Source organism: Mytilus edulis, chromosome 13 (assembly GCF_963676685.1).
Source record: "Mytilus edulis chromosome 13, xbMytEdul2.2, whole genome shotgun sequence".
Lineage (NCBI taxonomy): Eukaryota > Metazoa > Mollusca > Bivalvia > Mytilida > Mytilidae > Mytilus > Mytilus edulis.
In genome coordinates, this window is record NC_092356.1 from 74,358,275 (window position 1) to 74,430,363 (window position 72,089).

A 72,089-nucleotide genomic window follows, 5' to 3' on the forward strand; every position below is an offset into this window, starting at 1 on the left:
CACGACGTTCTGTTACGTAGGTGTCACTTACCATAATCTTCCATACTTGTTTTCTCATCTCGAACATGATCTTTCTTGTTTGTTTTATTATTCCGAACATAGAGAGCCGCTATCAACGGTAAAGGAACGGAACCGTCTTCTAATTTGTTCGCCACTTCACTCCATGAACCGTCGCATTTCTTTAATTGCAAAAAAAAAAAAAAATTAGATATTTTAATGAAAGCATGTGCTCTGGACATAACGGCTGATGAATTTAATAACATGTACATTGGCATACATTATACATTTAACTCATAGCATAAACGGTATGTGCAATTTATGTTGTGATATTTGTTCTATTGTTTGTCTGTTTGTCTTCTTTCATTTTTAGCCAGGGGTTGTCAGTTTATTTTCGATTTAGAGTGTGACTGTCCCTCTGGTATCTTTCGTCCCTCTTTTATTTTTTAGTCTATTCTTGACAGGAAATTCATGATGTTCTATCGTTTAAATTAGACGTTCAAAATTATTCACATGCTATCCCGCTTAACGTACGTGTACAAATGATATTTATAACTGCCTCAGACAGCTATGTATATCGGCTCAAAATAAATAGAGAAACTAAATTTTTAAAGCAAATCAAAATAAGAAATTGAGACAAAACCTTTTAAATCAACAAAGTTCCGTTTTTGAAGAATACATTGTACATCTTAAACATATTAAAAGAGAGTAAACTAAAATGACCGAGAAAAAGTCGTTTGAAAAAATTAGAATGAGAATGAGAGAGATGTAGACTTTGTAAGGCTTATAGGAAGACAGGATTAATTATTATTAACATGAGAGTGATTAGCATCCCGGAATTCAAAAAGAAAAGTTAATGAAATGCTCCTAAATGCATAAAATTAGAAACCAAGTTCAAAATAGAATTAACAATCACCGTCCTTTTATACAAAAGGAATAAATTGCCAAACCAGTGTCTACTCCATAACTTATGTTATCTATCAGATCGCCAGCAGTAATGGTGATAAAAGGCTGAACATACATTCATTATATATAAATATATAATTCGTCTGAACATCAGTCCAACATTGTTATTTCTATACATCAACTTTCTTAATTTTTGTTTTTCCCTCGCCGGAATTCGAACTCATGCTACTTAGATATTGCAGCACTAAATCGGATTACACCATGCTCGACGTGCTAGACCTCTTGACCCCATAGGCTCTTAAAACCTTTAAAAAGCTTTCGTTGGTATGCAATGAACATGCCAGATTTGATCTATCGAATCACAACTTATGGTGACACAAGGCTGAATAAATTCTGTATACATAATGCGTTTAAATATCAGCTCAACAATGTTATATCTATTAAGTTATTAGTTTTGATCTAGTGTCGTAACATACTGGCTTTCCGAAGGCCCCAAAGCCTTACATACTTGCTGGAGATAGCTGATTCATCATCTAAAGCGGACTAGTTTGTCTGAAGGCTGTTGCAAGTGTTGCAGAAACAAACGATTTATACTTTGCAAACACGTATTGAATACCCAGATTTTTAACAGTCAATCCGCTGGCACAGTATACACAATCTTTTGCAATGTAAATTGCAAGACAACAAATGTCGTGTATCTTCCACTGTGTACATGTAGTAAACAGTATGTTGGTGAATCAAAACAGGTATTTCACGAAAAAACGGCCTTTGTAGCGACTACAACTGGAAGACAGGCCGCACTCTCGGGAGACATGTGAGATCTCCTAACCAAACTAACGCAGATCTCAATCGACTGACCATTACAATCTTCGACCTAAGCACTGCTTGTATTTCGATAAAATGTAGTTCTAATTCGCGCAGTGCTTTTTTCTTTACCTTACTCAACTCAGATACTGTGTGCACTTATACCAGTTTAAATTGCTTGGTTTTATTCATTCGAAGGGATATAAAAGTATCAAGTCTCATCCAACTAGTTACCTTAAGTCAAAATGTATTATTATATTTTCAAACTGTTATTTATTTGGGATTTTTCAATATGCAGTCTCTGTTGTAGTAACTCTGCCATAGCCAACTTGGAAATATTGACAACAACCTGACTACAGAACCGAATTTTAGTAGATTGGCAACATTATATTTTTGTTGTTGTTGTATGTGCCGAGTTAATTCGAACCCATTTCCACTTTAAATATGATTGACCGGGACATCTGAAGGCGATTTAAGTCGGTGATTTTAGTAAACTTCAAAAGCGTATGAAAATATGAACTGATATCTGTTGGAGCTCCATTTACATGTTTATACATGCTCGCAGAATGTTTTCATTTGAAATACATGATTTATTGTGTTCCAGTATAGTAGTAAATATTGCAGCTTAATACTGTCTTCTCTGTCGTTCTTTATTTTTTTTTAACGCTTTCGTGTGATTAACCATACAAGATTTTTCGCAGTTGACATGCATAATGTTCCACCAGAAGACATATTTTTTTCTTGGGTTCTTCATATAATAACTTGCCGTACCAAACTTATAACAGAAATCTAGCTACAGAAATAGCTTTAAGTGGTTTTAAAAAATATTTAATTTGAGTTGTTTTTTTATACAATATTGTTATTGTTTCAAATTAGTTGAAATAGATACATGTCGTGGTACATTGTAATAATTAGACTAAGTGATGTGTGGAATTATCTTATATGGTATATAAATCATTCCACTTCAGACATAAGCATTTACCATGTTGTCAAAACAAGAATTTGAAAAGTTTTAATAGATTTTTATCGCAAAATTAAAATCATGCCATGTTTAAATTTTAATCCTAGATACGGCATTAGTTTACAGAAGCAATGTACATCAAGAATATACTGCTCTATGGTCGGGTTGTCGCTTTGACACATTCCATATTTCCTTTCTCAATTTTACTATTCTATATTACGAATGGCTGACAGGATATACATATAAATCACTAACAGGATTTCTCCCGTCATTTTTTTCTCCATCATGATGATATAAAAAGCAATTTAAGAAAATAATTCTGACAGTTTCAGAAGCAATTAACATGTTGGATATTATATACAAAAATATCTCAACAAAATCTTTCGAAAAAGAATTTTCTTGTGACAATACTATTGGTTAAAGATTTAAAAGAAAATACTAATCAGACAAATTATATATTCTTTTCACATAGATTTAAAACAAAACCTTAATATATTTTATATATAACTAGCAATCATGTTCAATTGGATCTTTCTACAGTTGGTCTGTTTAATTTTATGTTACAAGCAAAGGAAACATGTCAATTGAAAATGGAAAAACAATTTGCTATATGAAAAACAAACTGTTTCTTGTGCTTCAGAATGCATGTCTGTTAAATTTATTTGTATTAAAATTGAAATAATTGCATTCTTTAAAGTTTAGCATAGATCTTTCGCTTACATTCAATATCGTTTGTATCACCAGCCAAGAAGTCTGCGCTTGATTATATTTCTGTAAATTAACTAATGTTAGCAAACCTGTTGCATCAGGTAAACACCAATCTGTCGTCCAAATCTAGATGTTAAGTTTGAAAACAAATTCCACCATCTATAGTTTGGAAGAGTGTCTTTCACCTGCATCCCGACATCATACTGCCATTTTAAAACATTCCAATAACTAACCATCGGTAGTGTATGTCTAATATTAGCCATTGCTTGAGTCGGATTCAGCTTTCCATCGAGAACATACAGTGACATTAGGAACCTGTACAACAAGACAAAAACGTTTCAACATTTAAAGAGTGCGTCTCTGTTTTTATTTAAAAAAAAAAACACTCAATAAATGTACAGCATCTGGAGAGTTTTTCATTGAATTCATTTATCCTGGACGGTCATTATATACATTCAGCTTTAAGTCTTCACATAGAAGTCCTTAACATAGAACCAATCATCAAAAGAGGTTTCATAGGCTCTGAGGACAAGAAATAGGTAAAAATACTAGCAGCCTGTTACCACGTAACGACAGCCTTAATGCAATTTCCAGGTCGAATGCCACATCTACATATGGCATTTAATCTTTACATGGAAACAATACAAAACAAGTCAAAATGGTCCAAAAAACACCTAAAAGTGGCATTTACTTTCTTAAAAGGGTAGGTCAAATCCATTGAAACTCTGATGGTATGTTCCCTCCCATGTACCAATGTGGTATCTACCATTAGAAATTTGGAATGGTCTGTGTAACCATAGAAACCAGCCAAAATGTCAAAAATTTCAAAAATTTCAAAATGCTCAAAAAGTAATGAAACTTACTATGATTGTTGACTGTCAAGTCTGCATGAGACTTTTGAAGTTGGAATTTCCAAAATGGCTACCGTTGCCATGGAAACTGGAAAAATGTCAAATATTTTCAAAATGCTCCAAACTTAATGAAACTTGATATTATTGTTCACTGGCAAGTAAAGATGAGACTTTTGACTTTGAAATTTTCAAAATGGCTGCCGTTGCCATGGAAACAGCAGAAATGTGAAATTTTTTAAAATGCTCTCAATGTACTGAAAATTTACAGAAAGATGTATTGCCGTGCATATATGTGCATTCACTGTTCAACAATTTTGAAACAGCAAAAATGTGAAATTTTCTAAAATGCTCTGAATGTACTGAAAATTTACAGAAAGATGTATTGCCATGCAAATATGTGCATTCACTGTTAAAAGTTTTTGAAATGGCTGCCGCTTAGTGGCAATGGGGGGAAGGGTGACATCCGCTATTGCTTGCAATTGCAATTCTAGTTATTTTTATTCTTCCACACATTTTGTCCATGCTATTTCTCGGAATTGGTCAAACCTATGTTGATGGAACTATACCATATTATGAACCGCCATGTGAAGTTGTGCAAGAGACAATGGAATGGTAAACAATGGCTGCCGTTACCATGGAAACAGAACAAATGTGAAAAAATCCAGTTTTTTGTTTTGGTGAACTTTTTGGATACTATTTAACTCAGAATCATTATATTTTGATACAATGTAGGTGCCCACTATATACAGGTGTTGGATGATTTTGGCACTCATTGGAACTACTATGTTGCCATGGAAACTACTCCAAAAAATTCAAAAATCTCAAAATGTTCCAAACTTAATGAAACATCACAGTAACGATGAGCAACATTGGAAGATGTGAAATTTGGCGTTGGAATTTCCAAAATCGCTGTTGTTACCATGGAAACAATGCAAAAAGGTCAAAACTTTGAATTTTCACAGAACATTCTAGAACATCAATGTTTAATTTATTCTAGAGACATTAAATGGTATATGATTGTGGAGGGAAATAATTGCAGCGGGGGTTTGACTTTGGAATGTTCAAAATGGCCGCCGTTACCATGGAAACAGCAAAAATACAAAAAACTTCAAAATGCTTCAAATTTATTGAAACTTATAACAAATGTTGCTCAGCTAATGTAGACTTGACTTTTGAGTTTGGAATTTCCAAAATGGCCGCCGTTACCATGGCTACCGCTCACCTGGCAATAGGGGAAGGGTGCCATCCGCTATTGCTTGCAATCGCAAATCTAGTTATTATTATTATTATTATGTCACCCTGACTGAGGTCGGGTGACATATTGTTATTGTACGATTCTTTTTATGGCACCCTCAACGGAGTTGGGGTGACATATTGTTATTCTACGTTTCTTTTTTTTTCTTATTATGGCACCCTCAACGGAGTTGGGGTGACATATTGTTATTCTACGTTTCTTTTTTTTCTTTTTATTATTATTTTTATTCTTCCACACATTTTGTCCACGCTATTTCTCGTAATTGGTCATACCCATGTTGATGGAACTATACCATCATATGAACCGCCATGTGGAGTTGTGCAAGAGACATTGGAATGGTTAAAAATGGCCGCCGTTACCATGGAAACAGAACAAATGTGAAAAAATCTAGTTTTTAGTTTCGGTGAACTGTTTGGTTATGCTTTAAGTCAGAATCATTATATTTTGATACAATGTAGGTGCCCACTATATACAGGTATTGGATGATTTTGACACTCATTGGAACTACTATGTTGCCATGGAAACAACACCAAAAATTTCAAAAAAATCAAAATGCTCAAAACTTAATGAAACTTCACAGTAACGATGAGCAACATTGGAAGATGTGGAATTTGGCGTTGGAATTTTCAAAATATCTGTTGTTACCATGGAAACAATGCAAAAAGGTCAAAACTTTGAATTTTCACAGAACATTCCAGAACATCAATGTTAAATTTTTTCTAATGACATTAAATGGTATATGATTATTGAGGGAAACAATTGCAGCGGGGGTTTGACTTTGGAATATTCAAAATGGCCGCCGTTACCATGGAAACAGCAAAATGTGAAAAACTTCAAAATGCTTTAAATTTAATGAAATTTATAACAAATGTTGCCTACCTTATGTAGACTTGTCTTTCGAGTTTAGAATTTTCAAAATGGCCGCCGTTGCCATGGAAACAGCAAAAATTTTCTATATGGCTGCCGCTTGCCTGGCAATGGGGGAAGGGTGCCATCCGCTATTGCTTGCAATGGCAAATCTAGTTATTTTTATTATTCTTCCACACATTTTGTCCATCGTGTTTCTAAGAATTGAGTGATCCAATATTGTTGGAACTATAACATAATGAGGACCCCCATTTGAAGTTGTGCACCTTGCTATGGAATGGTAAAAGATGGCCGCCGTTTCCATGGAAACAGCACAAATGCGAAAAAAATCAAAGTGGTCCAAACTGGAAGAAACTCCACAGGAATGTTAACTGGCATGTGCTGATTTCCAGTTTGACTTTGGAATTTTCAAAATGGCTGCCGTTACCATGGAAACAGCTAAAATATCAAAAATTCTAACTCTTTCCTTATAACATCCAACTGGATGAAACTTTATGAAAATGTTCTCCGGTATGCCAAGATGTCAAGACAATATATGGATAGTTCAAAATGGCTGCCGTAGTCATGGAAACTGGGGCCAAGTTTTGCATTGACCCTATGGAAAAATGCATAAAATCAGCCTATTCTCAGAGAGTAGTGCACCAAAGTCAATGAAACTGCATTGATATATAACATGACATGTGCCAATGAGATGTACGCTTTTAGAATTTTGGAATTATCTACTGTAACCATGGTTGCAGCACAAATGTTCAAAATTTCCAAAAAAATCAAAATGCTGCAAACTGGATGAAACTTTACACGAATAGTAACTGACATATGCGGAGTTGCATTTTGAAGTTGGAATTTCCAAAATGGCTGCCGTAACCATGGAAACAGCAAAATTGTCAAAAATTTCAAAATGCTCCAAACCTAATGAAATTTTACAAAAATGATGACTTGCATGTGTAGATACACTCTTTGACTTTGAAATTTTCAAAATGGCTGCCGCTCGCCTGGCAATGGGGGGACGAGGGTGCCATCCGTTATTGCTAGCAATTACAAATCTAGTTTTTATTATTATTATTCCACACTTTTTTGTCCAGACTATTTCTGACAATAGGATGGACCAATTGTTATGGAACTATACCAAAATGTTAATGGCCATATGCAGAAGTGCAGTCGAGGGTTGGCATATCCAACATGGCTGCCGTTGTCATGGTAACTGAAAGAATGTAAAAATGTAATGGAACATTCTAGAACATTAGTGTTACAGTAAATCTACGGCCATTAAATGTTATATAATGGTATAATATTATGAGGAGCACAATATGAAGCAGCAGTATGACTTTGGAATTTCAAATGTTGCCATGGAAACTGTTCAAAAAAAGCTAAATTTTGAAAATTCTTCAAAAATGTATAAAACGTTACAGCATATTAATCTAGATGCGGCTTTCAACTTTGGAATTTCCAAAATGGCTGCCGTTACCATGGCTACTGTTTAGTGGCAATTGGTGGACCAGGGTGACATCCGCTATTGCTTGCAATGGCAATTCTAGTTATGGCACCCTCAACGGAGTTGGGGTGACGTATTGTTATTCTACGTTTCTTTTTTTTTTCTTATTATTATTTTTATTATTTTTCTTCCACACATTTTGTCCAGGAGTTTTATGGAAATCCATTTGACCAAAGTTGATGGAACTCTTTTATATTGAGGACCCTTAGGTTAAGAGTTGCAGGCACCATGGAATGGTTCAAGATGGCTGCTGTTTCCATGGAAACAGAACAAATGTGAAAAAATCCAGTTTTTTGTTTTGGTGAACTGTTTGGATATGCTTTATCTCAGAATCATTATATTTTAATACAATGTAGGTGCCCACTATATACAGGTGTTGGATGATTTTGGTGATCATTGGAACTACTATGTTGCCATGGAAACTACACCAAAAATTTCGAAATTCTCAAAATGCTCCAAACTTCAGGAAACTTCACAGTAACGATGAGCAACATTGGAAGATGTGGAATTTGGCGTTGGAATTTCCAAAATATCTGTTGTTACCTTGGAAACAATGCAAAAAGGTCAAAACTTTGGATTTTCACAGAACATTCCAGAACATCAATGTTAAATTTATTCTAGAGACATTAAATGGTATATGATTATGGAGGGAAAAAATTCCAGCAGGGATTTGACTTTGGAATATTCAAAATGGCCGCCGTTACCATGGAAACAGCAAAAATATGCAAAATTTCCAAATGCTTCAAACTTAATGAAACTTTGCAAAAATGTTACTAGACATCTGTAGATGCACTATTTGACTTTGGAATTTTCAAACTGGCTGCCGCTCACCTGGCAATGGGGGAAGGGTGCCATCCGTTATTGCTAGCAATTACAAATCTAGTTATGGCACCCTCAACGGAGTTGGGGTGACATCTTGTTATTGTTCGTTTCTTTTTTTTCTTTTTATTATTATTATTTTTATTCTTCCACACATTTTGTCCATACTATTTCTCAGAATTGGTCAGACCAATGTTGATGGAACTATACCATAATATGAACCGCCATGTCAAGTTGTGCAAGAGACATTGGAATGGTAAAAAATGGCCGCCGTTGCCATGGAAACTGATCAAATGTGAAAAAAAATGCAAATTTTATATCTTTCATTATAAGACCTACCTGGATGAAACTTAGTGGTAATGTTCCTTGGTATGCCTAGATGTTGTGACAATATAAGAAAATTCCAAAATGGCCGCCATTGTCATGGAAACAGGGCGAAAGTTTAACATTGGCCCTATGGGAAAATACATTAAAGATGCATTTTCTTGAAGAATATAGCATCAATCCCAATGAAACTTTATAGATATGTAACATGGCATGTCCCGAAGTGGCACATGTCTTTGGAATTTAAGAAATGGTAACCGTTACCATGGAAATAGCAAAAATTTCAAAAATTTCAAAATGCTCCAAAATTAATGAAACGTTACAACAATGTTAATACACATCTGTAGATGCAATCTTTGACTTTGGAATTTTCAAAATGGCTGCCGCTCACCTGGCAATAGGGGAAGGGTGCCATCCGCTATTGCTTGCAATGGCAAATCTAGTTATGTCACCCGATCGACAATGTCGGGTGACATATTGCTTTTCTTATGTTTCTTTGTTATTATGGCACCCTCAACGGAGTTGGGGTGACATATTGTTATTCTACGTTTCTTTTTTTTCTTATTATGGCACCCTCAACGGAGTTGGGGTGACATCTTGTTATTGTTCGTTTCTTTTTTTTCTTTTTATGGCACCCTCAACGGAGTTGGGGTGACATCTTGTTATTGTTCGTTTCTTTTTTTATGGCACCCTCAACGGAGTTGGGGTGACGTATTGTTATTGTACGTTTCTTTTTTTCCTTATTTTTATTATTTTTCTTCCACCTAATTTTGTCCAGGAGATTTCTGAAAATCTAATGGACCAAAGTTGATGGAACTCTATTATATAAAGGACCCTTAGGTGAAGAGTTGCAGGCACCATGGAATGGTTCAAGATGGCTGCCGTTACCATGGAAACGGAACAAATGTGAAAAAATCTAGTTTTTTGTTTTGGTGAACTGTTTGGATATGCTTTAACTCAGAATCATTATATTTTAATACAATGTAGGTGCCCACTATATACAGGTGTTGGATGATTTTGGTACTCATTGGAACTACTATGTTGCCATGGAAACTGCACCAAAAATTTCAAAAATATCAAAATGCTCCAAACCTAATGAAACTTCACAGTAACGATGAGCAACATTGGAAGATGTGAAATTTGGCGTTGGAATTTTCAAAATATCTGTTGTTACCATGGAAACAATGCAAAAAGGTTAAAACTTTGAATTTTCACAGAACATTCCAGAACATCAATGTTGAATTTATTCTAGAGACATTAAATGGTATATGATTATGGAGGGAAAAAATTGCAGCGGGGGTTTGACTTTGGAATATTCAAAATGGCCGCCGTTAAAATGGTTCAACATGGCTGCCGTTACCATGGAAACGGAACAAATGTGAAAAAAATTTAGTTTTTTGTTTTGGTGAACTGTTTGGATATGCTTTAACTCAGAATCATTATATTTTAATACAATGTAGGTGCCCACTATATACAGGTGTTGGATGATTTTGGCATTCATTGGAACTATTATGTTGCCATGGAAACTACATCAAAAATTTCAAAAATCTCAAAATGCTCCAAACTTCATGAATCTTCACAGTAACGATGAGCAACATTGGAAGATGTGCCATTTGGAGTTGGAATTTCCAAAATGTCTGTAGTTACCATGGAAACAATGCGAAAAGGTCAAAAAATTAAAAAATAAATAAAAATCCAGCAAACTGCATGAAACTTAACAGAAATGGTCACTGGCATAAGCAGAGTTGACTTTTGAAGTTGGAAATTTCAAAATGGCCGCCGTAACCATGGAAACAGCAAAAATGTCCAAAATTTCAAAATGCTCTAAACTTCATTAAACTTTACAAAAAGGATAATTTGAATGTGTAGATGCACTCTTTGACTTTGGAATCTTCTAGTTTGCTGCCGTTTCCATGGAAACTGCGAAAATGTGAAAAAATTTCAAAATTCAAAATTCTTCATTATAAGATGCAATATTATTTTGGAAAATGGCTGCCGTTACCATGGAAACGACCAAAATGACAAAATTTTCAAAATACTTCAAATGGTCTAAAAATTAACTGTACTGCACTAACATAACTAGATGCAACTTCCGACTTTAAAGGTCGCTGTTACCATTGAAACTGTCCAAATGACAAAATTTTCAAAACACTTCAAATCGGTAACATATCTATTTGCGACTTTCGACTTTAATATGTTCAAAAAGACCGCCGATACCATTGAAATAACGCCGCTACCATTGAATAACGCCATGTCGTATATAAGTTGCTGTGCTCTTCTGTTTAGGAAAAGTAATACTCTTGTCGAACCGACGTCTTTTTTCCAATTCCTGTGACACAATTTTTCCTCAACAGGTTGTAATAATACACACATATATTTTATCAAAATACTGCTATTACATTTTAAATAGGAAGCCTCGTGTAATTTTTGCTGACAGGTTACAATAATACGCAGATATGTTTGATCAGAAGACTACTGTTACATTTTAAATCGCAAGCCTCGTGTCAGAGTCCCCATTGTTCCCAAACCGACCTAATTTTAGGTCATCAGGCTGTTATAACACGCAGCTATTTATGATCAAAAGAAATAATACTACATTTAATGCCTCGTTTTGAGAGTGTACCAATTTCGTCAGATTACAAGTGGATCTGTCAATGCACAGTAAAAAGCCTTGCCAAGTCGCCGTCTTTTAACTTATTCCTCGCGCTGAGAGTGTACAGCGCTGTGTGTAGGATGTACAAGTCCCCAGCCAAGTTTAATCAAACGTTCCGACATATTCCTAACACTGAATGTATCACGATGTGTTAAACATTTGTTAGTATGCAAGTTCCTTTTATCTTTTATAACAGAAGAACTACTGACATCTGATGCCGCATTGCTGAAAGTGTTACACACTATAAGAATGTATAAGAACCCCGCCATGTCACATAGAAGTTGCTGTGCTCTTCTGTTAAAGGACAGTAAACCCTTGTCGAACCGACGTCTTTTTTCAATCCCTCATTGTAACAAGGTACTAAACTCTATGCAGGATGTATAAGTACGCAGCCACGTCCAATCAGACGTTCGTCTTATCTTTGTTCAACATACAGTAATGAACTTGCCATGTGCATGTCGTTTTGATTAATGTTTTGTGTGGAGAGCTTACCACGCTCTTTACACGATGCACAAGTCGAAAGCTACGCCCAATTCACAGATTGTACTTAAATCGGACTAAAGAATTTTCAAAGGCGACATTATTTTCCTTAAGAGGTGTAATGATACACACATATGTTTCATCAAAAGGTTGTACTTAACTCAGACAGAAAAATTTTCAAAGGCGACATAATTTTTAATCAACAGTGGGTAATGATACGAATTATATTTCATCAAAAGACTACTATTACATTTTAAATTGCAAGCCTTGTGTCAGAGTCCTCATGGTCAACCCATTGTTCGACCTAATTTTAGTTCAACAGGTTGTAATAATACACCACTATTTATATGATCAAAAGTTATATTACATTTCATGCCTCGTTTTGAGAGTGTACCGAGCGCTGTAAGATGTTTAAGCACGCAGTTACGTCAGATTACAAGTGGCTTTGATCTGTCAATGGACAGTAAAAGCCTTGCCAAGTCGCCGTCCTTAAGTTTATTCCGCACGCTACCGCGCTGTGTGTAGGATGTATAAGTACCCAGCCACGTTCAATCAGATGTTCCGACCTATTCCTTACACCAGAAGCGTACTGCGCTGTGTGTCGAATGTGTAAGTAAGCAGCCACGTTCAATTACAAGTTCTTTTTATCTTTTTTTCTACAGAAAGTTCCCCTTATCGCTCTTCAAAGTACAGTTAAACACTCATGTTGTTTTGATCAATGTTTAGAGTGAAGACCACAGGTTGTAATAATACACAGCTATGTATGATGAATAGACTAATATTACATTTCATGCTTCATGTTGTAAGTGTACCAAGATGTGAATGATGTATATAAGCAACATACTACAATTTACTTTGATAGACGGTAATACTCTTGCCAAGTAGCCGTCGTTTGATGTATTCCTCACACTGAAAGCGTAGCGCGCTGTGTAGGGTGTATAAGTATCCAGCCACGTCCAATCAGAGGTTCCTTTTTTCCTCTTTTAATATAAAGTGTCATACATTTGATGCCTCTCGTTGAGAGTGTACCACGCTGTGTAAACTGTATAAGTACGCAGCCACGTCAGATTAGGAGGAATCCGGGTCCGTTCGCCCTGATTCATGTTAGCCCGAGTACCTGATACCTGTTCGCCCAGGTTTCATTCGACCTGATACCTGTTCGACCTGATTTGTATTCTATTCGACCTGATTTGTATTTTTTTCTAGTTATTGTCTAGTCGCATTATTTTAAGTATTTGAACAAAATATGTTAAAGTTTGTTGAAAAATTGACAGAATATTTATATTGCCGCAATCAATTTATCATTTTCCCTTTGATTTACAGGGTAGAATACTGGAATACAATGTATTTATCTAAAAGCTATTGATATTTGTTAACAAATTAAATGTATTCAGTCAATCACGAATGTAAGCAGTATGACTAATCTTAAGAGTATAAATAAATGAACTTGTAAATCTGTTTCATAATTTACCGTTCGAACTTCATTTTTTTTATTAATTTAAAACTGAATATTTTATAAAAACAAAACGTTTGTTTTTATTATTAATCCATCAAAAGATCCGAATTATTTTGTAATTGAACAATTAATGATCATAAACAAGCCATACACTTTTAAATATTTCAATGTTTCCATAAATTTCAAGATACATGCTATATATACCATAGAAATATCTGAATGAGTTTATTCAACTTCAATGCCTTGACTATTAATATTTTTATAGTAGGGCGAACGGACTCTATGAGCGAACGAACTCAGAGCGAACGGACCTAGGGCGAACATGTTATTAGGGCGAAAGGTCCCGATACCGATTGGGAGTCACCAGAACTGTTAATGAACTGTAAATCTTGAAAGTCATACAATTTATTTGCCTAACATTTTTTCTTAAAACTTTACCGCCATTTTAATTTACGTTTCAGAGAAGTTACAGCCATTTCACACTATACTTTAGATCAAGTTAGCAGCGTCATTTAAGATATAATTTGAGCTACATTTATCAAAGCAAATGTGAATTTTGATTTCTATGAACACAATATTTTATCATGGAATCACATGATCAACGCGTAGATAATTTCAAATTGCAAAAAGCTGTTTTAGGTCTTTTGAACGAAACACGATACCATTGCTCTGTTATTCGTGATTTCAATCTTCCGTCAGATTATCTGATGGGTGACACCAAATTACCTGTGAAAAAGAAGAAGGGTAGGACTAGTTCTAGTACTAGATCCAAAAGAGATAAAGACAAAGAGCGCAAAAGAAATCAGAGAGCATTTCAAAAACAATTGAAAGATGATCCCGAGAAAATCTCAGCTACCCGAGTTCAAACTCTATATAAAACCAGTTCAACGTATAGAGAAAAGAAATTGGCATATAGCAGAGACAAATACAACAGTAATGTATCGTATAAAGCAGCTAAGAAGCTTGCTTTAAAGAAAAAGTATAAATCCAATACCCAATTTAAAGAGTCGCGAAAAGATTTTATTAAGAATAAATACAAATCGAACAGTCACTTTAAACAAGCACAGAAGGATTATATGAAGAACAAGTACAAGTCAAACAAGCTATTTCAACAAGAACATAAAGATAGAATTAATGAGAAATACCATTCAAGCATTCCATTTCAAAAAGCACGTAAAGATTACATTAAGAACAGATACCAGTTCAACATGTCATTTCAACAATCACAGAAGGAGTACAGTAGGAACAAATACAGATTGAACTATCAATTCAAATCAGCCATTAAAAAGGCCAAAGCTGAAAGGTATGCTACTGACATTGACTTTAAACATAAAGTTAAGGCACTAAACCTTCTCAGATATAGACAGAATGTATTAGTCAGAGAGAAGTGCAAGAAGAGGCAGCTTGAACTATACAGACGGGAGTTACAATATAGAGAAAAGAAAATTTCTTTAGTACAAGCGAGACGTTCAAACACTGAAAATGATATAGCTGAATGGTTTAGACAACAAGTACGAGATGGTCCGATATACATTTGCTCTGTGTGTATCAAGTTAAAGTTCAGAAAGCAAGTTGTTCAATTGGACACGGAAAAATATTTAAAGAAGGGCAAAAAAAGTGCAGCAGTGGCGAATCAGTGTATCTCTTTTGAATTCAAATCCACTTGTACAGCTGATTGTCCAATTAAATGTGAAACCATAAACCACAAACTATGGATTTGTTACACTTGCCATCGTCATCTCATTAAGAGTGAAGTTCCAGCAGACGCAAGAGCAAATGGCTTAGAGCTAACGCCTATTCCAGAAGAATTGAAATATCTGAATTCATTAGAGAAACAGCTAATTTCTCAACGAATACCGTTCATGAAACTTGTCCAACTGCCAAAAGGAAACCAAAGAGGCATAATTGGCCCCTGTGTTTCCATACCAACAGATATTCAGAAGACAGTTACTATACTTCCTCGTTCTGATGATGAAACACAGCTTGTACGGTGTAAACTTAAAAGAAAACAAGCATACATAGGTTACAGTCAGTATGCGTTTATCAGTACCAAAAAAATATGCAAAGCTCTGGATTGTTTAAAAGAATGCAACCCATATTACAAGGACACTGTGTTAAATCAAACATGGCTTGACGAATTTTCTCCAGAATTTGAAGATTTAACAATGGCCGAGACAGATCATGAAGATAGTCCTGATATTTTAGAAAGACAGGACGTAAAAACACAACCGAGTGGTGAAGATCCACAAGATGAAGAAGATCAGAATGTCAAAGACAGAGGTTTTCCATCAGACACCTGTCTACAACCTGTAGATATAGGTCAGGAGATATTGGATCAACACTTTGACGACATTTTTTGTGTTGCACCAGGTGAAGGTAGTACACCTGTAAGCATGATGCAGGAAGAAGGCAATGAGGCGATGTCTTTTCCGGCACAGTTTCCTGAGGGATCTTTTGGGTCATATGATAGTAAAAGACAGGTTCACCTCACAAGATCAAGGTACTTTCATGCTAGACTCCTTAGTGGTGACAGGAGATTTTCCAGTGATTCGTCATATATATTCTATGCACAGTACCTCTCAGAATTGGAGCAAGTTATCTCCAAAGTGTCTATAGCGCTTCGGAAGAGTACTGGAAAGGATTCGACAGGTAATGCTATAACAGCAAGCATGTTGACGGACAGAAACCAGCTGAAAAGTCTATTGAGTACCGATCAAGGTTATAAATTTATGACTCCCATTCGAGGAACACCTCCATATTGGCAGACTGCATTAAAGGATCTCTTGGCAACAGTTCGTCAGCTTGGGATTCCTACGTGGTTCGCCACATTCTCAGCTGCTGATATGAGATGGACAGAAGTTCTACAACTACTTTTAGAGCAACAAAAATGTGCGCAGTCGTTGGAAGATCTCGATTGGACTGGTAAATCCGAGGTTTTGAGGAACAATCCCGTCATGAACGCTGTCATGTTTGACCACAGGTTTCACACCTTCCTGAAAGATATTATCATTAAACGTAGAATAATTGGAAATGTAAAAGACCATTTCCACAGAATAGAATTTCAACAACGTGGATCTCCTCATGCCCACTGTCTTTTTTGGATTGAGGATGCACCAGTGGTTGATCAGGATGATGACCAGACAGTGTGTGATTTTGTAGATCAATATGTCAGTTGTCAATTACCAGATAAAACAGTAGACCCAGAGCTCCATGCAATGGTAAGCAGTGTTCAGCAGCATAGTAAAAGCCACTCTAAATCTTGTCACAAAAAGGGAACCACTTGTAGATTTAATTTTCCTCGACCCCCTTCAGAAAAAACTTTTATCTCGAGACGTAAAAGCCTAGCAGATCCATCCATAAAAAAGTCTCCCCAACAAATTAAAGATTTTGCTAAATCTGTTTTAAATCAACTTTGGACTGTTTTACAAGATGAGCATTTGGAAAATATTACAACTCAAAATTTGTTCCAAGCTGCTGGAATCACGCAAAAGGAGTTTGAGGATGCTTCAAATATTCTCACCAAGAGGAACAGTGTTACTTTGCAACGTTCTCCATCTGACGTGTGGATAAACCAGTATAATCCTGATCTCCTGCGTTGTTGGAATGCGAACATGGATATACAATTCATCACAGATGTTTATGCATGTGTGGTGTATATCATTTCATATATTTCCAAAGCAGAGAGGGAGATGGGAGTGGTTTTGCAAAATGCAAGCAAGGAAGCAGCTGAAGGTAATTGTGATGCACAGCAGGCAATGAAAAAGATTGGGGGAGCCTACTTTAGACAACGTGAAGTCAGTTCACAGGAAGCTGTTTACCGAGTGTGTGGTCTTCATCTTAAAGAATGTTCTAGGAAGGTGCAGTTTGTTCCTGTCGGTGACAATCCTATTAAAATGAGTCTTCCATTGAATGTTATAAAAAAGAAAGCTAACCAACTTGACGACAACAATATTTGGATGCCGTCTTTATATGACAGATATAAAGCAAGACCAGCTGAAATTGTTTTTGAAAAAGTCTGTTATGCATCATTTTGTTCTGAATACTATGTTCTTCCTGCATCCCAAATACCTAAGAACCCTAAAAAATCTCAAGTTTTTAAGTTACAAAATGATTTTGGTTCCATCAAAAAACGATCCAGGACTGATGCGGCAGTTATTAAATATCCAAGATTTCATCAGAAAAATACCCTGAATTGTATTTTCAGTCTAATCTTCAGCTGTTTCTACCTCACAGAACAGAAGGTCAATTAAAACCACTGCAGTTTAAGACATATGAAGAAATGTATTTAAATGGAGCGGTTTTGATACCCCCAGAAACAGAACTGCAAAATGTTAAATCCATTGTTGATGCGAACAGACAGATGTTTGAAAAAAATGCTGAAGCTTTGGAAGAAGCAGAAGAAATGTTACTAGCTGATGGACCCCAGGAAGATGCATGGGCTCTGATTGCTCCTGAAACAGAGGCAGAACGATTAGAAGCACAAGAGGACAACAAAGAGATAAATGAAGAAGACAGTGTTGAAATTCCTGAATTAGACATTGCAACCAAAACAAATCAACAAGGCAATGATATTGAAATAAGGCAAACCATATGGCCTACTCCACAAATAAGAACTTTCATGCAGCAACTTAATAGAGAACAAAAAGACGTGTTTTACAGAATAAGGCAATGGTGTATAGACAAGGTGAATGACAAAAACCCTGAACCATTCAGAGTCTTTATTAATGGAGGTGCGGGAACAGGAAAGAGTCACTTAATTAAGTGCTTGTTTTATGAAATGACTAAAATATTATCCCCTTATTCCGATAATCCTGATGATATAGTTGTCCTTTTAACTGCTCCCACAGCAACTGCCGCCTTTAATATTGGAGGCACTACACTACATCAAGCTTTTTCACTGCCACCAGCTCTACCATTTCCGTACATCTACCTGAGAGAGGACTCAGTTAACAAACTTCGTTCAAAGCTGCAACATCTCAGCATTTTGATAATTGATGAAATCTCAATGGTTGGTCAGCGATCACTCTTGTATATAAATGAAAGATTGAGACAAATCAAACAGAGCGGAAATGCACTTTTTGGGAATATTTGTGTAATCGCAGTGGGAGACTTTTACCAGTTACCACCGGTTAAACAGAAATGTCTATATGATTTAAGACCTGAAAGCTCCTTTCCACTTTGGAGTTCCAACTTTTCCTTAGTAGAGCTTAAACAGGTCATGCGTCAAAAAGACGATTCGGTTTTTGCCCACTTATTGAACCGCTTGCGAGTAAAAAGAAAAGATCAACTTTTATCGCTACAAGACAAATCCTTCTTAAAATCATGTGAACAGCATACTAACCCACCTGAAACACTCCACATTTTTGGAACTAATAAGGAGGTTGAATCACACAATAACCAACTTATTGAAGAAGTTTGTAAAATTACTCAAACTATATGTGCACAGGATTACGATAAACATCCTCAAACAGGAAGACTCGCACTAAAAGAACAGCCATATGATACATCACATGATTACCTACCAGCGCATTTGATTGTAGGGCAGCAGGCTAGGGTAATGCTCATCAGAAATGTTGACGTGACATGCGGTTTAGTAAATGGAGCAATGGGAACTGTAACTGAAGTTTTACCACCAAAACAAGGGTTGTCTATGCCCCAAGGAGTCATGGTACTTTTTGACAATAAGAGAATTTGCCAAGATAAAACATCATCAAGATCTAAACATCAGGCTATCATGATTACCAAGTTTGAGGAAAACCTTCCCCAGAAAGCTGTCAGGTTTCAGTTTCCACTCCGATTGGCTTGGGGCTGCACCATTCATAAAGTGCAGGGTTTAACTACTGATTCAGCTGTTGTGTCTCTCAAGAACATATTTGCTCCAGGTATGTCCTATGTTGCTCTTAGTCGTGTGACATCAATGGTAGGACTAACCATCAAAGATTTTGATGAAAAAAACATCTACTGTAACGAGCAAATATGTAAGGCTCTCAAACAAATGCCTCTGTACTTAACAGTTAAAGACAAACCCATACAGCAAAATAATATGGTAATAATCCTTCACAACATTCAAGGGTTAATCCCACATATTAATGATATCAGATCAAATTCAGACATTTTGTCTGCAAACTTTGTTTGTTTGACAGAAACATGGCTGAAAAATGAAACAGTGCCATGCTTAAAAGGTTTTAACTTTTTGCATAAGAACAGATTTTCATCATATCCATCAAAGAAAAAAGTTTTCAAGCAACTAAAACGCAAAACACACGGAGGTGTCGGAATTTACATCGGAAACGATCAACAGTGTTGTCCGATTACACTTGATTCAGCGAACATGGAATGTATAGTGATATTCATCAAGGAGATAAATACCAATTTAGTCCTTATTTATAGAACAGAAACTTACCCTTCCTCTCTGTTTCTAGATGAATTATATGAAGTACTTATTTCTCTACCACAGGAAAATGAAAATACTTCAACAATAGTTTTGGGGGATTTTAACCAGGATGTTCTGAAGACAAAATCATCTATTGAACAGTTTATGGCAAAACAAGGATTCTCACAAATTGTTTCCCATCCTACAACAGACGGTGATACCCTTATTGACCATGTCTACCTCCATGGCAATTTACAGATTTCTGCGGAAATAATTCAGACCTACTACAGTTACCACAATATGGTGTCATTGAATATTAAATTGCCAACTGTGTAAACCATTTGAATATGAAAATATTGTGTTTCCATTCCCTTGTCCATATTTAACCAAGGCTTCCTAATGTTTTTACCATGTTCAGTACGAAACCACTAAATTCGTACTTACCTTTGATGTAAATAAAGTTTTTCTTTTCTGTTGGCTATTGTTGATCAGTTTTAACGGGTACAAGAACAGTTAATACATTGTTCCCTTTAAAAAATGAGTTGCGGGATGTAAATAATGAGTTCCTAATGTTTTTACCATGTTCCGTACGAAACCACTATATTCGTACTCACCTTTGATGTAAATAATGAGTTCCTAACGTTTTTAGCATATTTAGTACGAAACCACCATATTCGTTCTTACCTTTGATGTAGATAATGATTTCCTGATGTTTTTTACAATGTTCCTTACGAAACCACCATATTCGTACTTACCTTTCATGTAAATAATGATTTCCTCATATTATTAACATATTCCGTACGAGACCATAATATTCCTCCTTACCTTTGATGTTAATAATGAGTTCCTAATTTTTTTACCATATTCCATACGAAACCACTATATTCGTACTTACCTTTGATGTAAATAATGATTTCCTGATGTTTTTTACAATGTTCCTTACGAAACCACTATATGCGTACTTACCTTTCATGTAAATAATGATGTACTAAAATTTCTTAACATGTTCCGTACGAAACCACTACATTCGTACTTACCTTTGATGTAAATAATGATTTCCTAATGTATTTATCATGTTCAGTACGAAACCACTATATTCGTACTCACCTTTGATGTAAATAATGATTTCCTAATGTTTTTATCATGTTCAGTACGAAACCACTATATTCGTACTCACCTTTGATGTAAATAATGATTTCCTAACGTTTTTACCATATTTAGTACGAAACCACCATATTCGTTCTTACCTTTGATGTAGATAATGATTTCTTGATGTTTTTATCATGTTCAGTACGAAACCACTATATTCGTACTCGCCTTTGATGTAAATAATGATTTCCTAACGTTTTTACCATATTTAGTACGAAACCACCATATTCGTACTTACCTTTCATGTAAATAATGATTTCCTCATATTATTAACATATTCCGTACGAAACCATAATATTCCTCCTTACCTTTGATGTTAATAATGAGTTCCTAATTTTTTTACCATATTCCATACGAAACCGCTATATTCGTACTTACCTTTGATGTAAATAATGATTTCCTGATGTTTTTTACAATGTTCCTTACGAAACCACTATATGCGTACTTACCTTTCATGTAAATAATGATGTACTAAAATTTCTTAACATGTTCCGTACGAAACCACTACATTCGTACTTACCTTTGATGTAAATAATGATTTCCTAATGTTTTTATCATGTTCAGTACGAAACCACTATATTCGTACTCACCTTTGATGTAAATAATGATTTCCTAATGTTTTTATCATGTTCAGTACGAAACCACTATATTTGTACTCACCTTTGATGTAAATAATGATTTCCTAACGTTTTTACCATATTTAGTACGAAACCACCATATTCGTTCTTACCTTTGATGTAGATAATGATTTCTTGATGTTTTTATCATGTTCAGTACGAAACCACTATATTCGTACTCACCTTTGATGTAAATAATGATTTCCTAACGTTTTTACCATATTTAGTACGAAACCACCATATTCGTTCTTACCTTTGATGTAGATAATGATTTCTTGATGTTTTTATCATGTTCAGTACGAAACCACTATATTCGTACTCGCCTTTGATGTAAATAATGATTTCCTAACGTTTTTACCATATTTAGTACGAAACCACCATATTCGTACTTACCTTTCATGTAAATAATGATTTCCTCATATTATTAACATATTCCGTACGAAACCATAATATTCCTCCTTACCTTTGATGTTAATAATGAGTTCCTAATTTTTTTACCATGTTTCGTACGAAACCACTATATTCCTACTTACCTTTGATGTAAATAATGTTTTTCTTTTCTGTGACCTATATTTTAACATGATTTAACGACTGCTTCAACACATAAATGAATTGTTCTCTTTACCAAATCAAGGTTTAAAATGTAAATATCATTTTTGAAATTATTTAACGCTTTGATGTCAATAATGATTTCCTGATGTTTTTTACCATGTTCCATACGAAACCACTATATTCGTACTTACCTTTCATGTAAATAATAATTTCCTTCTGTTTTTTACCATGTTCAGTACGAAACCACTATATTCGTACTTACCTTTCATGTAAATAATGATTTTCTTTTCTGTTGGCTATATTTTACCATTTTTTACCGACTGCTTTAACACATAAATGAATTGTTCCCTTTACCAAAACAAGGTTTGAAACTATTTTCAACGTCTTCACTGCGTATAATGCCCGGTTGATATCTTCGTACTCAGCTTTGATGTAAATAATATTTTTGATTTCTTTTGTTCATTTTTTACCTTGTTTAAAGGCCTACAAGAACACTTAACACATTGTTCCCTTAAACAAAATGAGGATCGGGATGTAAATAATGATTTCCTTCTGTTTTTACCATGTTCCGTACGAAACCATTATATTCGTAATTACCCTTGATGTAAATAGTGATTTTTCTTTTCTGTTTGCTATATTTTAACATGTTTTAACGACTGCTTAAACACATAAATGAATTGTTCTTTTTACCAAATTAATGTTTGAAATGTAGATATCGTTTTTGTAATTATTTTCCAACTTCTTCACTGTGTTCAGTACCCAGTAGATCTCTTCGTACTCACCTTTGATGTAAATAATGTTTTTGATTTCTTTTGTTCATAATTTACCATGTTTTAACTGGTACAAAAACAGTTAATACAAAGTTCCCTTAATCAAAATGAGGTGCGGGATGTAAAAAATGGTTTCCTAATGTTTTTATTATGTTCCGTACAAAACCACTATATTTGTACTTACCGTTGATGTAAATAGTGTTTTTCTTTTCTGTTGGCTATATTTTACCATGTTTGAACGACTGCTTTGACACATAAATGAATTGTTCATTTACCAACTTAAGATTTGAGATGTAAATATCATTTTTGAACTATTTTCCAACGCACTGCGTTCAGTGCCTGTTGGATCTCTTCGTACTCAGCTTTGATGTAAATAATGATTTCCTGATGTTTTTACCATGTTCCGTACGAAACCACTATACTCGTACTTACCTTTCATGTAAATGATGATTTCCTTCTGTTTTTTACCATGTTCAGTACAAAACCACTACATTCGTACTTACCTTTCATGTAAATAATGATTTCCTAATGTTTTACCACGTTCCGTACGAAACTACTATATTCGTACTTACCTGTCATGTAAATAATGATTTCCTTTTGTTTTTTACCATGTTCAGTACGAAACCACTATATTTGTACTTACCTTTCATGTAAATAATGATTTCCTTCTGTTTTTTACCATGTTCAGTACGAAACCACTATATTCGTACTTACCTTTGATGTTAATAATGTTTTTCTTTTCTGTGACCTATATTTTATCATGATTTAACGACTGCTTCAACACATAAATGAATTCTTCTCTTTACCAAATCAAGGTTTGAAATGTAAATATCATTTTTGAAAATATTTTCCAGCGTCTTTACTTCGTTCAGTGCCCGGTGGATCTGTTCGTACTCAGCATTTATGTAAATAATGTTGTTGATTACCTTTGTATTTTCTTTACAATGTTCTTTAGGCTAATATTTCTTTGTAGTTACCTTTGATTTACATAATGTTTTTATTTTTACATAATGTTTTTATTACCTCTGTCCCCCTTTTTTTAGTATGATTAAGCGTATGCATAAACAAGTGAATGCGTATTTCTCTTTTTAACAGATAGAGGTTAATAATGATAGTGTACTCATTTTACAATTGATATTGAATGGGATGTGACGAACTATTGTTGGACTTTTGATTTTTCAAAATAGTGCAAAGATGTGAAATTAGATACATGCCCTAAACTTCCAGAAACATTTACAGACAGACGTGTTGTTAATTCGTAATGTGCATTAACTGTTTAAACTTTTGAAAATGGCTGCAGTTAAGTGGCAATATGAGCAGGGTGCCATCCGCTATTGCTTGCAATGGCAAATCTAGTTTCTTTTTATTATGGCACCCTCAACGGAGTTGGGGTGACGTATTGTTATTCTACGTTTCTTTTTTTTCTTATTATTTTTATTTTTTTTCTTGCAACAAAATTTTGTCCGCGCGAGTTCTTGGAATCCAATGGACCAATGTTGATGGAACTCTACTATAATGAAGACCCCCATGTGAAGTTGTGCACCTTGCTATGGAATGGTAAAATATGGCCGCCGTTTCCATGGAAACTGCACAATTGTGAAAAAATCTAGATTTTGGATTTGGTGAATTAATACGTTATGCTTAAACTTAGAATCATTATATTTTAATACAATGTAGGTGCCCACTATATGCTGATTTTGGTATGATTTTGGAAATCATTGGAACTACTATGTTGCCATGGAAACAACACCAAAAATTTCAAAAATATCAAAATGCTCCAAATTTTTTGAAACTTCATAATAAAGATGAGCAACATTGGTAGATGTGGAGTTTGGCGTTGGAATTTCTAAAATGTCTGGCGTTACCATGGAAACATTGCAAAAAGGTCAAAAACTTCAAAAAAAATAAAAATGCTGCAAACTGGAGGAAACTTTACAGGAATGGTCACTGGCATAAGCAGAGTTGACTTTTGAAGTTGGAATTTTCAAAATGGCCGCCGTAACCATGGAAACAGCAAAAATGTCAAAATTTCAAAATGCTCCAAACTTAATGAAATTTTGCAAAAATGATAACTTGCAGGTGTAAATGCACTCTTTGACTTTGGAATTTCCAAAATGGCTGCCGCTCGCCTGGCAATGGGGGAACGAGGGTGCCATCCGTTATTGCTAGCAATTACAAATCTAGTTATTATTATTTTTATTCTTCCACACATTTTGTCCATACTATTTCTCAGAATTGGTCAGACCAATGTTGATGGAACTATACCATAATATGAACCGCCATGTCAAGTTGTGCAAGAGACATTGGAATGGTAAAAAATGGCCGCCGTTGCCATGGAAACTGATCAAATGTGAAAAAAAATGCAAATTTTATATCTTTCATTATAAGACCTACCTGGATGAAACTTAGTGGTAATGTTCCTTGGTATGCCTAGATGTTGTGACAATATAAGAAAATTCCAAAATGGCCGCCATTGTCATGGAAACAGGGCGAAAGTTTAACATTGGCCCTATGGGAAAATACATTAAAGATGCATTTTCTTGAAGAATATAGCATCAATCCCAATGAAACTTTATAGATATGTAACATGGCATGTCCCGAAGTGGCACATGTCTTTGGAATTTAAGAAATGGTAACCGTTACCATGGAAATAGCAAAAATTTCAAAAATTTCAAAATGCTCCAAAATTAATGAAACGTTACAACAATGTTAATACACATCTGTAGATGCAATCTTTGACTTTGGAATTTTCAAAATGGCTGCCGCTCACCTGGCAATAGGGGAAGGGTGCCATCCGCTATTGCTTGCAATGGCAAATCTAGTTATTATGGCACCCTCAACGGAGTTGGGGTGACATATTGTTATTCTACGTTTCTTTTTTTTCTTATTATTTTTATTATTCTTCCACACATTTTGTCCATCGTGTTTCTAAGAATTGAGTGATCCAATATTGTTGGAACTATAACATAATGAGGACCCCCATTTGAAGTTGTGCACCTTGCTATGGAATGGTAAAAGATGGCCGCCGTTTCCATGGAAACAGCACAAATGCGAAAAAAATCAAAGTGGTCCAAACTGGAAGAAACTCCACAGGAATGTTAACTGGCATGTGCTGATTTCCAGTTTGACTTTGGAATTTTCAAAATGGCTGCCGTTACCATGGAAACAGCTAAAATATCAAAAATTCTAACTCTTTCCTTATAACATCCAACTGGATGAAACTTTATGAAAATGTTCTCCGGTATGCCAAGATGTCAAGACAATATATGGATAGTTCAAAATGGCTGCCGTTGTCATGGAAACTGGGGCCAAGTTTTGCATTGACCCTATGGAAAAATGCATAAAATCAGCCTATTCTCAGAGAGTAGTGCACCAAAGTCAATGAAACTGCATTGATATATAACATGACATGTGCCAATGAGATGTACGCTTTTAGAATTTTGGAATTATCTACTGTAACCATGGTTGCAGCACAAATGTTCAAAATTTCCAAAAAAATCAAAATGCTGCAAACTGGATGAAACTTTACACGAATAGTAACTGACATATGCGGAGTTGCATTTTGAAGTTGGAATTTCCAAAATGGCTGCCGTAACCATGGAAACAGCAAAATTGTCAAAAATTTCAAAATGCTCCAAACCTAATGAAATTTTACAAAAATGATGACTTGCATGTGTAGATACACTCTTTGACTTTGAAATTTTCAAAATGGCTGCCGCTCGCCTGGCAATGGGGGGACGAGGGTGCCATCCGTTATTGCTAGCAATTACAAATCTAGTTATTATTATGGCACCCTCAACGGAGTTGGGGTGACATATTGTTATTCATCGTTTCTTTTTTTTCTTATTATTTTTATTTTTCTTCCACACATTTTGTCCGCGCGAGTTCTCAGAATTGAACGGACCAATGTTTATGGAACTCAACTATAATGAGGAACCCCATTTGAAGTTGTGCACCTTGCTATGGAATGGTAAAAGATGGCCGCCGTTTCCATGGAAACAGCACAAATGCGAAAAAAATCAAAGTGTTCCAAACTGGAAGAAACTCCACAGGAATGTTAACTGGCATGTGCTGATTGCCAGTTTGACTTTGGAATTTTCAAAATGGCTGCCGTTACCATGGAAACAGCTAAAATATCAAAAATTCGAACTCTTTCGTTATAAGATCCAACTGGATGAAACTTTATGAAAATGTTCTCCAGTATGCCAAGGTGTCAAGACAATATTTGGATAGTTCAAAATGGCCGCCGTTGTCATGGAAACAGGGGCCAAGTTTTGCATTGACCCTATGGAAAAATGCATAAAATCAGCATTTTCTCAGAGAGTAGTGCACCAAAGTAAATGAAACTGTATTGATATATAACATGACATGTGGCAATGAGATGTACGCTTTTAGAATTTTGGAATTATCTACCGTAACCATGGTTGCAGCACAAATGTTCAAAATTTCCAAAAAAAATTAAGTACTGCAAACTGGATGAAACTTTACAAGAATAGTGACTGGCATGTGCGGAGTTGCATTTTGAAGTTGGAATTTCCAAAATGGCCGCCGTAACCATGGAAACAGCAAAATTGTCCAAAATTTCAAAATGCTCCAAACTCAATGAAATTTTGCAAAAATGATAATTTGCAAGTGTAGATGCACTCTTTGACTTTGGAATTTCCAAAATGGCTGCCGCTCGCCTGGCAATGGGGGGAAGAGGGTGCCATCCGTTATTGCTAGCAATTACAAATCTAGTTATGTCACCCTGACTAAGGTCGGGTGACATATTGTTATTGTACGATTCTTTTTTTTATTATTATTATTCCACACTTTTTTGTCCACACTATTTCTGAGAATTGGATGGACCAATTGTTATGGAACTATACCAAAATGTTAATGGCCATGTGCAGAAGTGCAGTCGATGGTTGGCATATCCAACATGGCTGCCGTTGTCATGGAAACAGAGAGAATGTAAAAATGTAATGGAACATTCTAGAACATTAGTGTTAAAGGAAATCTACGGCCATTAAATGTAATATAATGGTATTATATTATGGTAAGCACAATACATAGCAGCAGTATGACATTGGAATTTACAAATGTTGCCATGGAAACTGTTCAAAAAAAGCAAAATTTTGAAAATTCTTCAAAAATGTATGAAACGTTCCAGAAATATTAACAGACCCATGTCCACTTAAACATGGCATATTTCTATTTCCAGGATGTCTGCTGTTGCCATGGAAACTGTTCAAAAAAAGCAAAATTTTAAAAATTCTTCAAAAATGTATGAAACGTTCCAGAAATATTAACAGACCCATGTCCACTTGAATGAAATTTCTATGGTATTTGCACACCCATGTCCACTTCAACATGGCATATATTTATTTCGGCTGGGGGGTCTCCTTGGAATATTTTGAGGGGAATGCATTTTCTTGGATCATTCCAGAACATTATTGTTAAGTTAAGGTTACTGACTTGAAATACTGTATGTTGGTATAGTATTATGAGGAGAACAATATTCAGCAGGAGTATGAAGTTGGAATTTTTTTTAAATGGCTGCCGTTACCATGGAAACAGGAAAAAAATGTTAAAAAAAGGAAAGCGGTCCATATTGAATGAAACTTCTATAGTATTAACACACCATAGTGTCCAATAAAGCATACTTTCGTAATTCAAACCTATCTGCATGTCAAAAAACTTTGCAACAACCCTTCGAGGGGTTTTCAAGAGGCCTATAGTAAGTCTTAATAACTGTCCATGTGCAATATCACCTCATTTTCAATAGAAATACTAATTGCAAGCTGTTTGCATCACAAGACGAGAAAATGACATGCAATATTATTATAGTCTTTTCGTTTGATTTTAACAGCGTCCAATAAAGCATACATTAGTAATTCAAACCTATCTGCATGTCAAAAAACTTTGCAACAACCCTTCGAGGGGTTTGCAAGTGGACTGTAAATACAAGGTGTTTGTATCACAAAACGAGAGAATGGGGTACTACATTATACCATTGCCCAATATAGCATGATAATTCTGATTGAATTATCAGTTCTATATCTTGGTTCACCCTTATTGAAAAACGTACCTTTTCTTTGTATTGTTCCTTTGTTTTCCACTTGTACATACACGTATATGGCTACTTACCACTGGCCATTAGGACACACCAATCGATCAATCCGTCTGTCCGATGTTAAAATACGCATTCTTGGTCGGTAAGAGTAGTACATTGAATAAACCAAATTTAATCTCATCTGCATGTCAAAATACCCAGTCTTCCTCGTGCTAAGTAGTACATTTAATAATGCATCTCGTGAAATACTATTTAATAACATGTCTTTATCATTTATTGTTGTTTTCTTCTCATCTGCAATGAACATGATATACTTCCTCTGTCGGTCATCAAAGTACATACAACCGACGTATTAAATCAAACCGCATTCAATCAATCATTCTGCAGGATGTGTAAATACACAGCCACGTCCGATCTATATGCCAGAAGTACATTAAATAACTGGCGATAGAGACACATCAATCAATCAATGAATCATTATGTGAGATGTTAAAATACGCAGTTTTCCTCAGTTAGTACATATTATAATAAACTTAATCCAATCAACAACCCTGTAAATGGTTTCCAAGTGTCTGTAGGTTGTAGTATTAAACATTCATGTGGTTATACCCTCATTTTCATTACAAGCACACATTGCAGGCTGTTTGCATCTTGTGACGAGAAAAAATAGCATTCTATATCATATCCACAAAAGCAAACGTTTTTCGATCAAATTATCAAATATTAATCCTGGTTCGCCTTTATTGAAAGAATTATATTTTATTTTCAATGTTCATCAGTTCTCAACTTAAACATATATAAAATCCATTGTATGTTGGATGTGTACAGATTGACTGTTTAGTCTTAGAGGCAGGATTTTTTTCTTAGGTGTTAGTGGCTTTGAACTATCTGTCAGTTAACTGCAAGTACTCTACTCTCACATCTGTTTGTTGTGTCTTTTTGTGTAGCGATGTATAAGTACCCGGCCACGTCCTCTTATATTTTTTGTCTATCTGATGAGTTAAGCCTTTTTCAACTGATTTTTATAGTTTGTTCTTATGTTGTACTGTTATACCACTGTCCTAGGTTAGGTGAGGTTGGGATCCAACTAACATGTTTAACCCCGTCTCATTATCTATGTATGTGCCTGTCCAAAAGTCAGGAGCCTGAAATTCAGTGATTGTCGTTTGTTTAAGTGTTACATATTTGTTTTCGTTCATTTTTTTAACATAAATAAGGCCGTTAGTTTTCTCGTTTGAATTGCTTTACATGTCTTATCGGGGCATTTTATAGCTGATTATGCGGTATGTGCTTTCCTTATTGTTGAAGGCCGAACGGTGACCTATAGTTGTAAATGATTGTGTCATTGTGGTCTTTGAGGGTAGTTGTCTCATTGGCAATCAAACCACATCTTCTTTTTTCATATTAAATACTTACCACTGGCGGGAAGAAAACTGATACTTGTGATGGCCGTTAATCAAAGTACATACAACCGGCGTGTTAAGCCAAACCGCATTCAATCAATCATTCTGCAGGATGTGTAAATACACAGCAACGTCCGATCTATATTCCAGTAAAACATTACATCTGGCATCTCAATGAATCTAAATTTAATAAATCCTATCTTCATGTCAAATACTAGTGCCACAACCCTTACATGGATTTATGAGGGGCCTCTGGTAAACCCTAATAACTGTCCATGTGCAATATGCCCTCATTTTCAATTGAAATTGAATCACAAGACGAGAAAATGACATTCAATACTATAAATGTCTTATACAGTATATATGTTCTTTATTCTCCGCTTGAACATGCACGAAATACTTACCATTGGTGATAAAGACACAGCAATTTAATAAGTCAATAATTCTGTGAAATGTTTAAATACACAGTCTAGCTCGGTGAATGAAGTACATTTAGTAAAGTATCTCGTGTAAACTAAATTCAATGCTGCCTATATGTATAATAGTATTTAAAATTATATGTCAGTTATTTGAGTTATTTCTCATTTAACACAAGCATGATCAATTTGCAATTGTCAATAAGCAAACATCTGCCGTATGAGAGCAAACAGCATTCAATCAATCATTCTGCAGGATGTGTAAATACACAGCCACGTCCGATCTATATTTAGTATATTAAATCTAGCATCTCGTGTATCAAAAATGTTATGCTCTCTGCATGTAGTGTTTCAAGAAATTTCAACAAGACTTTGAGAGTTTTGAAAGTTGCCTGTAGTTAGGCTTTATTTGTGTCCATGTGCAATAAACCCTCATTTTCAATAGAATTGCACATTTCCAGCTCTTTATCCTGGATGATTTTTTAAACTAATCCAAACTATATTATCATTGTTGATTATTCTAGTTCTTAACACGCATGGCATAGTTAAAATAAATAAAAAATCAAACAGTTAATCGCAAATTTAGAAAGTTTTGATTTGTTCCAGACCTGAAACCATACACCAAATCCGTCAACTCGTAACGAGAAAACGACAAGCTTTCAGAAGTACAGATATTCAGCCTTCATTCTTATTTTAACACATTCGTGTGTATTTATTGTTAAAATTGAGAATGAAAATAGGTAAACCTTTTTCATCCCAAATAGATCCAAATACCTGTCAAGTCTATTAAATCTTGAACTTCATATATTTGAAATTTATGCATCGAACTTGTTTGAAAAAACAGGTAGCGTCTATAAATACAAGTTTCCATATATTTCAATTTCTACATTGAACTTTGTTTGAAAGACAGGTAGCGTTTATACAATTTAACAACTATGTAATTGATACCGATGTTGTATTCATATCGAATACAGTTTGTTATTTGACAATAAAATATTTAATACTCGTATAGAAACTGCATTCAGCATTTTACATCAAGAACAGCAACACATTACAAAGCTGTGAAGGTCTTTATTAGGGGAAAAATGGAAGACAACAAAAAACGTTCCAAAAGAAAAAAACGTAATCCACATTCCAGAACTCAAAGAAATAAAGATAAAGAGAGGAAGAGAAAGGAAAGATCAGCTCTCAAACTTACAGATGAATCTATGAGTGATATTGCGAAACCATCTACTTCACGTTACCAGAAATTATATAAAAAAAATATTACGTACAGAGAAAAGAAGAAAAAAGTCAGCAAAGAACGTTATAAAAATACCACCTATCAAAAAGCAATGAAAGATTCAATGAAAAGCAAATACAGATCGGACATTAAATTCAAGCAAGCACAAAAAGACTACATGAGAAACAAATACAAAACAAACATGCAATTTCAGCAAGCACAGAAAGCTTACATGAAAAACAAATACAAGGAAAACATCCCATTTCAACAGGCCCATAAAAAGTACATAACTGAAAAATATGCAAGTGATAAAGACTTTCAACTTAAAGTGAAAGCTTTAAACCTTTTGAGATATAGAAAGAATGTACTATACAGAGAAAAATTGAAGCAAAGGCAACGTGAACTGTATCGACTCAATTTAAGGTATAGGGAAAAGAAAGCTTTACTTCTGGAACAGAGACGAAGAAAGGGTTCAAACAAAATCGCAGCATGGTTTAAGATGCAAGTAAGGGATGGACCAACATACATTTGTTGTGTGTGTATCAAATATAAATTTCGAAAACAGGTGATTAAAACGGAGCAAGACAAATATGAAAAACAAAAAACGAGTGCAACAGTGGCAAATCAGTGTTTGAATTTTCAATTCAAATCTACTTGTACATCTGCATGTCAAATTAAATGTAAGACTATTAACCACACCTTATGGATATGCTATACATGCCATCGTCACCTACTTAAGGGTCAGATTCCTGCAGATGCGTATGCAAATGGTTTACAGCTTCAAACTGTTCCAGATGAACTTAAATCCTTGAACAAATTAGAAAAACAGCTCATTGCTCTCAGGATACCGTTCATGAAGTTAGTGCAATTACCAAAAGGAAACCAGAGAGGAATAGTTGGTCCATGTGTATCAATACCAACAGATATACAAAAGACTGTAAATGTTCTTCCTCTGGGTGATGATGATACACATCTTATACGATGCAAACTTAAAAGAAAGCAGTCATATACAGGTTATTGTCAATATGAATTTGTCAATACCACAAGTATTTACAAAGCTTTGCATTTTTTAAAGAACAACAATCCATACTACAAGGACACATCATTGAATCTAACATGGCACAATGACATTTCATCTGATTTTCAAGATATCACTTTGCCAGAGAAAGTTGGTGACGGTCATACTAAAATGCTACAGGAAGAAGACAAAACAGCTCAACATGATGAGGAAGATGAGAATATCAAAGACCGAGGTTTTCCTCATGACACGTGCCTACAACCTGTAGATATAGGACAGGAGATGTTGGATCAGCATTTTGACGACATTTTTTGTGTCGCTCCAGGAGAAGGTTGTACACCTGTGAGCATGATGCAGGAGAAAGGCAACGAGGCAATGTCTTTTCCTGTCCAGTTTCCTGACGGATGCTTCGGCTCATTTGATTACAAAAGACATGTTCACTTGACTAGGTCGAGGTACTTTCACGCAAGACTCATGAGTAGTGATGATAGATTTTCATCCGATTCATCCTACATATTTTATGCGCAGTATCTCTCAGAGTTGGAGCAAGTTATTTCCAAAGTTTCAATTGCGCTTCGCAAGGGTACTGGTAAAGATAGAGCAGGCAATGCAATAACAGCTAGTGTGTTAACAGATAAAACCCAACTTAAAAATCTGTTGACTACAGATCAGGGTTATAAATTTTTGACTCCCATTAGAGGTACACCACCATATTGGCAGACTGCGTTAAAAGATCTTTTAGCCACCATTCGTCAGATTGGAATTCCAACATGGTTTGCCACATTTTCAGCAGCTGATATGAGATGGACAGAAGTTCTTAACTTACTAATGGAACAACAGAAAATTAATCAGTCATTGGAAGATCTTGACTGGACAGCTAAATGTGAAATATTGAGGAACAACCCTGTGATGAATGCAGTAATGTTTGACCATAGGTTCCACACCTTTTTAACGGAAATCATAATAAAACGTAATTATATTGGCAAAGTCAAGGATCATTTCCATAGAATAGAATTCCAACAACGTGGCTCTCCTCATGCTCACTGTCTTTTCTGGATTGATGATGCACCACTCCTCGATGAGGATGAGGACCAGACTGTATGTGACTTCGTTGACAAATTTGTAAGTTGTCAAATGCCAGATGAAAAAGTTGATCCAGAACTATACGAAATTGTTAGCAGTGTCCAGCAGCATAGCAAAAACCATTCTAAATCTTGCAAGAAAAAGAGCACAACTTGTAGATTCAATTTTCCTCGCCCACCATCAGAAAAAACATTCATATCAAGAACTCATAGTCTGGCAGATCCATCTATAAAAAAATCTCCACAATATATGAAAGATTATGCTCAATCGGTTTTACACAAGCTTTGGACATTTATAAATGCTGATCATTTACCAAACATTACAACTCAACAATTGTTTGCTGCTGTTGGAATAACCCAAAAAGAGTTCGAGGAGGCATCTAACATTCTCAGCAAGAGGAGTAGCGTCACACTAAAACGTACACCATCTGATATATGGACAAACCAGTATAATCCAGATCTTCTACGTTGCTGGAATGCCAATATGGACTTACAGTTCATAACAGATGCTTACTCATGTGTGATGTACATTATATCATACATTTCAAAAGCTGAGAGAGAGATGGGAGTGGTTTTAGAAAATGCAAGCAAGGAAGCAGCAGAAGGCAACTGCGATGCACAGCAAGCAATGAAGCAGATTGGAGGGGCCTACTTTAGACAACGGGAAGTAAGTGCACAAGAAGCAGTGTATAGAGTGTGTGGCTTACATTTGAAAGAAAGTTCAAGAAAGGTGCAGTTTGTTCCTGTTGGCGACAACCAAATTAAAATGAGTCTCCCATTAAACGTGATAAAACTGAAAGCTGCACAACTTGATGATAACATTTGGATGCCGTCTTTATATGACAGATATAAAGCAAGACCGGATCAAGTTTTGTTTGAAAATGTCTGTTACGCCTCATTTTGCTCTGAATACCGTGTTCTTTCTTCGTCCCAAATACCTAAAAATCCTGAAAAGTCTCTGGCCTATCAGCTTAAAAACAATTTGGGATACATTCAAAAACATTCCAGAACAGATTCAGCCATTATTAAATACGCAAGGTTTTCATTAGAAAAATACCCTGAATTACATTTCCAATCTATACTTCAACTGTTTTTGCCCCACAGAATAGAAGGCCAACTCAAACCTTCGCAATTTCAAACATATGAGGAAATGTATTTGAATGGTGCTGTTTTATTACAATTGGAAACAAATCCAAAAAAAGTGTGTTCTATCGTTGATGAAAACAGACGGATGTTTGAAAAAAGTGCAGAAGCCTTGGATGAAGCACAGGAAATGTTAATGGCTGAAGGCGTACAAGAAGATGCATGGGCTCTAATAGCTCCAGAGGCAGAAGTAGAACGTTTAGAAGGAAAATTGGAGAGGCATGAGTTGAACGAAGAAGACAGCATCGAAATACCTGAATTGGATATTACATGCAGAAAAAACAACCACGGTCAAGGTATTGAAATTAGACAAATCCCTATTCCTGGTCCACAAATCAAAATATTAATGCAACAACTTAACAAGGAACAAAAGAATGTATTCTATGTAATCAGACAGTGGTGTTTAGATACAGTGAACGGTAAGAATCCTGAACCATTCAGGGTCTTTATAAATGGTGGTGCTGGAACAGGCAAGAGTCATTTAATTAAGTGCTTGCATTATGAAATAACAAAAATTTTGTCTCCTCATTTAGATAATCCTGACGATACAGTTGTGCTTCTTACTGCTCCCACAGCGACCGCAGCCTTTAATATTGGAGGGACAACACTACATCAGGCGTTTTCGCTATCAAAGTCTCTACCACTACCATACGTCTACTTGAGAGATGATGCACTGAACAAACTACGTTCTATGCTGCAGAATCTGAGGATTCTTATAATTGATGAGATTTCTATGGTTGGTCAACGTCTCCTTGTGTACATAAGTGAGAGATTGCGACAAATCAAACAGAGCGGAAATGCAAGTTTTGGCAATGTTTGTGTAATTGCTGTTGGAGACTTTTACCAGTTACCTCCTGTTAAACAGAAATGTCTCTATGATCTTAGACCTGAAAGTTTTTTTCCACTTTGGAATTCCAACTTCTCCCTAGTAGAACTTGAACAGATCATGCGCCAAAAAGACGATTCGGTCTTTGCCCATATACTTAACCGCTTGCGCGTTAAAAAAAAAAGTCAGCACATACCGCCAGAGGATTTAGCCATTTTGAAATTATGTGAACAGCATACGCTACCACCTGAAACTCTTCACATTTTTGGAACCAACAAAGAGGTTGATTCACACAATAACCAAATTATCGACCAAGTTTGTGAAATCACTCATAGCCTTGATGCACAGGATTATGATAAACATCCTCAGACAGGAAAACTCACACAAACAGAAATACCATATGAAACATCCCATGATTTTCTACCAGCTCATTTAACCATAGGACCAAAAGCCAGAGTAATGCTCCTCAGAAACGTTGACGTGACATCCGGTTTAGTGAATGGAGCTATGGGAACTGTAACAGACATTTTACCTTCAAAACCGGGATCTTCTATGCCACAGGGTGTCATGGTACTTTTTGACAAAGAAAAAATTGGCCACGATCTAACACCATCTAGATCTAAACACCAGGCTATTAGGATAAACATGTTTGAGGAAAATCTAAAAAAAAATGCAGTAAGGTATCAGTTTCCACTCCAACTTGCTTGGGCGTGTACCATTCATAAGGTTCAAGGTTTAACAACAAATACAGCTGTTGTGTCTTTAAAAAACATCTTTGCTGCTGGTATGTCCTATGTAGCTCTTAGCCGTGTTACATCTATGTCGGGTTTAATCATTAGAGATTTTGATGAAAAAAACGTGTATTGTAATGAGCAGATCGGTAAGGCTCTTAAAGAAATGCCAAAATTTTTGGCAGTTGACAACCGAACTACCAAAATTAATGACATAGTAATCATCCTTCATAATATACAGGGATTAATCCCTCACATTAATGACCTCAGAGCAAATTGTGACATTTCAACTGCAAACATTGTTTGTATGACCGAAACATGGCTGGAAAAGAAACATGTCGTTCCATCGTTGGAAGGTTTTAACCTTTATCATAAAGACAGATTTTCTTCATATACATCAAAGAAAAATATCTTTAATCAACTCAAACATAAAGAACATGGTGGTGTAGGAGTTTATATAGCAAATGGTCAACAATGTTGTCCACTAGAAATTGACTCGGTAAACATGGAATGTTGTGTGACATACATTAAGGAGCTCAATACCAATTTAGTTCTAGTATATAGACCGGAGACCTACCCAACAGCGGAGTTTCTTGATGAACTGTATAAAGTGATAATTTCTGTACCACAGGAAAATATTAATACTTCAACAATAGTTTTAGGGGATTTCAATCAAGATATTTTGAAGAAAAATTCCTCTATCGAACAGTTTATGACACAACAAGGATTTACGCAAGTAGTTTCCCATCCAACAACAGATGGAAATACTCTTATTGACCATGTATATCTCCATGGTAACTTACAAATGGATGTGGATGTTGTTCAAACCTACTACAGTTACCACAACATGGTGTCATTGCATATTAAACGTCCACCCATGGAAACCAACAGACAATTTTGAAAGGTGAATAGTTTAAATTCGCCTAATTGTGTTTGAAATGTAAATAATCTTTTTGAATCATTATCCTATGTTTTAACGGCTGATTTAAGTGCTGAATAGTATGAATTAGCCTAATTGTGTTTGAAATGTAAATAGTATTTTTTAATCATTGTCCCATGTTTTAACGGCTGATTGAAGTAGTGAATAGTTTGAATTAGCCTAATTGTGTTTGAAATGTAAATAATCTTTTTGAATCATTGTCCCATGTTTTACCGGCTGATTGAAGTGGTGAATAGTTTGAATTCGCCTAATAGTGTTTGAAATGTAAATAATCTTTTTGAATCATTATCCAATGTTTTAAAGGCTGATTGAAGTGGTGAATAGTTTGAATTCGCCTTATTGTTTATAAAATGTTAATAATCTTTTTGAATCATTGTCCCATGTTTTAACGGCTGATTGAGGTGGTGAATAGTTTGAATTAGCCTAATTGTGTTTGAATTGTAAATAATCTTTTTGAATCATTTTTCCTTGTTTAAATGGGTGATTGAAGTGGTGAATAGTTTTATTTCGCCTAATTCTGTTTAAAAGGTAAATGATCTTTTTGAATCATTATCCCATGTTTTAACGGCTATTTGAAAAGGTGAATAGTTTGAATTCGCCTAATTGTGTTTAAAATGTGAATAATCTTTGGGAATCATTGTCCCATGTTTTAATTCGTCTAAGTGTGTTTGAATTGTAAATAATCTTTTTGAATCATTGTTCCATGTTTCAACGGCTTCTTGAAAAGGCGAATAGTTTGAATTCACCTAATTGTGTTAAAAATGTAAATAATCGTTTTGAATCATTGTCCCATGTTTTAACGGCTGATTGAAGTAGTGAATAGTTTGAATTTGCCTAGTTGTGTTTAAAATGTGAATAATCTTTGGGAATCATTGTCCCATGTTTTAATTGCTCTAATTGTGTTTGAATTGTAAATAATCTTTTTTAATCATTGTTCAATGTTTCAACGGCTTCTTGAAAAGGCGAATAGTTTGAATTCGCTTACTTGTGTTTAAAATGTAAATAATCGTTTTGAATCATTGTCCCATGTTTTAACGCCTGATTGAAGTAGTGAATAGTTTGAATTCGCCCAATTGTGTTTGAAATGTAAATATTTTTTTTGAATCGTTGTCCCATGTTTTAACGGCTAGTTGAAAAGGTGAATAGATTGAATTCGCCTAATTGTGTTTAAAATTTAGATAAACCTGATGAATCATTGTGCCATGTTTTTTCAGGCTGATTTAAGTGGTGAATAGATTGAATTCGCCTAATTGTGTTTAAAATGTAAATAATCTTTTTAAATGATTGTCCCATGTTTAAACGGCTGATTGAAGTGGTGAACAGTTTGAATTAGCCTAATTGTGTTTGAACTGTAAATAATCTTTTTGAATTATTGTCCCATGTTTTAACGGCTGATTGAAGTCGTGAATAGTTTGAATTCGCCTAATTGTGTTTGAACTGTAAATAATCTTTTTGAATCATTTCCCCATGTTTTAACGGCTACTTGAAAAGGCGCATTGTTTAAATTCGCCTAATTGTGTTTAAAATGTAAATAATCTTTTTGAATCATTGTCCCTTGTTTTAACGGCTGATTGAAGTGGCAAATAGTTTGAATTCGCCTAATTGTGTTTGAAATGTAAATAATCTTTTTGAATCATTGTCCCATGTTTTAACGGCTGATTGAAGTAATGAACAGTTTGAATTAGCCTAATTGTGTTTAAAATGTAAATAATCTTTTTAAATGATTGTCCAATGTTTAAACGACTGATTGAAGTGGTGAACGGTTTGAATTAGCCTAATTGTGTTTGAAATGTATATAACCTTTTTGAATCATTTTCCCTTGTTTAAATGGATGATTGAAGTAGTGAATAGTTTGAATTCGCCTTATTGTGTTTGAGCTGTAAATAATCTTTTTGAATCATTTTCCCATGTTTTAACGGCTACTTGAAAAGGCGCATTGTTTGAATTCGCCTAATTGTGTTTAAAATGTAAATAATCTTTTTGAATTATTGTCCCGTGTTTTAACGGCTGATTGAAGTGGTGAATAGTTTGAATTCGCCTTATTGTGTTTGAACTGTAAAGAATCTTTTTAAATCATTTTCCCATGTTTTAACGGCTTCTTGAAAAGGCGCATTGTTTGAATTCACATAATTGTGTTTAAAATGTAAATAATCTTTTTCAATTATTGTCCCATGTTCTAACGTCAAATTGAAGTGGTAAATAGTTTGAATTCGCCTAATTGTGTTTGAAATGTAAATAATCTTTTTTGGAATCATTGTCCCATGTTTTAACGGCTACTTGAAAAGGTGAATAGATTGAATTCGCCTAATTTTGTTTAAAATGTAAATAATCTTTTTAAATGATTGTCCCATGTTTTAACGGCTGATTGAAGTGATGAACAGTTTGAATTAGCCTAATTGTGTTTGAAGTGTAAATAATCTTTTTGAATCATTTTCCCTTGTTTAAACGGCTGATTGAAGTGGTGAATAGTTTGAATTCGCCTAGTTGTATTTGAACTGTAAATAATCTTTTTGAATCATTATCCAATGTTTTATCGGCTGATTGAAGTGATGAACAGTTTGAATTAGCCTAATTGTGTTTGAACTGTAAATAATCTTTTTGAATCATTTTCCCTTGTTTAAACGGCTGATTGAAGTGGTGAATAGTTTGAATTCGCCTAGTTGTGTTTGAAGTGTAAATAATCTTTTGAATCTTTGTCCCATGTTTTAACGGCTACTTGAAAAGGTGAATAGATTGAATTCGCCTAATTTTGTTTAAAATGTAAATAATCGTTTTAAATGATTGTCCCATGTTTTAACGGCTGATTGAAGTGATGAACAGTTTGAATTAGCCTAATTGTGTTTGAAGTGTAAATAATCTTTTTGAATCATTTTCCCTTGTTTAAACGGCTGATTGAAGTGGTGAATAGTTTGAATTCGCCTAGTTGTATTTGAACTGTAAATAATCTTTTTGAATCATTATCCAATGTTTTATCGGCTGATTGAAGTAGTGAATAGTTTGAATTCGCCTAATTGTGTTTGAAATGTAAATAATCTTTTGAATCTTTGTCCCATGTTTTAACGGCTACTTGAAAAGGTGAATAGATTGAATTCGCCTAATTTTGCTTTAAATGTAAATAATCTTTTTAAATGATTGTCCCATGTTTTAACGGCTGATTGAAGTGATGAACAGTTTGAATTATCCTAATTGTGTTTGAAGTGTAAATAATCTTTTTGAATCATTTTCCCTTGTTTAAACGGCTGATTGAAGTGGTGAATAGTTTGAATTCGCCTAGTTTTGTTTGAACTGTAAATAATCTTTTTGAATCATTATCCAATGTTTTATCGGCTGATTGAAGTAGTGAATAGTTTGAATTCGCCTAATTGTGTTTGAAGTGTTAATAATCTTTTGAATCTTTGTCCCATGTTTTAACGGCTACTTGAAAAGGTGAATAGATTGAATTTGCCTAATTGTGTTTAAAATTTAAATTATCTTTATAAATGATTGTCCCATGTTTTAACGGCTGATTGAAATGGTGAATAATTTGAATTCGCCTTATTGTGTTTGAAATGTAAATATTCACCAAATCGTTTAAAAATGTAAATATTTTTTTTGAATCATTTCACCATATTATGCAATGAATATATATGCATTCACTGATGGAAAATTTCGAAATGGCTGCAGTTTAGTGGCAATAAGGGAACCAGGGTGACATCAGCTATTGCTTGCAATGGCAATTCTAGTTATTATTATTTTTATTCTTCCACACATTTTGTCCATACTATTTCTCAGAATTGGGCAGACCAATGTTGATGGAACTATACCATAATATGAACCGCCATGTGGAGTTGTGCAAGAGACATTGGAATGGTAAAAAATGGCTGCCGTTACCATGGAAACAGAACAAATGTGAAAAAATACAGTTTTTAGTTTTGGTGAACTGTATGGTAATGCTTTAACTCAGAATCATCATATTTTACTACAATGTAGGTGCCCACTATATACAGGTGTTGGATGTTTTTGGCACTCATTGGAACTACTATGTCGCCATGGGAACTACACCAAAAATTTCAAAAATCTCAAAATGCTCCAAACTTCACGAAACTTCACAGTAACGATGAGCAACATTGGAAGATGTGGCATTTGGAGTTGGAATTTCCAAAATAGCTGTTGTTACCATGGAAACAATGCAAAAAGGACAAAACTTTGAATTTTCACAGAACATTCCAGAACATTAATGTTAAATTTATTCTAGAGACATTAAATGGTATATGATTATGGAGGGAAAAAATTGCAGCGGGGGTTTGACATTGGAATATTCAAAATGGCTGCCGTTACCATGGAAACAGCAAAAACATGAAAAACTTCAAAATGCTTTAAATTTAATGAAACTTATAACAAATGTTGCCTAGCTTATGTAGACTTGACTTTTGAGTTTGGAATTTTCAAAATGGCCGCCGTTACCATGGAAACAGCAAAAAATTCAAAATTTTCAAAATGCTCCAAACTTAATGAAACTTTACAAAAATGATGTTTTGCATGTGTAGATGCACTCTTTGACTTTGAAGTTTTCAAAATGGCTGCCGCTAGCCTGGCAATGGGGGAAGGGTGCCATCCGCTATTGCTTGCAATGGCAAATCTAGTTATGGCACCCTCAACGGAGTTGGGGTGACATATTGTTATTGTTCCGTTCTTTTTTTTCTTATTTTTATTTTTATTCTTCCACACATTTTGTCCATGCTATTTCTCGGCATTGGTCAGACTCATGTTGATGGAACTATACCATAATATGAACCGCCATGTGAAGTTGTGCAAGAAACATTGGAATGGTAAAAAATGGCTGCCGTCACCATGGAAACGAAACAAATGTAAAAAATTTCTGTTTTTTGTTTTTGTCAACTGTTTGAATATGCTTACACTCAGAATCATCATATTTTAATACAATGTAGGTGCCCACTATATACAGGTGTTGGATGATTTTGGCACTCATTGGACCTACAATGTTGCCATGGAAACTACACCAAAAATTTCAAAAATATCAAAATGCTCCAAACTTCATGAAACTTCACAGTAACGATGAGCAACATTGGAAGATGTGGAATTTGGCGTTGGAATTTCCAAAATATCTGTTGTTACCATGGAAACAATGCAAAAAGGTCAAAACTTTGATTTTTCACAGAACATTCCAGAACATCAATGTTAAATGTACTCTAGAGACATTAAATGGTATATATGATTATGGAGGGAAAAATTGCAGCGGGGGACAATATATGGACAGTTCAAAATGGCCGCCGTTGTCATGGAAACTGGGGCCAAGTTTTGCATTGACCCTATGGAAAAATGCATAAAATCAGCATTTTCTCAAAGAGTAGTGAACCAAAGTAAATGAAACTGTATTGATATATAACATGACATGTGGCAATGAGATGTCTGCTTTTAGAATTTTGGAATTATCTACTGTAACCATGGTTGCAGCATAAATGTTCAAAATTTCAAAAAAAATTTAAGTGCTGCAAACTGGATGAAACTTTACAGGAATAGTGACTGAATGTGCGGAGTTCCATTTTGAAGTTGGAATTTCCAAAATGGCCGCCGTAACCATGGAAACAGCAAAATATCAAAATTTTCAAAATGCTTCAAACTTAATGAAATTTTGCAAAAATGATGACTTGCAGGTGTAGATGCACTCTTTGACTTTGGAATTTTCAAAATGGCTGCCGCACGCCTGGCAATGGGTGACGAGGGTGCCATCCGTTATTGCTAGCAATTACAAATCTAGTTATGGCACCCTCAACGGAGTTGGGGTGACATACTGTTATTCTACGTTTCTTTTTTTTTTTCTTATTATTTTTATTAATCTTCTTCCACACATTTTGTCCACGCTAGTTCTCGGAATCAAATGAGCCAATGTTGATGGAACTCTACTATAATGAGAACCCCCATATGAAGTTGTGCATCTTGCTATGGAATGGTCCAAGATGGCCACCGTTTCCATGGAAACGGAACAAATGTGAAAAAATCCAGTTTTTTGTTTTGGTGAACTGTTTGGATATGCTTTAACTCAGAATCATTATATTTTAATACCATGTAGGTGCCCACTATATACTGGTGTTGGATGATTTTGGAAGTCATTGGAACTACTATGTTGCCATGGAAACTACATCAAAAATTTCAAAAATATCAAAATACTCCAAACTTCATGAAACTTCACAGTAACGATGAGCAACATTGGAAGATGTAGCATTTGGAGTTGGAATTTCCAAAATATCTGTAGTTACCATGGAAACAATGCTAAAAGGTCAAAAATTTCAAAATAAAATAAAAATGCTGCAAACTGCATGAAACTTTACAGAAATGGTCACTGGCATGCGCAGAGTTGACTTTTGAAGTTGGAATTTTCAAAATGGCCACCGTAACCATGGAAACAGCAAAAATGTCCAAAATTTCAAAATGCTCCAAACGAGATGAAATTTTACAACAACGTTAATAAACATGTGTAAAAGCGCTCTTTGACTTTGAATTTTTCAAAATGGCTGCCACTCGCCTGGCAATGTGGGAAGGGTGCCATCCGCTATTGCTTGCAATGGCAAATCTAGTTATGGCACCCTCAACGGAGTTGGGGTGACATATTGTTATTGTTCGTTTCTTTTTTTCTTCTTATTATTATGGCACCCTCAACGGAGTTGGGGTGACGTATTGTTATTCTACGTTTCTTTTTTTCTTATTATTTTTATTTATTCTTCCACTTTTTTTGTCCAGCTTATATCTTGGAACTGGATGAACCAATGGTCATGGGACTATACCAGAATGTTAACCAGCATGTACAGATTTGCAATCGGGGTATGGCATTTTCAAGATGGCCACCGTTGCCATGGAAACAGCAAAAATGTGAAAAAAACTAAAATGCTCAAAAATGATTCAAACTTTACACAAATATTGACTGGCATATACAGAAATGGTATTTGTCTTTGGAATTTCCAAAATGGCCGCCGTTACCATGGAAACTGCAAAAATTTCAAAAATTTCAAAATGCTCCAAAGTTGACGAAACTTTACAGAAATGTTAATATACAACTTTAGATGGAGTCTTTGACTTAGGAATTTCCAAAATGGCTGCTGCTCACCTGGCAATTGGGGAAGGGTGCCATCCGTTATTGCTAGCAATTACAAATCTAGTTATTATTATTATTTTTATTCTTCCACACTTTTTTGTCCATTCTATTTCTCGGAATTGGCTTGAACAATATTGATAGAACTATACCATAATGTATACCACCACATTCTATAGTGCAGTGGGGTATGGCACCATCAAGATGGCTGCCGTTGCCATGGAAACGAAACAAATGTGAAAAAATCCTGTTTTTTGTTTTGGTGAACTGTTTTGATATGCCTAAACTCAGAACCATTATATTTTGATACAATGTAGGTGCCGGCCTTATACAGGTGTTGGATGATTTTGGCACTCATTGGAACTACTATGTTGCCATGGAAACTATACCAAAAATTTCAAAAATATCAAAATGCTCCAAACTTCATGAAACTTCACAGTAACGATGAGCAACATTGGAAGATGTGGAATTTGGCGTTGGAATTTCCAAAATATCTGTTGTTACCATGGAAACAATGCAAAAAGGTCAAAAATTTCAAAAAAAATAAAAATGCTGTAAACTGGATGAAACTTTACAGGAATGGTCACCGGCATAAGCAAAGTTGACATTTGAAGTTGGAATTTTCAAAATGGCCGCCGTAACCATGGAAACAGCAAAAATGTCAAAAACTTCAAAATGCTCCAAACTTAATGAAACTTAACAAATATGATAATTTGAATGTGTAAATGCACACTTTGACTTTGGAATTTTCTAGATTGCTGCCGCTCGCCTGGCAATGTGGGAAGGGTGCCATCCGCTATTGCTTGCAATGGCAAATCTAGTTATGTCACCCGATCGACAATGTCGGGTGACATATTGCTTTTCCTCTGTTTCTTTTTCTGTATTATTATTATTATTATACTTCCACCTATTTTGTCCGGCAGGTTTTTTGGAGTGAAATGGAACCAATCTTAATGATAGTTCACTATAAGGTGGAACACAAAATTGCGGGGTGCAGGTGGGTCTAAGACCATAAAAAATGGCTGCCGTTTCCATGGAAACAGAATAATTGTGAAAAATTCCAGTTTGTGGTTTTGGTGAATAATTTGGATATTCTTAAACTCAGAATCATCATATTTTGATACAATGTAGGTGCCAGCCATATACTGGTTTTGGATGATTTTGGCAATCATTGGAACTACTATGTTGCCATGGAAACTGCACCAAAAATTTCAAAAATATCAAAATGCTCCAAATTTTTTAAAACTTCATGGTAACGATGAGCAACATTGGTAGATGTGGAATTTGGCGTTGGAATTTCCAAAATGTCTGCCGTTACCATGGAAACAGAGCATAAGTGTCAAAATGCTCTAAAAACTTCAGGGTTTGGTGAATAATTTTGGTATGCTTGAACTTGAAATCGTCAAATTTGTATACAATATAGTTGTCCACTATATACAGGTTTTGAATGATTTTGACAATCATTGGAACTACTCTGTTACCATGGATACAGGATCAAATATTTCAAAAATTTCAAAATGCTCTAAAATTGATGAAACTTGATATGATAGTTGACTGGCAAGTCTGGATGAGACTTTTGACTTTGGAATTTCCAAAATGGGAACCGTTGCCATGGAAACTGCAAAAAAGTCAAAATTTCTCAAAATGCTTTGAACTTAATGAAACTTGATATTATTGTTTACTGGCAAGTACAGATGAGACTTTTGACTTTGAAATTTTCAAAATGGCTGCCGTTGCCATGGAAACGGCAGAAATGTGATTTTTTTTAAATGCTGTGAATGTACTGAAAATTTACAGAAAGATGTATTGCCATGAATATATATGTGCATTCACTGTTAAACCCGTTTTGAAATGGCTGCCGCTTAGTGGCAATGGGGGGAAGGGTGACATCCGCTATTGCTTGCAATGGCAATTCTAGTTATTTTTATTATTCTTCCACACATTTTGTCCATCGTGTTTCTAAGAATTGAGTGATCCAATATTGTTGGAACTATAACATAATGAGGACCCCCATTTGAAGTTGTGCACCTTGCTATGGAATGGTAAAAGATGGCCGCCGTTTCCATGGAAACAGCACAAATGCGAAAAAAATCAGAGTGGTCCAAACTGGAAGAAACTCCACAGCAATGTTAACTGGCATCTCCTGATTTCCAGTTTGACTTTGGAATTTTCAAAATGGCTGCCGTTACCATGGAAACAGCTAAAATATCAAAAATTCGAATTCTTTCGTTATAAGATCCAGCTGGATGAAACTTTATGAAAATGTTATCCAGTATGCCAAGATGTCAAGACAATATTTGGATAGTTCAAAATGGCCGCCGTTGTCATGGAAACTGGGGCCTAGTTTTGCATTGACTCTATGGAAAAATGCATAAAATCAGCATTTTCTCAGAGAGTAGTGCACCAAAGTCAATGAAACTGTATTGATATATAACATGACATGTGGCAATGAGACGTACGCTTTTAGAATTTTGGAATTATCTACTGTAACCATGGTTGCAGCACAAATGTTCAAAATTTCCAAAAAAAATTAAGTGCTGCAAACTGGATGAAACTTTACAAGAATAGTGACTGACATGTGCGGAGTTGCCTTTTGAAGTTGGAATTTCCAAAATGGCCGCCGTAACCATGGAAACAGCAAAATTGTCCAAAATTTCAAAATGCTTCAAACTTAATAAAATTTTGCAAAAATGATAACTTGCAAGGGTAGATGCTTTCTTTGACTTTGGAATTTCCAAAAATGGCTGCCGCTCGCCTGGCAATGGGGGACGAGGGTGCCATCCGTTATTGCTAGCAATTACAAATCTAGTTATTATTATTCTTCCACCTTTTTTTGTCCGACAGGTTTTTTGGAGTAAAATGGAACCAATCTTAATGATAATTCACTATAAGGAGGAACACAAAATTTCGGGTTGCAGTAGGGTCTAAGACCATAAAAAATGGCTGCCGTTTCCATGGAAACGGAACAATTGTGAAAAATTCCAGTTTTTGGTTTTGTGAATAATTTAGAGAGGCTTAAACTCAGAATCATCATATTTTATCACAATGTAGGTGCCAGCCATATATTGGTTTTGGATGATATTGGCAATCATTGGAACCACTATGTTGCCATGGAAACTACCCCAAAAATTTCATAAATTTCAAAATGCTCCAAATTTTTTGAAACTTCATAGTAACGATGAGCAACTTTGGTAGATGCGTAATTTGGCGTTGGAATTTCCAAAATGTCTGCCGTTACCATGGAAACAGTGCATAAGTGTCAAAATGCTCTAAAAACCTCAGGGTTTGGTGAATAATTTTGGTATGCTAGAACTTGAAATCATCAAATTTTTACACAATATAGTTGTCCACTATATACAGCTTTTGAATGATTTTGACAATCATTGGAACTCTTTTGTTACCATGGATACAGGACCAAATATTTAAAAAATTTCAAAATGCTCCTAAATTGATCAAACTTAATATGATTGTTGACTGGCAAGTCTGGATGAGACTTTTGACTTTGGAATTTCCAAAATGGCCACCGTTGCCATGGAAACTGCAAAAAAGTCAAAAATTCTCTAAATGCTTTGAACTTAATGAAACTTCATATTATTGTTAACTGGCAAGTAAAGATGAGACTTTTAACTTCAAAATTTTCAAAATGGCTGCCGTTGCCATGGAAACAGCACAATTGTGATTTTTTTTAGAATGCTCTCAATGTACTGAAAATTCACAGAAAGATGTATTGCCATGCATATATATGTGCATTCACTGTTAAACAATTTTGAAATGGCTGCCGCTTAGTGGCAATTGGGGGAAGGGTGACATCCGCTATTGCTTGCAATGGCAATTCTAGTTATGGCACCCTCAACGGAGTTGGGGTGACATATTGTTATTCTACGTTTCTTTTTTTTTTTCTTATTATTTTTATTAATCTTCTTCCACACATTTTGTCCACGCTAGTTCTCAGAATCAAATGGGTCAATGTTGATGGAACTCTACTATAATGAGGACCCCCATGTGAAGTTGTGCATCTTGCTATGGAATGGTCCAAGATGGCCGCCGTTTCCATGGAAACGGTAAAAATGTAAAAAAAAATCAAAATTCCAAATCTTTCATTGTAAGACCCAACTGGATGAAACTTTATGGAAATGTTCCTTGGTATGCCCTGATATACCGACAATATTTAGAAATTCCAAAATGGCCGCCATTGTCATGGAAACAAGGCAAAAGTTTAACATTGGATCTATGGAAAAATACATTAAAGCTGTATTTTCTAAAGGGTTTTAAGATCAAATCTATTAAACTTTATTGATATATTACATGGCATGTCCCAAAGTGGCACCTGTCTTTGGAATTTTGGAAATGGTAACTGTTACCATGGAAACAGCAAAAATTTCAAATATTTCAAAATGCTCCAAACGAGATGAAATATTACAACAATGTTAATAAACATGTCTAAAATCGTTCTTTGACTTTGAAAATTTCAAAATGGCTGCCGCTCGTCTGGCAATGGGGGACGGGTGCCATCCGCTATTGCTTGCAATGGCAAATCTAGTTATGGCACCCTCAACGGAGTTGGGGTGACATCTTGTTATTCTACGTTTCTTTTTTTTCTTTTTATTTTTATTCTTCCACACATTTTGTCCACGCTATTTCTCGTAATTGGTCAGACCCATGTTGATGGAACTATACCATAATATGAACCGCCATGTGAAGTTGTGCAAGAGACATTGGAATGGTAAAAAATGGCCGCCGTTACCATGGAAACAAAAAAAATGTAAAAAAAAATCAAAATTTTAAATCTTTCGTTATAAGAGGCAAAGTCTTGAAAGTTTATGTAAATGTTGGCAGTGGTGCCCCGAGGTACCAACAGTACTTGGAATTTTCAAAATGGCTGCCATTGCCATGGAAACTAGACAAAAGTTTAACATTGACCCTATGGGAAAATGCGTTTTAGCTGCATTTTCTTGAAAAATATAACAACAATTCCACGGAAATCGTAATTAGGAGTGTGTGCAAATGGTCACATGCAATTGCTGTACTGCTAACATGTACTAGAATATTCTAGAATAAAAATATGTATTTTATTTAATGTGCTTTAAAGAGAAAATCGCCACCGAGAGAACGAGAAACACTCAGAGTACAAATTACTGACATTTCTGCACTTGCGTTAAAGTACATATCCGTGAATGACACACCTGCTAAAATATACACATTAGCTGAAATCAATCGATAAACATGTAATTAAATTGTACACGATAAGTTACATGTATTGTATGATACGCGAGCTATTGAAGAATAAATTGAACAGTTAATACGCCGCTCCGTCAATATATACACATGTTGTCTGTCCTACGTCCCCTCTAAAAAGAATATTAATATGCTAAGTCCACGATAATATACTTCAGTATCACGTGACACCACCTTCCTACTTGCGCGCGTGTCTAATTTTAGATTTAAAAAGGATTCCCAAACTATGTATAGAACTGAAACGTATTCTACGGAAGAGAAAAAAAAAGGGGGGTTTGGGGGGGGGGGGGGGTGGGTTTAGAAATGCTGATTCCGACATGTATAATAGATATGCCATTTGACTTTTGTACACTCATAATTGTTGATGCTACTGTGACAATGTGCAGTACGGGGTGCCATCGTCCGCTATTGCTTGCAATAGCAAATCTAGTTATTTTTATTTTTCTTCCACACATTTTGTCCGCGCGAGTTCTCAGAATTGAACGGACCAATGTTTATGGAACTCAACTATAATGAGGAACCCCATTTGAAGTTGTGCACCTTGCTATGGAATGGTAAAAGATGGCCGCCGTTTCCATGGAAACAGCACAAATGCGAAAAAAATCAAAGTGTTCCAAACTGGAAGAAACTCTACAGGAATGTTAACTGGCATGTGCTGATTTCCAGTTTGACTTTGGAATTTTCAAAATGGCTGCCGTTACCATGGAAACAGCTAAAATATAAAAAATTCGAACTCTTTCGTTATAAGATCCAACTGGATGAAACTTTATGAAAATGTTCTCCAGTATGCCAAGGTGTCAAGACAATATTTGGATAGTTCAAAATGGCCGCCGTTGTCATGGAAACAGGGTCCAAGTTTTGCATTGACCCTATGGAAAAATGCATAAAATCAGCATTTTCTCAGAGAGTAGTGCACCAAAGTAAATGAAACTGTATTGATATATAACATGACATGTGGCAATGAGATGTACGCTTTTAGAATTTTGGAATTATCTACTGTAACCATGGTTGCAGCACAAATGTTCAAAATTTCCAAAAAAAATTAAGTACTGCAAACTGGATGAAACTTTACAAGAATAGTGACTGGCATGTGCGGAGTTGCATTTTGAAGTTGGAATTTCCAAAATGGCCGCCGTAACCATGGAAACAGCAAAATTGTTCAAAATTTCAAAATGCTCCAAATTTACTCAATGAAATTTTGCAAAAATGATAATTTGCAAGTGTAGATGCACTCTTTGACTTTGGAATTTCCAAAATGGCTGCCGCTCGCCTGGCAATGGGGAACGAGGGTGCCATCCGTTATTGCTAGCAATTACAAATCTAGTTATTATTTTTATTCTTCCACACTTTTTTGTCCATTCTATTTCTCGGAATTGGCTTGAACAATATTGATGGAACTATACCATAATGTAGACCACAACATTCTATAGTGCAGTGGGGTATGGCACCATCAAGATGGCTGCCGTTGCCATGGAAACGAAACAAATGTGAAAAAATCCTGTTTTTTGTTTTGGTGAACTGTTTTGATATGCTTTAACTCAGAACCATTATATTTTGATACAATGTAGGTGCTGGCCGTATACAGGTGTTGGATGATTTTGGCACTCATTGGAACTACTATGTTGCCATGGAAACTATACCAAAAATTTCAAAAATATCAAAATGCTCCAAACTTCAAGAAACATCACAGTAACGATGAGCAACATTGGAAGATGTGGAATTTGGCGTTGGAATTTCCAAAATATCTGTTGTTACCATGGAAACAATGCAAAAAGGTCAAAAATTTCAAAAAAAAATAAAAATGCTGTAAACTGGATGAAACTTTACAGGAATGGTCACTGGCATGAGCAAAGTTGACATTTGAAGTTGGAATTTTTAAAATGGCCGCCGTAACCATGGAAACAGCAAAAATGTCAAAAACTTCAAAATGCTCCAAACTTAATGAAACTTAACAAATATGATAATTTGAATGTGTAGATGCACACTTTGACTTTGGAATTTTCTAGATTGCTGCCGCTCGCCTGGCAATGTGGGAAGGGTGCCATCCGCTATTGCTTGCAATGGCAAATCTAGTTATGGCACCCTCAACGGAGTTGGGGTGACATATTGTTATTGTTCGTTTCTTTTTTTCATATTATTATTATGGCACCCTAAACGGAGTTTGGGTGACATATTGTTATTCTACGTTTCTTTTTTTCTTATTATTTTATTTATTCTTCCACACATTTTGTCCATGCTATTTCTCAGAATTGGCTTGAACAATATTGATGAAACTATACCATAATGTAGACCACTATATGAAATTGTGCAATCGGGGTATGGCATCATCAAGATGGCTGCCGTTGCCATGGAAACTGATAAAATGTGAAAAAAAGGCAATTTCTAAATCTTTCATTATAAGACCTAGCTGGATGAATTTTTATGGTAATGTTCCTAAGCATGCATAGATGTTGTAACAATATTAGGAAATTCCAAAATGGCCGCCATTGTCATGGAAACAAGGCGAAAGTTTAACATTGGCCCTATGGGAAAACATATTGGAGCTGTATTTCCTGCAAGAATATTAGATCAAACCTTCTACCACTTAGTGAATATCCTACATGGCATGTCCCAAAGTGGCACTTGTCTTTAGAATTTTGGAAATGGTACCCGTTACCATGGAAATAGCAAAAATTTCAAAAAAAATTCAAAATGCTCCAAAATTGACGAAACTTTACGAAAAATGTTAATTGGCATGTGTATATGTTATCTTTGACTTTGGAATTTTCAAAATGGCTGTCGCTCACCTGGCAATTGGGGAAGGGTGCCATCCGTTATTGCTAGCAATTACAAATCTAGTTATGGCACCCTCAACGGAGTTGGGGTGACATATTGTTATTCTACGTTTCTTTTTTTTTTATGGCACCCTCAACGGAGTTGGGGTGACATATTGTTATTCTACGTTTCTTTTTTTTCTTATTTTTCTTCCACACATTTTGTCCGCGCGAGTTCTTGGAATCCTATGGACCAATGTTGATGGAACTCTACTATAATGAGGACCACCATCTGAAGTTGTGCACCTTGCTATGGAATGGTAAAAAATGGCCGCCGTTTCCATGGAAACAGCACAAATGCGAAAAAAATCAAAGTGGTCCAAACTGGAAGAAACTCCACAGGAATGTTAACTGGCATGTCCTGATTTCCAGTTTGACTTTGGAATTTTCAAAATGGCTGCCGTTACCATGGAAACAGCTAAAATATCAAAAGTTCTAACTCTTACGTTATAAGATCCAACAGGATGAAACTTTATGAAAATGTTCTCCAGTATGCCAAGATGTCAAGACAATATTATGATAGTTCAAAATGGCCGCCGTTGTCATGGAAACTGGGGCCAAGTTTTGCATTGACCCTATGGAAAAATGCATAAAATCAGCATTTTCACAGAGAGTAGTGCACCAAAGTAAATGAAACTGTATTGATATATAACATGACATGTGACAATGAGATGTCTGCTTTTAGAATTTTGGAATTATCTACTGTAACCATGGTTGCAGCACAAATGTTCAAAATGTCAAAAAAAAATTAAGTGCTGCAAACTGGATGAGACTTTACAGGAATAGTGACTGACATGTGCGGAGTTGCATTCTGAAGTTGGAATTTCCAAAATGGCCGTCGTAACCATGGAAACAGCAAAATTGTTCAAAATTTCAAAATGCTCCAAACTTAATGAAATTTTGCAAAAATGATGACTTGCAGGTGTAGATGCACTCTTTGACTTTGGAATTTCCAAAATGGCTGCCGCTCGCCTGGCAATGGGGGGACGAGGGTGCCATCCGTTATTGCTAGCAATTACAAATCTAGTTTCTTATTATTTTTATTAATCTTCTTCCACACATTTTGTCCACGCTAGTTCTCAGAATCAAATGGGTCAATGTTGATGGAACTCTACTATAATGAGGACCCCCATGTGAAGTTGTGCATCTTGCTATGGAATGGTCCAAGATGGCCGCCGTTTCCATGGAAACGGTAAAAATGTAAAAAAAAATCAAAATTCCAAATCTTTCATTGTAAGACCCAACTGGATGAAACTTTATGGAAATGTTCCTTGGTATGCCCTGATATACCGACAATATTTAGAAATTCCAAAATGGCCGCCATTGTCATGGAAACAAGGCAAAAGTTTAACATTGGATCTATGGAAAAATACATTAAAGCTGTATTTTCTAAAGGGTTTTAAGATCAAATCTATTAAACTTTATTGATATATTACATGGCATGTCCCAAAGTGGCACCTGTCTTTGGAATTTTGGAAATGGTAACTGTTACCATGGAAACAGCAAAAATTTCAAATATTTCAAAATGCTCCAAACGAGATGAAATATTACAACAATGTTAATAAACATGTCTAAAATCGTTCTTTGACTTTGAAAATTTCAAAATGGCTGCCGCTCGTCTGGCAATGGGGGACGGGTGCCATCCGCTATTGCTTGCAATGGCAAATCTAGTTATTATTTTTATTCTTCCACACTTTTTTGTCCATTCTATTTCTCGGAATTGGCTTGAACAATATTGATGGAACTATACCATAATGTAGACCACCACATTCTATAGTGCAGTGGGGTATGGCACCATCAAGATGGCTGCCGTTGCCATGGAAACGAAACAAATGTGAAAAATTTCTGTTTTTTGTTTTGGTGAACTGTTTGAATATGCTTAAACTCAGAATCATCATATTTTAATACAATGAAGGTGCCCACTATATACAGGTGTTGGTTGATTTTGGCACTCATTGAACCTACTATGTTGCCATGGAAACTACTCCAAAACTTTCAAAAATCTCAAAATGTTCCAAACTTAATGAAACTTCACAGTAACGATGAGCAACATTGGAAGATGTGGAATTTGGCGTTGGAATTTCCAAAATAGCTGTTGTTACCAAGGAAACAATGCAAAAAAGGTCAAAACTTTGAATTTTCACAGAACATTCCAGAACATCAATGTTAAATTTATTCTAGAGACATGAAATGGTATATGATTATGGAGGGACAAAATTGCAGCGGGGGTTTGACTTTGGAATATTCAAAATGGCCGCCGTTACCATGGAAACAGCAGAAATGTTCAAAATTTCCAAATGCTCCAAACTTAATGAAACTTTACAAAAATGATGATTTGCATGTGTAGAAGCACTTTTTTTACTTTTACAAATTTTCCAAATGGATGCCGCTCGTCTGGCAATGTGGAAAGGGTGCCATCCGCTATTGCTTGCAATGGCAAATCTAGTTTTTCTTATATTTATTCTTCCACACATTTTGTCCACGCTATTTCTCGGAATTGGTCAGACCAATTTTGATGGAACTATTCTATAATATGAACCTCCATGTGAAGTTGTGCAAGAGACATTGGAATGGTAAAAAATGGCCGCCGTTACCATGGAAACTGCAAAAATGTAAAAAAAAATCCAAATTCTAAATCTTTTATTATAAGAGCCAAACTAATGAAACTTTATGTAAATGTTGGCAGTGGTGCCCTGGGGTACCAACAGTACTTAGCGTCTGCAAAATCTCTACCATTGCCATGGAAACTGGACAAAAGTTTAACCTTGACCCTATGGGAAAAAGCATTTAAGCTGCATTTTCTTGAAAAATATAACAACAATTCAACGGAAATCGTAATTAGGAGTATGTGCATATGGTCACATGCAATGCTGTACTGCTAACATGTACTAGAATATTCTAGAATAAAAACATGTATTTTATTTAATGTGCTTTAAAGAGAAAATCGCCATCGAGAGAACGAGAAACACTCAGAGTACAAATTACTGACATTTCTGCACTTGCGTTAAAGTACATATCCGTGAATGACACACCTGCTAAATTATACACATTAGCTGAAATCAATCGATGAGCGTGTAATTAAATTGTACACGGTAAGTTACATGTATTGTGTGATACGCGAGCTATTGAAGAATAGATTGAACAGTTAGTACGTCGCTCCGTCAATATATACACATGTTGTCTGTCCAACGTCCCCTTTAAAAAGAATATTAATATGCTAAGTCCACGATAATATACTTCAGTATCACGTGACACCACCTTCCTACTTGCGCGCGTGTCTAATTTTACATTTAAAAAGGATTCCCAAACTATGTATAGAACTGAAACGTATTCAACGGAAGAGAAGTCCACGATAATATACTTGAGTATCACGTGACACCACCTTCCTACTTGCGGGCGTGTCTAATTTTACATTTAAAAGGATTCCCAATCTATGTATAGAACTGAAACGTATTCTATTAGAAAAAACAATGGGGGGGGGGAGAGGTTCAGAAATGCTGATTTCGACATGTATAATAGATATGCCGTTTGACTTTTGTACACTTACAATTGTTGATGCTACTGTGACAATGTCCAGTACGGGGTGCCATCCTCCGCTATTGCTTGCAATAGCAAATCTAGTTATGTCACCCTGACGGAGGTCGGGTGACATATTGTTATTGTACGATTCTTTTTTTCTTATTCTTATTCCGCACTTTTTGTCCAGCTTAGTTCTCGGAACTGAATGGACCAATGTTGATGGAACTATAACATAATGTTAATCACCATGTGTAGTTTTGCACCTGACTTTGGAATTAAAAAAATGGCTGCCATTGCCATGGAAACAGCAAAAATGTGAAAAATAGAAATGTGTTCCAATTTATATGAAACTTCTATGATATTAAGAGAGTCATGCACACTTCAACATGGTACATTTTTTTTTCAACTGGGGGGTCTCTAGACATAATTTGAGGGGGGGGGGGTGAATGTTTCATGGAACATTCCAGAACATAAGTGTTAAACTAGTTCTACCGACATTAAATGTTATATAATTGTATATTATCATGGGGAGAACAACATGCAGCAGTAGTTTGACTTTGGAATTTTTAAAATGGCGGCCGTTACCATGGAAACAGCAAAAATACAAAAAATATCAAAATGCTCCAAATTCATTGGAATTTAAAACATAAGATACAACGTATGCAAAAATCTGCATTTACTGATGGACAATTTCGAAATGGCTGCTGTTGAGTGTCAATTTGCAGACCAGGGTGACATCCGCTATTGCTTGCAATGGCAATTCTAGTTATGTCACCCGATCGACAATGTCGGGTGACATATTGCTATTCCTCTGTTTCTTTTTCACTATTATTATGGCACCCTCAACGGAGTTGGGGTGACGTATTGTTATTCTACGTTTCTTTTTTTTCTTATTATGGCACCCTCAACGGAGTTGGGGTGACATATTGTTATTGTTCGTTTCTTTTTTTCTTATTATGGCACCCTCAACGGAGTTGGGGTGTCATATTGTTATTGTTCGTTTCTTTTTTTCATATTATTATTATGTCACCCTGACTGAGGTCGGGTGACATATTGTTATTGTACGATTCTTTTTTTTATTATTATTCCACACTTTTTTGTCCAGACTATTTCTGAGAATAGGATGGACCAATTGTTATGGAACTTTACCAAAATGTTAAAGGCCATGTGCAGAAGTGCAGTCGAGGGTTGGCATATCCAACATGGCTGCCGTTGTCAAGGAAACAGAAAGAATGTAAAAATGTAATAGAACATTCTAGAACATTGGTGTTAAAGTAAATCTACGACCATTAAATGTTATAAAATGGTATTATATTATGGCGAGCACAATATAAAACAGCAGTATGACTTTGGAATTTTCAAATGTTGCCATGGAAACTGTGCAAAAAAAGCAAAATTTTGAAAATTCTTCAAATCTGTATGAAACGTTACAGAAATAACTTGTTAATCTAGATGCGGCTTTCAACTTTGGAATTTCCAAAATGGCTGCCGTTACCATGGCTGCTGTTTAGTGGCAATTGGTGGACCAGGGTGACATCCGCTATTGCTTGCAATGGCAATTCTAGTTATGTCACCCTGACGGAGGTCGGGTGACATATTGTTATTGTACGATTCTTTTTTTATGGCACCCTCAACGGAGTTGGGGTGACATATTGTTATTCTACGTTTCTTTTTTTTATGGCACCCTCAACGGAGTTGGGGTGACATCTTGTTATTGTTCGTTTCTTTTTTTTCTTTTTATTATTATTATTATTATTTTTATTCTTCCACACATTTTGTCCATACTATTTCTCTGGATTGGTCAGACCCATGATGATAGAACTATACCATAATATGAACCGCCATGTTAAGTAGTGCAAGAGACATTGGAATGGTAAAAAATGGCCGTCGTTGCCATGGAAACTGATGAAATGTGAAAAAAAATGCAAATTTTAAATCTTTCATTATAAGACCTAGCTGGATGAAACTTTATGGTAAGGTTCCTTAGTATGCCTAGATGTTGTGACAATATAAGAAAATTCCAAAATGGCTGCTATTGTCATGGAAACAGGGCAAAAGTTTAACATTGGCCCTATGGAAAAACACATTAAAGCTGTATTTCCTGCAAGAATATTAAATCAAACCTTCTACAACTTCATGGATATATAACATGACATGTCCCAAAGTGGCACCTGTCTTTGGAATTTTGGAAATGGAACCCGTTACCATGGAAATAGCAAAAATTCCAAAAAATTCAAAATGCCCCAAAATTGATAAAACTTTACAAGAATGTTAATAGACATCTGTAGATGTGCTCTTTGACTTTGGAATATTCAAAATGGCTGCCGCTCACCTGGCAATGGGGGTGGGTGCCATCCGCTATTGCTTGCAATGGCAAATCTAGTTCTTTTTATTATTATTATTTTTATTCTTCCACACATTTTGTCCATACTATTTCTCAGAATTGGTCAAACCAATGTTGATGGAACTGTACCATAATATGAACCGCCATGTTAAGTTGTGCAAGAGACATTGGAATGGTAAAAAATGGCCGCTGTTACCATGGAAACAGAACAAATGAGAAAAAATCCAGTTTTTAATTTCGGTGAACTGTTTGGTTATGCTTTAACTCAGAATCATGATATTTTAATACAATATAGGTGCCCACTATATACAGGTGTTTGATGATTTTGGCACTCATTGGAACTACTATGTTGCCATGGAAACTACTCCAAAAAATTTAAAAATCTCAAAATGTTCCAAACTTAATGAAACTTCACAGTAACGATGAGCAACATTGGTAGATGTGGCATTTGGAGTTGGAATTTCCAAAATCGCTGTTGTTACCATGGAAACAATGCAAAAAGGTCAAAACTTTGAATTTTCACAGAACATTCCAGAACATTAATGTTAAATTTATTCTAGAGACATTCAATGGTATATGATTATGGAGGGAAAAATTGCAGCGGGGGTTTGACTTTGGAATATTCAAAATGGCCGCCGTTACCATGGAAACAGCAAAAATATGAAAAACTTCAAAATGCTTTAAATTTAATGAAACTTATAACAAATGTTGCCTAGACTTGACTTTTGAGTTTGGAATATTCAAAATGGCCGCCATTGCCATTGAAACAGCCAAAAGTTTCTAAATGGCTGCCGCTGGCCTGGCAATGGGGGAAGGGTGCCATCCGCTATTGCTTGCAATGGCAAATCTAGTTCTTATTATTCTTATTCCGCACTTTTTGTCCAGCTTAGTTCTTGGAACTGAATGGACCAATGTTGATGGAACTATAACATAATGTTAATCACCATGTGTAGTTTTGCATCTAACTTTGGAATTAAAAAAAATGGCTGCCATTGCCATGGAAACAGCAAAAATGTGAAAAATAGAAATGTGTTCTAATTTATATGAAACTTCTATGATATTAAGAGACACATGTACACTTCAACATGGTACATTTTTTTTTCAACTGGGGGGTCTCTAGACATAATTTGAGGGGGGTGAATTTTTTATGGAACATTCCAGAACATAAGTGTTAAATTTATTCTTAAGACATTAAATGGTATATGATGGTATATAATTATGGAGAGAACAATTTGCAGCAGAAGTTAGAATTTGGAATTTTCAAAATGGCAGCCGTTACCATGGAAACATCAAAAATATGAAAAACTCCAAAATGCTTCAAATTTAATGAAACTGAAAACGAATGTTGCCTAGCTAATGTTGACTTGACTTTTGAGTTTGGAATTTCCAAAATGGCCGCCGTTGCCATGGAAACGGCACAATTGTTGAAAACAGAAAAACGTACATAAAGCTATGAAAACTGACAGAAAGATCTTTTGTTATGGATATATCTGCATTTACTGATGGAACATTTCAAAATGGCTGCCGTTTAGTGGCAATTTGGGAACCAGGGTGACATCCGCTATTGCTTGCAATGGCAATTCTAGTTATGGCACCCTCAACGGAGTTGGGGTGACATATTGTTATTGTTCGTTTCTTTTTTTCTTATTATGGCACCCTCAACGGAGTTGGGGTGACATATTGTTATTCTACGTTTCTTTTTTTTCTTATTTTTCTTCCACACATTTTGTCCGCGCGAGTTCTTGGAATCCTATGGACCAATGTTGATGGAACTCTACTATAATGAGGACCACCATCTGAAGTTGTGCACCTTGCTATGGAATGGTAAAAAATGGCCGCCGTTTCCATGGAAACAGCACAAATGCGAAAAAAATCAAAGTGGTCCAAACTGGAAGAAACTCCACAGGAATGTTAACTGGCATGTCCTGATTTCCAGTTTGACTTTGGAATTTTCAAAATGGCTGCCGTTACCATGGAAACAGCTAAAATATCAAAAGTTCTAACTCTTTCGTTATAAGATCCAACAGGATGAAACTTTATGAAAATGTTCTCCAGTATGCCAAGATGTCAAGACAATATTATGATAGTTCAAAATGGCCGCCGTTGTCATGGAAACTGGGGCCAAGTTTTGCATTGACCCTATGGAAAAATGCATAAAATCAGCATTTTCACAGAGAGTAGTGCGCCAAAGTAAATGAAACTGTATTGATATATAACATGACATGTGACAATGAGGTGTCTGCTTTTAGAATTTTGGAATTATCTACTGTAACCATGGTTGCAGCACAAATGTTCAAAATGTCAAAAAAAAATTAAGTGCTGCAAACTGGATGAAACTTTACAGGAATAGTGACTGACATGTGCGGAGTTACATTTTGAAGTTGGAATTTCCAAAATGGCCGCCGTAACCATGGAAACAGCAAAATTGTCCCAAATTTCAAAATGCTCCAAACTTAATGAAATTTTGCAAAAATGAAAACTTGCAGGTGTAGATGCACTCTTTGACTTTGGAATTTCCAAAATGGCTGCCGCTCGCCTGGCAATGGGGGGACGAGGGTGCCATCCGTTATTGCTAGCAATTACAAATCTAGTTATTATTATTATTATTTTTATTCTTCCACACTTTTTTGTCCATTCTATTTCTGAGAATTGGCTTGAACAATATTGATGGAACTATACCATAATGTAGACCACCACATTCTATAGTGCAGTGGGGTATGGCACCATCAAGATGGCTGCCGTTGCCATGGAAACGAAACAAATGTGAAAAAATCTAGTGTTTTGTTTTGGTGAACTGTTCGGATATGCTTGAACTCAGAATCATTATATTTTGATACAATGTAGGTGCCCATTATATACAGGTGTTGGAGGATTTTGGCACTCATTGGAACTACTATGTTGCCATGGAAACTACTCCAAAAATTTCAAAAATCTCAAAATGTTCCAAACTTAATGAATCTTCACAGTAACGATGAGCAACATTGGAAGATGTGGAATTTGGCGTTGGAATTTCCAAAATATCTGTTGTTACCATGAAAACAATGCAAAAAGGTCAAAACTTTTGAATTTTCACAGAACATTCCAGAACATCAATGTTAAATTTATTCTAGAGACATTAAATGGTATATGATGGTATATATGATTATGGAGGGAAAAAATTGCAGTGGGGGTTTGACTTTGGAATATTCAAAATGGCCGCCGTTACCATGGGAACAGCAAAATTATGAAAAACTTCAAAATGCTTTAAATTTAATGAAACTTATAACAAATTTTGCCTAGCTTATGTAGACTTAACTTTTGAGTTTCGAATTTTCAAAATGGCCGCCGTTGCCATGGAAACAGCAAAAATTTTCTAAATGGCTGCAGCTGGCCTGGCAATAGGGAAAGGGTGCCATCCGCTATTGCTTGCAATGGCAAATCTAGTTATGGCACCCTCAACGGAGTTGGGGTGACGTATTGTTATTCTACGTTTCTTTTTTTTCTTATTATTATGGCACCCTAAACGGAGTTTGGGTGACATATTGTTATTCTACGTTTCTTTTTATGGCACCCTCAACGGAGTTGGGGTGACATCTTGTTATTGTTCGTTTCTTTTTTTTCTTTTTATTATTATGTCACCCGATCGACAATGTCGGGTGACATATTGCTATTCCTCTGTTTCTTTTTCACTATTATTATGGCACCCTCAACGGAGTTGGGGTGACATATTGTTATTGTTCCGTTCTTTTTTTTCTTATTTTTATTTTTATTCTTCCACACATTTTGTCCATGCTATTTCTCGGCATTGGTCAGACTCATGTTGATGGAACTATACCATAATATGAACCGCCATGTGAAGTTGTGCAAGAAACATTGGAATGGTAAAAAATGGCTGCCGTCACCATGGAAACGAAACAAATGTAAAAAATTTCTGTTTTTTGTTTTTGTCAACTGTTTGAATATGCTTACACTCAGAATCATCATATTTTAATACAATGTAGGTGCCCACTATATACAGGTGTTGGATGATTTTGGCACTCATTGGACCTACAATGTTGCCATGGAAACTACACCAAAAATTTCAAAAATATCAAAATGCTCCAAACTTCATGAAACTTCACAGTAACGATGAGCAACATTGGAAGATGTGGAATTTGGCGTTGGAATTTCCAAAATATCTGTTGTTACCATGGAAACAATGCAAAAAGGTCAAAACTTTGATTTTTCACAGAACATTCCAGAACATCAATGTTAAATGTACTCTAGAGACATTAAATGGTATATATGATTATGGAGGGAAAAATTGCAGCGGGGGACAATATATGGACAGTTCAAAATGGCCGCCGTTGTCATGGAAACTGGGGCCAAGTTTTGCATTGACCCTATGGAAAAATGCATAAAATCAGCATTTTCTCAAAGAGTAGTGAACCAAAGTAAATGAAACTGTATTGATATATAACATGACATGTGGCAATGAGATGTCTGCTTTTAGAATTTTGGAATTATCTACTGTAACCATGGTTGCAGCATAAATGTTCAAAATTTCAAAAAAAATTTAAGTGCTGCAAACTGGATGAAACTTTACAGGAATAGTGACTGAATGTGCGGAGTTCCATTTTGAAGTTGGAATTTCCAAAATGGCCGCCGTAACCATGGAAACAGCAAAATATCAAAATTTTCAAAATGCTTCAAACTTAATGAAATTTTGCAAAAATGATGACTTGCAGGTGTAGATGCACTCTTTGACTTTGGAATTTTCAAAATGGCTGCCGCACGCCTGGCAATGGGTGACGAGGGTGCCATCCGTTATTGCTAGCAATTACAAATCTAGTTATGGCACCCTCAACGGAGTTGGGGTGACATACTGTTATTCTACGTTTCTTTTTTTTTTTCTTATTATTTTTATTAATCTTCTTCCACACATTTTGTCCACGCTAGTTCTCGGAATCAAATGAGCCAATGTTGATGGAACTCTACTATAATGAGAACCCCCATATGAAGTTGTGCATCTTGCTATGGAATGGTCCAAGATGGCCACCGTTTCCATGGAAACGGAACAAATGTGAAAAAATCCAGTTTTTTGTTTTGGTGAACTGTTTGGATATGCTTTAACTCAGAATCATTATATTTTAATACCATGTAGGTGCCCACTATATACTGGTGTTGGATGATTTTGGAAGTCATTGGAACTACTATGTTGCCATGGAAACTACATCAAAAATTTCAAAAATATCAAAATACTCCAAACTTCATGAAACTTCACAGTAACGATGAGCAACATTGGAAGATGTAGCATTTGGAGTTGGAATTTCCAAAATATCTGTAGTTACCATGGAAACAATGCTAAAAGGTCAAAAATTTCAAAATAAAATAAAAATGCTGCAAACTGCATGAAACTTTACAGAAATGGTCACTGGCATGCGCAGAGTTGACTTTTGAAGTTGGAATTTTCAAAATGGCCACCGTAACCATGGAAACAGCAAAAATGTCCAAAATTTCAAAATGCTCCAAACGAGATGAAATTTTACAACAACGTTAATAAACATGTGTAAAAGCGCTCTTTGACTTTGAATTTTTCAAAATGGCTGCCACTCGCCTGGCAATGTGGGAAGGGTGCCATCCGCTATTGCTTGCAATGGCAAATCTAGTTATGGCACCCTCAACGGAGTTGGGGTGACATATTGTTATTGTTCGTTTCTTTTTTTCTTCTTATTATTATGGCACCCTCAACGGAGTTGGGGTGACGTATTGTTATTCTACGTTTCTTTTTTTCTTATTATTTTTATTTATTCTTCCACTTTTTTTGTCCAGCTTATATCTTGGAACTGGATGAACCAATGGTCATGGGACTATACCAGAATGTTAACCAGCATGTACAGATTTGCAATCGGGGTATGGCATTTTCAAGATGGCCACCGTTGCCATGGAAACAGCAAAAATGTGAAAAAAACTAAAATGCTCAAAAATGATTCAAACTTTACACAAATATTGACTGGCATATACAGAAATGGTATTTGTCTTTGGAATTTCCAAAATGGCCGCCGTTACCATGGAAACTGCAAAAATTTCAAAAATTTCAAAATGCTCCAAAGTTGACGAAACTTTACAGAAATGTTAATATACAACTTTAGATGGAGTCTTTGACTTAGGAATTTCCAAAATGGCTGCTGCTCACCTGGCAATTGGGGAAGGGTGCCATCCGTTATTGCTAGCAATTACAAATCTAGTTATTATTATTATTATTATTATTCTTCCACCTAGTTTTGTCCGGCAGTTTTCTCAGAGCCAAAGGAACCAATCTGAATGATGGTGCACTATAACAAGGAACCCTGACTTTCCAGTTGCAGTGCAACTTTGGAACTAAAAAATGGCTGCCATCACCATGGAAACCGAAAAATAATAGAAAATTCCAGTTTTTGGTTTTGATGAATTATTTGGAAATGCTTTAACTTAGAATCATTATATTTTGATACAATGTAGGTGCCGGGCATATACTGCTTTGGGATGATTTTGGCAATCATCGGAACTACTATGTTGCCATGGATACTGCACTAAAAAATTCCAAAATATGGAAATGCTCCAAATTTTATAAAACTTCTCAGTAACGATGAGCAACATTGGTAGATAAAGAATTTGGCGTTGGAATTTCGAAAATGTCTGCCGTTACCATGGAAACAATGCAAAACAGGTCAAAATGGTCCAAAAACCTAAAAGTGGCATATACTTTCTTAAAATGGAGGTCAAATTGATTGAAACTTTGATGGTATGGTCCCTCCCATATACCAATGTGGTATCTGCCATTTAATTTTGGGAATAGTGTCTGTTGTCATAGGAACCAATCAAAATGTCAAAAATTTCAAAAATTTCAAAATGCTCGAAAATTGATGAAACTTTATAGGATTGTTGACTGGCAAGTCTGCATGAGACTTTTGAAGTTGGAATTTCCAAAATGGCCACCGTTGCCATGGAAACTGCGGAAATGTCAAATATTTTCAAAATCCTCCAAACTTTATGAAACTTAATATTATTGTTAACTTGCATGTATAGATGAGACTTTTGACTTTGGAATTTTCAAAATGGCTGTCGTTGCCATGGAAACAGCAAAAATGTGAAATTTTCTAAAATGCTCTCAATGTACTGAAAATTTACAGAAAGATGTACTGCAATGCATATATGTGCATTCACTGTTCAACAATTTTGAAATGGCTGCCGCTTAGTGGCAATGGGGGGAAGGGTGACATCCGCTATTGCTTGCAATGGCAATTCTAGTTATGTCACCCTGACGGAGGTCGGGTGACATATTGTTATTGTACGATTCTTTTTTTCTTATTCTTATTCCGCACTTTTTGTCCAGCTTAGTTCTCGGAACTGAATGGACCAATGTTGATGGAACTATAACATAATGTTAATCACCATGTGTAGTTTTGCACCTGACTTTGGAATTAAAAAAATGGCTGCCATTGCCATGGAAACAGCAAAAATGTGAAAAATAGAAATGTGTTCCAATTTATATGAAACTTCTATGATATTAAGAGAGTCATGCACACTTCAACATGGTACATTTTTTTTTCAACTGGGGGGTCTCTAGACATAATTTGAGGGGGGGGGGGTGAATGTTTCATGGAACATTCCAGAACATAAGTGTTAAACTAGTTCTACCGACATTAAATGTTATATAATTGTATATTATCATGGGGAGAACAACATGCAGCAGTAGTTTGACTTTGGAATTTTTAAAATGGCGGCCGTTACCATGGAAACAGCAAAAATACAAAAAATATCAAAATGCTCCAAATTCATTGGAATTTAAAACATAAGATACAACGTATGCAAAAATCTGCATTTACTGATGGACAATTTCGAAATGGCTGCTGTTGAGTGTCAATTTGCAGACCAGGGTGACATCCGCTATTGCTTGCAATGGCAATTCTAGTTATGTCACCCGATCGACAATGTCGGGTGACATATTGCTATTCCTCTGTTTCTTTTTCACTATTATTATGGCACCCTCAACGGAGTTGGGGTGACGTATTGTTATTCTACGTTTCTTTTTTTTCTTATTATGGCACCCTCAACGGAGTTGGGGTGACATATTGTTATTGTTCGTTTCTTTTTTTCTTATTATGGCACCCTCAACGGAGTTGGGGTGTCATATTGTTATTGTTCGTTTCTTTTTTTCATATTATTATTATGTCACCCTGACTGAGGTCGGGTGACATATTGTTATTGTACGATTCTTTTTTTTATTATTATTCCACACTTTTTTGTCCAGACTATTTCTGAGAATAGGATGGACCAATTGTTATGGAACTTTACCAAAATGTTAAAGGCCATGTGCAGAAGTGCAGTCGAGGGTTGGCATATCCAACATGGCTGCCGTTGTCAAGGAAACAGAAAGAATGTAAAAATGTAATAGAACATTCTAGAACATTGGTGTTAAAGTAAATCTACGACCATTAAATGTTATAAAATGGTATTATATTATGGCGAGCACAATATAAAACAGCAGTATGACTTTGGAATTTTCAAATGTTGCCATGGAAACTGTGCAAAAAAAGCAAAATTTTGAAAATTCTTCAAATCTGTATGAAACGTTACAGAAATAACTTGTTAATCTAGATGCGGCTTTCAACTTTGGAATTTCCAAAATGGCTGCCGTTACCATGGCTGCTGTTTAGTGGCAATTGGTGGACCAGGGTGACATCCGCTATTGCTTGCAATGGCAATTCTAGTTATGTCACCCTGACGGAGGTCGGGTGACATATTGTTATTGTACGATTCTTTTTTTATGGCACCCTCAACGGAGTTGGGGTGACATATTGTTATTCTACGTTTCTTTTTTTTATGGCACCCTCAACGGAGTTGGGGTGACATCTTGTTATTGTTCGTTTCTTTTTTTTCTTTTTATTATTATTATTATTATTTTTATTCTTCCACACATTTTGTCCATACTATTTCTCTGGATTGGTCAGACCCATGATGATAGAACTATACCATAATATGAACCGCCATGTTAAGTAGTGCAAGAGACATTGGAATGGTAAAAAATGGCCGTCGTTGCCATGGAAACTGATGAAATGTGAAAAAAAATGCAAATTTTAAATCTTTCATTATAAGACCTAGCTGGATGAAACTTTATGGTAAGGTTCCTTAGTATGCCTAGATGTTGTGACAATATAAGAAAATTCCAAAATGGCTGCTATTGTCATGGAAACAGGGCAAAAGTTTAACATTGGCCCTATGGAAAAACACATTAAAGCTGTATTTCCTGCAAGAATATTAAATCAAACCTTCTACAACTTCATGGATATATAACATGACATGTCCCAAAGTGGCACCTGTCTTTGGAATTTTGGAAATGGAACCCGTTACCATGGAAATAGCAAAAATTCCAAAAAATTCAAAATGCCCCAAAATTGATAAAACTTTACAAGAATGTTAATAGACATCTGTAGATGTGCTCTTTGACTTTGGAATATTCAAAATGGCTGCCGCTCACCTGGCAATGGGGGTGGGTGCCATCCGCTATTGCTTGCAATGGCAAATCTAGTTCTTTTTATTATTATTATTTTTATTCTTCCACACATTTTGTCCATACTATTTCTCAGAATTGGTCAAACCAATGTTGATGGAACTGTACCATAATATGAACCGCCATGTTAAGTTGTGCAAGAGACATTGGAATGGTAAAAAATGGCCGCTGTTACCATGGAAACAGAACAAATGAGAAAAAATCCAGTTTTTAATTTCGGTGAACTGTTTGGTTATGCTTTAACTCAGAATCATGATATTTTAATACAATATAGGTGCCCACTATATACAGGTGTTTGATGATTTTGGCACTCATTGGAACTACTATGTTGCCATGGAAACTACTCCAAAAAATTTAAAAATCTCAAAATGTTCCAAACTTAATGAAACTTCACAGTAACGATGAGCAACATTGGTAGATGTGGCATTTGGAGTTGGAATTTCCAAAATCGCTGTTGTTACCATGGAAACAATGCAAAAAGGTCAAAACTTTGAATTTTCACAGAACATTCCAGAACATTAATGTTAAATTTATTCTAGAGACATTCAATGGTATATGATTATGGAGGGAAAAATTGCAGCGGGGGTTTGACTTTGGAATATTCAAAATGGCCGCCGTTACCATGGAAACAGCAAAAATATGAAAAACTTCAAAATGCTTTAAATTTAATGAAACTTATAACAAATGTTGCCTAGACTTGACTTTTGAGTTTGGAATATTCAAAATGGCCGCCATTGCCATTGAAACAGCCAAAAGTTTCTAAATGGCTGCCGCTGGCCTGGCAATGGGGGAAGGGTGCCATCCGCTATTGCTTGCAATGGCAAATCTAGTTCTTATTATTCTTATTCCGCACTTTTTGTCCAGCTTAGTTCTTGGAACTGAATGGACCAATGTTGATGGAACTATAACATAATGTTAATCACCATGTGTAGTTTTGCATCTAACTTTGGAATTAAAAAAAATGGCTGCCATTGCCATGGAAACAGCAAAAATGTGAAAAATAGAAATGTGTTCTAATTTATATGAAACTTCTATGATATTAAGAGACACATGTACACTTCAACATGGTACATTTTTTTTTCAACTGGGGGGTCTCTAGACATAATTTGAGGGGGGTGAATTTTTTATGGAACATTCCAGAACATAAGTGTTAAATTTATTCTTAAGACATTAAATGGTATATGATGGTATATAATTATGGAGAGAACAATTTGCAGCAGAAGTTAGAATTTGGAATTTTCAAAATGGCAGCCGTTACCATGGAAACATCAAAAATATGAAAAACTCCAAAATGCTTCAAATTTAATGAAACTGAAAACGAATGTTGCCTAGCTAATGTTGACTTGACTTTTGAGTTTGGAATTTCCAAAATGGCCGCCGTTGCCATGGAAACGGCACAATTGTTGAAAACAGAAAAACGTACATAAAGCTATGAAAACTGACAGAAAGATCTTTTGTTATGGATATATCTGCATTTACTGATGGAACATTTCAAAATGGCTGCCGTTTAGTGGCAATTTGGGAACCAGGGTGACATCCGCTATTGCTTGCAATGGCAATTCTAGTTATTATTATTTTTATTCTTCCACACATTTTGTCCATACTATTTCTCAGAATTGGGCAGACCAATGTTGATGGAACTATACCATAATATGAACCGCCATGTGGAGCTGTGCAAGAGACATTGGAATGGTAAAAAATGGCTGCCGTTACCATGGAAACAGAACAAATGTGAAAAAATACAGTTTTTAGTTTTGGTGAACTGTATGGTAATGCTTTAACTCAGAATCATCATATTTTAATACAATGTAGGTGCCCACTATATACAGGTGTTGGATGATTTTGGCACTCATTGGAACTACTATGTCGCCATGGGAACTACACCAAAAATTTCAAAAATCTCAAAATGCTCCAAACTTCACGAAACTTCACAGTAACGATGAGCAACATTGGAAGATGTGGCATTTGGAGTTGGAATTTCCAAAATAGCTGTTGTTACCATGGAAACAATGCAAAAAGGTCAAAACTTTGAATTTTCACAGAACATTCCAGAACATTAATGTTAAATTTATTCCAGAGACATTAAATGGTATATGATTATGGAGGGAAAAAATTGCAGCGGGGGTTTGACATTGGAATATTCAAAATGGCCGCCGTTACCATGGAAACAGCAAAAATATGAAAAACTTCAAAATGCTTTAAATTTAATGAAACTTATAACAAATGTTGCCTAGCTTATGTAGACTTGACTTTTGAGTTTGGAATTTTCAAAATGGCCGCCGTTACCATGGAAACAGCAAAAAATTCAAAATTTTCAAAATGCTCCAAACTTAATGAAACTTTACAAAAATGATGTTTTGCATGTGTAGATGCACTCTTTGACTTTGAAGTTTTCAAAATGGCTGCCGCTCGCCTGGCAATGGGGGAAGGGTGCCATCCGCTATTGCTTGCAATGGCAAATCTAGTTATGGCACCCTCAACGGAGTTGGGGTGACGTATTGTTATTCTACGTTTCTTTTTTTTCTTATTATTATTATTATTTTTCTTGCAACAAATTTTGTCCAGGTGATTTCTCGAAATCCAATGGACCAATGTTGATGGAACTCTACTATAGTAAGGACCCCCAGGTGCAGAGTTGCAGGAAGCATGGAATGGTTCAAGATGGCTACCGTTACCATGGAAACAGAACAAATGTGAAAAAATCCAGTTTTTTGTTTTGGTGAACTGTTTGGATATGCTTTATCTCAGAATCATTATATTTTAATACAATGTAGGTGCCCACTATGTACAGGTGTTGGATGATTTTGGTGATCATTGGAACTACTATGTTGCCATGGAAACTACACCAAAAATTTCGAAATTCTCAAAATGCTCCAAACTTCAGGAAACTTCACAGTAACGATGAGCAACATTGGAAGATGTGAAATTTGGCGTTGGAATTTCCAAAATATCTGTTGTTACCTTGGAAACAATGCAAAAAGGTCAAAACTTTGAATTTTCACAGAACATTCCAGAACATCAATGTTAAATTTATTCTAGAGACATTAAATGGTATATTATTATGGAGGACAAAAAATGCAGCACGGGTTTGACTTTGGAATATTCAAAATGGCCGCCGTTACCATGGAAACAGCAAAAATATGAAAAACTTCAAAATGCTTCAAATTTAAGGAAACTTATCACAAATGTTGCCTAGCTTATGTAGACTTGACTTTTGAGTTTGGAATTTTCTAAATGGCCGCCGCTCACCTGGCAATAGGGGAAGGGTGCCATCCGTTATTGCTAGCAATTACAAATCTAGTTGTTTTTATTATGTCACCCGATCGACAATGTCGGGTGACATATTGCTATTCCTCTGTTTCTTTTTCACTATTATTATTATTATTATTATTATTTTTCTTCCACCTAGTTTTGTCCGGCAGTTTTCTCAGAGCCAAAGGAACCAATCTGAATGATGGTGCACTATAACTAGGAACCCTGACTTTCCAGTTGCAGTGCAACTTTGGAACTAAAAAATGGCTGCCATCACCATGGAAACCGAAAAATAATGGAAAATTACAGTTTTTGGTTCTGATGAATTATTTGGAAATGATTTAACTTAGAATCATTATCTTTTGGTACAATGTAGGTGCCGGGCATATACTGCTTTGGGATGATTTTGGCAATCATTGGAACTGCTATGTTGCCATGGATACTACACCAAAAATTTC

At 35.5% G+C, this 72,089-nt stretch overlaps 2 protein-coding genes across 2 annotated transcripts; both read left to right on the top strand.

Annotated features, from left to right (window-relative positions):
* Positions 1 to 14,157: 14,157 nt before the first annotated feature.
* Positions 14,158 to 17,823, top strand: LOC139500559 (uncharacterized). The gene has a single exon (XM_071289307.1). The coding sequence runs from the start codon at positions 14,158 to 14,160 to the stop codon at positions 17,821 to 17,823; it is 3,666 nt and encodes a 1,221-aa protein (XP_071145408.1).
* A 14,170-nt stretch (positions 17,824 to 31,993) lies between these two features.
* On the top strand, positions 31,994 to 37,831 carry LOC139500560 (uncharacterized). The gene has a single exon (XM_071289308.1). It carries the CDS (start codon positions 31,994 to 31,996, stop codon positions 37,829 to 37,831), a length of 5,838 nt encoding a protein of 1,945 aa, XP_071145409.1.
* Positions 37,832 to 72,089: the final 34,258 nt, after the last annotated feature.

Bases quoted from the DNA above. Each gene is read 5' to 3' on its own strand.
- LOC139500560 (XM_071289308.1), top strand. From the start codon at position 31,994: ATGGAAGACAACAAAAAACGTTCCAAAAGAAAAAAACGTAATCCACAT.
- LOC139500559 (XM_071289307.1), top strand. From the start codon at position 14,158: ATGGAATCACATGATCAACGCGTAGATAATTTCAAATTGCAAAAAGCT.